This window comes from Chiloscyllium punctatum, chromosome 8, assembly GCF_047496795.1.
Source record: "Chiloscyllium punctatum isolate Juve2018m chromosome 8, sChiPun1.3, whole genome shotgun sequence".
Taxonomy (NCBI): Eukaryota; Metazoa; Chordata; class Chondrichthyes; order Orectolobiformes; family Hemiscylliidae; genus Chiloscyllium; species Chiloscyllium punctatum.
In genome coordinates, this window is record NC_092746.1 from 96,603,396 (window position 1) to 96,675,484 (window position 72,089).

The window sequence follows — 72,089 nt, forward strand, 5'->3', positions numbered from 1 at the left end:
TCCCCCACTCACCCATTGTACTCTATGCTTCTTTCTCCCACCCCCACCCTCCTCTAGCTTATCTCTCCACGCTTCAGGCTCACTACCTTTATTCCTGATGAAGGGCTTTTGCCCGAAACGTCGATTTCAAAGCTACTTGGATGCTGCCTGAACTGCTGGGCTCTTCCAGCACCACTAATCCAGATTCTGTACTGGGACCTCATGACCTAAGGCTATCCCTCTTTTCTTGACCAGGCCTTGCTGACAACCATGACAACTTCCTGTCAACTATTTGTGTGAAACCACAAGGCAAGGCAGAAGTAAATCAGCCTGGTATCTCTGGCTGTGGTAGCTAAGCGTACAAAGACAAAGCAACACGGGGATGCTGTGAACATTTAGGTAGGATCAAAGTGAGTCAATGCTATGACCACAAGTCAACAGCTTGCAGACGTAGTCTGATCCGGTCTAGGAGGAGGAGTCTGACCCTGAGAACATGGTATGGAAAAGTGTGGAACTGGAAAACCTCTATAAAGTCACCCCACAGTCTCTGACACTCCAGGAAAAACAGCCCCAGTCGATTTAAACTCTCCCTGTAGCTCAAATCTTCCAACCCTGGCAACATCCTTGCAAATCTATTCCGAACATATGGCATAGAAACAGGTCCCTTCGACTAACTAGCCCTTGCCAGGTTTCCAATTCAGAATATAACCCACAGGTTTCCAATTCAGAAAGATTGAGCCACTTTGAGGACTTCAGCCAAATAGTGAAAGATGGTGGCCTGGCAGCTCAGTGGTTAGCACTGATGTCTCACTGTTATGGGGACCTGGGTTTGCTTCCATCTGAGAGTGGCTGTGTAGATTTTGCACATTTTTTCTATGTCTGCATGGGTTTACTTTGGGTGCTCCAGTTTATTCCCACCATGTAAAAATGTGCTGATTAGGTGGATGGGCCATGCCAAATTGCCCATAATGTGCAGGCTGGATGGATGAGCCATGGGAAATGCAGGTTTAGAGAGAGGGTGGTGGGTCTGGGTGGGATGCTCTTCAGAGGGTCAGTGTGGACTCATTGGACCAAATGACCTGATTCCGCACTGTTGGGATTCTATGCTTCATTGTGATTAAATCTATTTTCTGTGTTCTGAAGTTGGCAGTTGTGGAGAGATGGTTAGCTGTGAAAATTCTAACATGCAGGGTAGAGGATGTTCAAATACTTCAAACATTTGTTCTTGCCTAGTTACAAGGATGGAGCTCTTTTGGAAAGGTTTGATAGATCACCCAGATCAGTTTTAGTGAAGAACAGTCCAAGGGTCAGTCAGTTTTAGTCAGGGACAAGGTGAGGTGCAGTTGGAGAGACTCTATCCTGTTAACATGCTGCTGTTAACTTTCTGTAGGTATAGCTAACAAAATCCCTTTGGCATATGTCATCTCAGTGGAACTGAAAGAAAGCTGTCTGCCAGAAAAGATGACAGTTCACTGAGAACAATCATCAAGGAAATACATTATTCAGTTGGTACTGATCAGGAGCCTAAAATTCAGAGAAACCCAGAAGCAGTGTGAACATAGCGAAGCTGAATTGTTTGTCTACTGAGTGGAGCTGGAGTGCAAACTGATGAATCCAGTGATAGAACTTAGAACATAGAACATTACAGCGCAGTACAAGCCCTTTGGACCTCAATGTTGCACCGACCTGTGGAACCAATCTGAAGCCTATCTACTCTAAACTATTCCATCCTTGTCCCTATGCCTATCCAATGACCACTTAAATGCCCTTAAAATTGGCGAGTCTACTACTGTTACAGACAATGCATCCCACGCCCTTACTACTCTCTGAGTAAAGAAACGACCTCTGACATCTGTCCTATATCTATAGCCCCTCAATTTAAAGCTATGTCCCCTTGTGCTAGCCGTTGTCATCCGAGGAACAAGGCTCTCACTGTCCAACCTACCTAACCCTCTGATTATCTCATATGTCTCAATTAAGTCACCTCTCAACTTTCTTCACTTGAACAAAAACAGCCTCAATTCCCTCAGCCTTTTCTCGTAAGACCTTCCCTCAATATGAGGCAACATCCTAGTAAATCTCCTCTGAACCCTTTCGAAAGCTTCCCCATCCTTCCTATAATGCAGTGACCAGAACTATATGCAATACCCCAAGTGCGGCCACACCAGAGTTTTGTACAGCTGCAGCATGATCTCTTGGTTCCAAAACTCAATCCCTCTACCAATAAAAGCTAATAAACCGTATGCCTTCTTAACAAACCTATCACCCTGGGTGACAACTTTCAAGGATCTATGTACCTGGACACTGAGATCTCTCTGCTTATCTACTTTGTTTTAAATTTCAAAAGTATACTTTATTCATAAAATAATTTGATGGTCTGTACAGTTGGTCATGCCATACATACGTAAACATTTGCATACAGAGATCAGAATTTATCAATTGTATATACAGGTCTGTATGTTTATCAATTATATGTCCATATATTTAGCTGAGGCGTCAGCAGAGCCCAAAAGACTGCATAGGCCCCCTGTTCTTCTTAGGCAGGCAGATGTTACACAGTGGTCTTTCCCCACCGCGCCTTGGCGGCAGCTGCCCCAAGCTTCAGCGCACCCCTCAGCACGTAGCCCTGGACCTTGGAATGTGCCAGTCTGCAACACTCAGTCGGGGTCAACTCCTTCAGCTGGAAGATCAACAGGTTTCAGACCGTCCAGAGAGCATCCTTCACCGAGTTGATGATCCTCCAGGCACAGTTGATGTTCGTCTCGGTGTGCGTCCCGGGGAACAGACCGTAGACCATGGAGTCCCGCGTCGCGGAGCTGCTTGGGACGAACCTCGACAAACACCACTGAATTCCTCTCCAGACTTCTTCTGCATAGGCACGTTCCAGAAGGAGGTGTGTGACAGTCTCGATCCTGCATCCCGCCCCCCCCCTCCCCACCCCGTAGCCGCTTCGAGGGCAGCGTGCGGTGTGGCTGAGAGTCCGGGCGTGCATAAAGGGTCTCACAGGCAGAGCCCTTCTCACCACCAGCCAAGCAATGTCTTGGTGCTTGTTGGAAAGTTCTGGCGATGAGGCATTCTGTCAAATGGCTTTGACAGTCTGCTCAGGGAACCGCTCGATAGGATCCGGCCTCTCCTTTTCCCGAAGGGTCTCAAGGACACTATGTGCTGACCACTTCCTGATGGACATGTGGTCAAAGGTGTTTTTCTTCATAAACTTCTCCATGAAGGACAGAGCGTTCCGCGGCAGCGAGGCCAGACCCATCCTTCACAACACCGGGGACAGGTAGAACCTCAGTACGTAGTGACACTTGGTGTTTGCGTACCAGGGATCCATGCACAGCTTGATGCAACCACACAGAAAGGTGGCCATCAGGGTGAGGGTGGCATTGGGTGTATGCTTTCCCCCGTTGCCCAGATCTTTATACAGTGAGTCCCTTCGGACCCGGTCCATCTTTGATCTCCATATAAATTGGAAGATGGCCCCGGTGACTGCAGTGGCACAGGTTCTGAGAATAGGCCAGACCTTTGCCATGTATAACAGCAATGACAGTGCCTCACACCTGATGACCAGGTTTTTTCCCATGATGGAGAGCGACTGTAGCTTCCATCTGCCCAGTTCCTGCCTCACTTTACTGATACGCTCCCCACAAGACTTGGTGCACACCCCAACCCCCCCGAACCAAATACCCAGCACCTTCAGGTGGTCGGTCCTGACGGTGCAGGGAATCAAGGATTGGTCGGCCCAGTTCCCGAAGAGCTTGGCCTCGCTCTTGCCTCGGTTTACCTTGGCCCCCGAGGCCCGTTAGAACTGGTCACATGTGCACATCAGTCTGTGCACAGACAGCGGATCCGAGCAGAAAACGGCGACCTCATCCATGTACAGGGAGGCCTTAACCTGTAGGCCCCCGCTGCCAGGAATAGTCACCCATCTCAGGCTCACATCCTTCCTGATGGACTCGGCAAATGGCTCTATGCAGCACACAAACAAGGCAGGAGAGAGAGGGCAGCCCTGCCTGACTCCAGATCTGACTGCGTAGCTATCTGATTCCCACTCATTGATTGAGACTGCACTGACAATGTTGGTGTAGAGCAGTCTGATTCAATTGCAGATTCGCTCCTCAAAGCCCATTTTGGAGAGAACATCTCTCATATATGTGTGTGATATCCTGTCAAAGGCTTTCTCCTGGTCCAGGCTGATCAGGCAGGTGTCCAACCCTCTGTCCTGCACGTAAGCGATCGTATTCCTGAGGAGTGCAAGACTCTCAGTGATCTTCCTGCCCGGTACAGCACAGGTTTGATCAGGCTGAATCACTGACCCCAGAGCAGACCTAACCCGGTTGGCGATAATCTTTGATAGAATTTTGTAATCTGCATTCAATAGTGAGATTGGTCTCCAATTTCTGAGTTCCTCCCTCTCCCCCTTCTGCTGGTAGATGAGGGTGATGATGCCTTTCCTCATGGATTCACTCATGGTACCTGCCCAAAGCATACTGACATACATCTCCAGCAGGTCCTGGCCAATCAAGTCCCACAGAGCAGAATAGAGCTCGACCGGTAAGCTGTCGCTTCCGGGAGTTTTATTCTTTTCAAAGGACTCGAGGGCCTTGGTCAGCTCGTCCAGAGATAGTGGCTGGTTCAGTCTCTCCAGTGTTCTGTCGTCAAAGACCTCCGCAATAGAGGACAGGAACAACTGGGAGGCCGCGCTGTCGGTCAGCTTCGCGTCATACAGACTGGCATAGAAGGATTTGCTGATCCTCATGACGTCAGCCTGTGATGACGTTATCAAGCCATCTTCTTCCTTCAGGCTGCTGAGCACGGAGCTCTCTTTGTGCACCTTCTGGAAGAAGAAACATGAGCATGTCTCGTCCTGCTCCACCCGAGCAGACCCTGGACTGGAAGATTATCTTGGAGGCCTCCGAGGCAAAGAGCGAGGCTTGCTGGCCCTTCACCTCCTGGAGGTCCTCCGTGATATTGACCCCCATCGTCTGCAGCAGGAGCAGGTTCTGCATACTTTCTTGGAGCTGGGACAGTTTCACCCCCTCTCTCTCATCTCCTGAACACCTTTGAGGATGAAGAACCTCTTGATGTTCCCTTTTACTGTTTCCCACTAGTCCGCTGGGGACTTAAAGAGGGGCTTTACGGTTCTCCAACTTGCATAGTCCCTCTTGAGCTCCTCAATGTTTCCCGGGGTCAACAGCTTTGTGTTCAGCTTCCACGTTCCCTAACCAGCCCACTGCTCACCCTGTAGGTGACAGTCGGCCAACAGGAGGCAGTGGTCAGAGAAGAACACCAGCTTGACGTCGGTGGATCTGACCGAGAGCGTTCGGGACACAAACAGGTAATCTATCCTTGAGCGGATAAACCCATCTGCCCGTGACCAGGTGTATCTACGTTGCGCTCCATCTGCAGGGGTGCTGAAGATGTCGTGCAGCTTGGCATCTTTTACCGTTTCCATCAGGGCTCTGGACGTGGCGTTCAGTAGCCCAGTACTCTGCATTCCTGTCACTCCTTTCAAAGTGAATCACCTCACACGTTTCCACATTAAACTCCATTTGCCACCTTTGCAGCTTATCTATGTCTCTCTGTAACCTACAACATCCTTCGACACTGTCCACAACTCCGCTGACCTCAGTGTCAACCGCATATTTACTAACCTATCCTTCTATGCCCTCATCCAGGTCATTTACACAAAAGGCAAACAACAGTGGACCAAAACAGTGGATTCTTGTGGTATCCCACTAGTAACTGAACTCCAGGATGAATATTTCCCATCAACCACCACCATCTGTCTTCTTTTGGCGATTCAATTCCTCATCCAAACAGCTAAATCACCCTCAATCCCATGCCTCCATATTTTTTACAATAGCCTACCATGGGGAATCTTATTAAAAACTGACTGAAATGCATTTAAACCACATCAACTGCTTTACCCTCACCCACCTGATTGGTCACCTACTCAAAGAACTCAGTAAGGTTTGTGAGGCACTGCCTACTTTTCACAAAACTGTGTTGACTATCACTTATCAACTTATCCCTCTCTAGATGATTATAAACTCTATCTCTTATAATCCCTTCCAACACTTTACCCACAACCGAAGTAAGGCTCACAGATCTATAATTTCCAGGGTTGTCTCTACTCCCCTTCTTGAACAAGGGAACAACATTTGCTATCCTCTGGTCTTCTGGCATGATTCCTGTAGACAATGACGACATAAAGATCAAAGCCAAAGGCTTGGCAATCTCCTCCCTTGCTTCCCAGAGAATCATAGGATAAATCCCATCTGGCCCATGGGACTTACCTATTTTTAAACTTTCCAGAATTGCTAACACCTCCTCCTTATGCACCTCAATCCCATCTAGTCTAGTAGCCTGTATCTCAGTATTCTCCTTGACCATATTATCTTTTTCTAATATGAATACTGACAAAAAGTATTCATTTAGCACCTCCCCTATCTCCTCTGACTCCATGCACAACTTCCCACTACTATGCTTGATTGGCTCTAATCTTATTCTAGTCATTCTTTTATTCCTGATATAGCTTCTCATGTCTCCTCCTGACTCTTCTTAACTTGCTTTTTAGGTCTTCCCTGGCTAACTTGTAATTCTCAAGCGCCCTAAATGAGCCTTCACATCTCATATTAACATAAGCCTTCTTCTTCCTCTTGACAAGAGATTCAACTTCCTTAGTAAACAACAGCTCTGGCGCTCAACAGCTTCTTCCCTGCCTGACCGGTACGTACTTATCAAGGACCTGCAGTAGCTGATACTTGAATAAGCTCCACATTTCAATTGTGCCCAATCCCTGCAATTTCCTTCCCTATCCTATGCATGCTAAATCTTGCCTAATCACACCTTTCCCCCAGCTATAACTCTTGCCCTGCAGTATATACCTATCCCTTTCCAACATGAAAGTAAAAATAACTGAGTTGTGGTCACTATCACCAAAGTGCTCACCTGCCTCCAAATCTAACACCTGGCCGGGTTCATTACCCAGTACCAAATCTAATGTGGCCTCGCCCCTTATTGGCCTGTCTACATACTGTGTCAGGAAACCCTCCTGCACACATTGGACAAAAACTGACCCATCTAAAGTATTTGAACTATAGCATTCCCAGTCAATATTTGGAAGTTAAAGTCTCCCATAACAACTACCCTGTCACTCTTGTTCCTATTGAGGATCATCTTTGCTATCCTTTCCTCAAAATCTCTGGAACTATTTGGAGGCCTATAGAAAACCCCCAAAAGGGTAACCTCTCCTTTCCTGTTTCTAATCTCAGCCCACACTACCTCAGTGGAGGTGTCTTCAAATGTCCTTTCTGAAACCGTAATACTGTCCGTGACTAACAGTGCCACACCACCCCCTCTTTTACCATTTTCTCTGTTCTTACTGAAACATCTACATCCCAGAACCTGCAATAACCATTCCTGTCCCTGCTCTACCCACATCTCTGAAATGGCCACAACATCGAAGTCCCAGGTATCAACCCATGCTGCAAGTTCACCCACTTTATTCTGGATGCTCCTGGCATTGAAGTAGACACAGTTCAAACCAACTTCTTGCCTGCCAGTGCCTTCTTGCGATCTTGAAGTCTTAGTTCTGACTTCACTACTCTCATCCTCCCGTATACTTGGACTACAATTTCGGATGCCATCCCTCTGCTGAATTAGTTTAAACACACATGAAGAGCATTACCAAATTTCCTTCCCAGGATATTGGTATCCCTCTGGTTCAGGTGAAGATCACTCCATTTGTAGAGGTCCCGCCTACCTCAGAAAGAGCCCCAATTATCCAGGTGTCTGAAACCCTCCCTCCTGCACCATCCCTGTAGGCACCTGTTCAACGCCTCTCTCTAGGAGAATCAGAGCTGAAAAATGTGTTGCTGGAAAAGCGCAGCAGGTCAGGCAGCATCCAAGGAGCAGGAGAATCGATGTTTCGGGCATAAGCCTTTCTTCAGGACTGAGGAAGATGTGCCCAGCAGGCTGAGATAAAAGGTAGGGAGGAGGGACTTGGGGGAGGGGCGATAGGTGGAAGGAGGTTAAGGTGAGGGTGATAGGCTAGAGTGGGGGTGGGGCGGAGATCTCAGGAAGAAGATTGCAGGTCAAGAAGGTGGTGCTGAGTCCGAGGATTGGGACTTTAACTCCCCCTCCCACTCCGCCAAGGACATGCAGGTCCTTGGCCTCCTCCATCGCCAGACCATGGCAACACGACGCCTGGAGGAAGAGCACCTCATCTTCCGCCTAGGAACCCTCCAACCACAAGGGATGAATGCAGATTTCTCCAGCTTCCTCATTTTCCTTCCCCCCACCTTATCTCAGTCCCAACTAGTACGTGGCACCGGCAATAAACCAGAGATGACGACTCTGCTTGTTCTAGCTCTAAGCTTCCACACCAGCTCCCTGAATTTCTGCTTTAAATCCTCATCTCTCTTCCTACCTAAGTCATTGGTACCTAGGTGAACCAGGACTTGGTGCTGCACCCCTCCCCATCAAGGATCCCGAAAACACGATCAGAGACATCACGAACCCTGGCACCTGGGAGGCAACACACCAACTGTGAGTCTCCCTCATTTCCACAGAAACCCCTATCTGTCCCCCTAACAATGGAGTCTCCAATGATTAATACTCTTCCACTCTTTCCCTTTCCCTTCTGAGCAACAGGAACGGACTCTATGCCAGTGACCTGTTCCCCATTGCTTCCCCCAGGTAAGTTGTTTCCCCCCCCAACAGTATCCAAAACAGTTTATTTGTTGTTGAGGGGAATGGGCACAGGGGATCCCTGCACTCCCTGCTGGCTCCCTTTCCATCCCCTGGCGGTAACCCATCTACCTTCATCTTTTACCTGAGGTGTGACTACCTCCCTGTAACTCCTCTCAATAACCCCCTCTGCCTCCCAAATGATCCGAAGTTCATCCAACTCCAGCTCCAAGTCCCTAATGTGATTTTTGAGGAGCTGGAGTTGGATGTACTTCCTGCAGATGCAATCAGCAGGGACACTAGTGGTGACCCCTACCTCCCACGTTCTGCAGGAAGGAACATTCAACTGCCCTAACCTCCATTCCCACAATTCTAAATTCCCAATGAGACTACTGAAAAATGAACAAAAAGAAAAGAAACCAGTCACCTTACTAATCGACGCATAGAATCTTTTATTTTGGTTAGAGGAGGAGGACAGCTGGGAGACACTACCTGAGTAGTGATTCGGGTAAAGCGACCACCCAAATAAAATCACTTACCCAGCAGACCCGCGTCTGCTCCTGCTCCCTGTGCAGTCCTCCTATACACATCAGGCCTCTGGTCTTTGCTGTGGCTCCTCCCACTCCAACTGCCTCTGAATAAAAATGAAGAATGCTGAATTCCTGAAGTAAGCTTTTATATCTTTTAAAATGTACCTCCCTGTCGGGCCTCTGGCCTTGGAATGAGCGCATTCCAAGATTGAGTCCCTCGGCCTGAAAATTACTTGTCGGCCAAAGAAAAACGGGATTGACTCCAAGGTGAAAAGGAATTGCTTTTGATAAAATTCAAAGGCTGGATAGAGTCATAGAGTCATAGAGTCATAGAGATGTACAGCATGGAAACAGACCCTTTGGTCCAACCTGTCCGTGCCGACCAGATATCCCAACCCAATCTAGACCCACCTGCCAGCACCCAGCCCATATCCCTCCAAACCCTTCCTATTCACATACCCATCCAAATGCCTCTTAAATGTTGCAATTGTACCAGCCTCCACCACATCATCTGGTGGCTCATTCCATACACATACCACCCTCTGCGTGAAAAGGTTTCCCCTTAGGTCTCTTTTATATCTTTCCCCTCTCACCCTAAGCCTATGCCCTCTAGGTCTAGACTCCCCGATCCCAGGGAAAATACTATGTCTATTTATCGTATTCACACCCCTCATAATTTTGTAAACCTCTATAAGGTCACCCCTCAGCCTCCAACACTGCAGGGAAAACAGCCCCAGCCTGATCAACCTCTCCCTATGTTTCAAATCCTCCAACCCTGGCAACATCCTTGTAAATCTTTTCTGAACCCTTTCAAGTTTCACAACATCTTTCAGATAGGAAGGAGACCAGAATTGCATGCAATATTTCAACAGTGGCCTAATCAATGTCCTGCACAGCCGCAACATGACCTCCCAACTCCTGTACTCAACACTCTGACCAATAAAGGAAAGCATACCAAACGCCTTCTTCACTATCCTATCATCCTGCGACTCCACTTTCGAGGAGCTATGAACCTGCACTCCAAGGTCTCTTTGTTCAGCAACACTCCCTAGGACCTTACCATGAAGTGTATACATCCTGCTAAGATTTGCCTTCCCAAAATGCAGCACCTCGCATTTATCTGAATTAAACTCCATCTGCTACTTCTCAGCCCATTGGCCCATCTGGTCCAGTTCCTGTTGTAATCTGAGGTAACCCTCTTCGCTGTCCACTACACCTCCAATTTTGGTGTCATCTGCAAACTTACTAACGGTACCTCTTATACTCGCATTTAAATCATTTATGTAAATGACAAAAAGTAGAGGCCCCAGCACCGATCCTTGTGGCACTCCACTGGGCACAGGCCTCCAGTCTGAAAAACAACCCTCCACCACCACCTTCTGTCTTCTACCTTTGAGCCAGTTCTGTATCCAAATGGCTAGTTCTCCCTTTATTCCATGAGATCTAACCTTGCTAACCAGCCTCCTGGGGGGAACCTTGTCGAACGCCTTCCTGAAGTCCATGTAGATCACATCTACTGCTCTGCCCTCATCAATCTTCCTTGTTACCTCTTCAAAAAACTCAATCAAGTTTGTGAGAAATGATCTTTGAAATTCAAGTGTTGATAAACCTTTTGAAAGAGGTTTTTATGAAATTTCATGACCATCTGCATTTGGATTTTTTTAAATTTTAGAAATAACATTATTCATAAAAATGTCTTTGCATTTATACATAGTCATAAATGCAGTATGGTTCTACACAGTAGCATATAAAGGAAAGATATGAACATTGGAGTTTATCTAAACAGACCAAGGTCATCTCTAACTTTGTACAAAATTATATTTGCATGTGTTTGAGGCACGGGTGGAAGGTTTGGGGATAACTGAACACACCCCCATTTACCTTCAGCAGAAAGACCTCAGATGGTGGTCTTTCCCCTTTGTGCCTTGGCAGTAGCTACCCCAAGTTTTAGGATGTCCCTCCGCACGTAGTCCTGGACTTTGGAATGTGTCAGGTTGCAACCCTCAGTTGAGGTTAATTCCCCTTGTTCTGGAAGACCAACAGGTTTCGGGCAGAGCAAAGAGAATTTTCACTGAGTTGATGGTCCTCCAGTCGATGTTTGTCTTGGTGTGTGAACAGTCCCATACAGCACAGTAGCATATCAAGGAAACAAATGAACATTGGAGTTTGACTCTGGAGAACAGACTGTAGAGCGTAGAATCCAGCCTCACAGAGCTACTGAGGAAAAACCTCGACAAAACCCCTGTATCTTATTCCAGACTTCTTTGGAAAGGCACACTCCAGAAGGGGATGTGTGATAGTATCAATCCCTTTGAGGGCAGTGACCATTGGAACAGACCCACTGGGTGTATTTGAAGGATCTCACAGGTACTGCCCTTCTCACCAGCAGCCAAACGATGTCTTGATGTTTGTTGGAAAATTCTGGTGATGAGGAATTCTGCCAAATGACTTTGACATTCTGCTCAGGGAACCACACTACAGGATTCACTCTCTCCTTTTCCTGCAGGGCCTCAAGGATGCTACCTGCTGACCACTTCCTGATGGACTTGTGATCAAAGGTGGTTTTCTTTGCAAATTTCTCCATGAAAGACAGGTGATAGGAAAAAGACCAACTAGAGTCCCATCCTTTGAAACACCAGGTACAAGTAGAACCTCAATACATAGTGACACTTGGTGCTTGCATATAGAGGGTCTATGCACAACTTAATGCAGCCATACACAAAGGTGAGGGTGACATTGCTCGTGTTCATTTGGGTGGATTGCTAAAGGCATCTGGCTTACCAACTCCATTACTTGCTGTGCTCTGTGTGGTGGTCCATCTATGTGTATCTGTCAAGCCATATTTACATCATGTTAATACTGGATGTTACGGTAGAAGTTGTTTTAAAAAAAAGGTAATTGGTTTTAGGCCTGCTTGTGGGTTTTTTGGGTGCACCGACCACAAATAAGTTGCAGTGGTTCAAGAAGGCAGTTTACCACCAACATTCCAAAGGAAACTAGAGATGGGCAATAAGTGCTGACTCAGCCAATGACACCCGTGTCCCTCAAAGTAACTGAAGAAAAGAAATCCTCACAAACGCACACACTCGTTCACCATTAAGAAGGTTTGCCTCAGGTATTATAGTAGGAAAGAAATCCACTGACAGGGAAAACGTAATTCTGAAGATCAAAAGGCCAGATCTTTAGGATGGGTAAGTTGTCTCACAACGACATTTGATTTCAGCAATGATGGCACTTTCATATATAAAACAATGGTAGTTTTTTTCTTCAATACTTGATCTACTGACCCTAGGTCTTCTCATTAATATTCATTTTCTTAAGATTTCTTGCAGTTTCTGGCTGTTTATCCACATGGATAGAAAGTGGGGGAGAGAGCGATGTTTTCAGACTGCTGGGTCTGAATGTCTCTGGCCTCCCTTGCACTTGCAGCTTTGTAACATACTGCAACTCAACCAGAAAGCAGTCATCAGACAGACTTTCCTCAACTTAAAGACTCCCAGTGCCACAAAATGTCTCCCTCAATGCTTTTAAAAGCAATGTCAACTTGCACATCTAAAAATGTTCAGCACTTGATTTTTCTAAGTGGCAAAACTTTCCTAGCGTTTAAATGGTATAGCAGTCTGGCTTCCATTTCAACTTATAGTCCCAAAAAGGAAAAATATGTGATCCCTTACACAGCAAAATTAGCAAAATCTATCTTCCCACTGGTGCATGCTCACTGGCACAGATGAGACTGCAGAAGTGTGTGAAATTGAACTTCTTGTTTTTGATTTTCAGGGCAGTGGATGGAAATGGGGAGTGCATCTCATCATGTTGCTCTGTCAAAGACTGGCATAGGCAGGCCACACTGAGTGGCCTTATTTGTGCTGTGTGAACTCATTCATAACAAATGCAAAAGTGTATTCATGGGGTCAAAGAAATATGTTTGGCAATATGCTCCCTCCCTCGTTCTCCCTTTCCCTTTATATTCTACATTGTCATGGTTTGTTAAGTCCAAAACCAACAAGACCAAGCAGTGAGCTGTAAGAAGCTAGCGCAGGGAGTAGGAGTTTGATATAACTTCCATTCTTTGCTTCAGCATTGATTGGAAATATGTAATTGAATCCCCAATTACTTAGTAAAATGCTTGATAGGTCTAAGATCCAATTCCCTGTCTGACAAAAATTAACTGACTTTGACGAACAGCATTCAAACAATTAACCTCTCCATATCTCCTCTTCTTGTCTATTTCTCTTCTTCTCCTTGAAGACAGGTCCAACCATGATCTCCACCATGGGAAGGGCAAGGAGGCGGGCCCTCAATCCAGCCCACTCGGAAGGAGGTCAAACCCTGTGCTGTTAGCATGAATCAGGTCCACACAGGTCGTTCAATCCATCGCCTTTCCAAGGAATTCATGCTGTGCTGCTCTGTGCCAACACATGCAAATACATAGACCTATGGAAAATGAAAGTAGAGGCTCCAAATTCTTTCCATCACATGGTTGGCCAGCAATTTCTCATGGTTTTACCACAATTATTGGCATGTATTTGCAGGATTTACAAGTCGGCAATCTGGAGTGTAACTTCAATCCAGAACTCCTTGGCCCTCAATTGCCCCTCAGGTTTTCAAATCTTTCCCCTGTCAACTTAAACCTGTGCCCTCTAGTTTTAAACTCCCCTACCCTGGGGAAAAGACCTTTACTATTCACCAGATCTATGCCACTTATGATTTTATAAACCTTGATACAGTCAACCCTCAACCTCTGACTTTCCAGGGAGAAAAGTCCCAGCCTCTCTAGCCTCTCCTTATAACTTAAACCCTCCAGTCCCGGTAACGTCCTTGTAAAACTTTTTTGCACCCTTTCTCATTTCATAATCTCCTTTCAATGGCAGGGTGACCAGAACGGTACGCAGTATTCCAAGAGTAGCCTCACCAATGCTCTGCACAGCTGTAACATGACCTTCCAACTCCTATACTCAATGCTCTGACTAATGAAGGCAAGCATGCCAAATGCCTTCATCACCACCATGTTTACCTGTGATGCTACTTTCAAGGAGTTATGCACCTGAATTTCTTGGTCTCTCTGTTCAATAACACTCTACTGGAGTATTGTGTATCATAGGCGAGCTTTGAAGAGAGTGCAGATGCAATTTACAAGAATGGTTCCAGGAATGAGGTACTTCAGTTATGAGGATAGATTGAAGACGTTTGAAATGTTCTCCATGGAGAGAAGAAGGCTAAGAGGCGATCTAATATCGGTTTTCAAAATCATGAATGAGCTGGACTGAGTAGATAGGAAAAAGCAGTCCCCACTTGTAAAAGAGAAAACAACAAAGGGGCATAGATTTAAAACAATGTGCAAAAGAAACCAAGGTGATGTGAGAAGAAGTGTCTTCATTCAATGAGTAGTTAGAATATGGAATGCAATGTCTGGAAGTGTGATGGAGACAGTTTTGTTTCAGCATTCAAGAGGACAATGGATGATTATTTGGGTCAAAATGGTGAGCCAGGATATGGGGAAATGGTAGGAAATTGGCACTAGGTATGAGAACTCAGAGTACAATGGGACCTTTGTCAGATGGGCTGAGGAGTGGCAGATGGAGTTTAATTTTGATAAATGTGAGGTGTTGCATTTTGTAAGGGCAAATCATGGCAAGACCTATACATTTAATGGTATGGTCTGAGGAAATATTGCCGAACAAAGAGACCTAGGAGTGCAGGTTTATATTTCCTTGACAGTGGAGTTGCAGATAGACAGGAGAGTGAAGATGATGTTTGGTATACTGCATTGAATAAAGAAGTTGGGAGGTCATGTTATGGCTGTACAGGACATTAGTTAGACCACTTTTGGAATATTGTGTTCAATTCTGGTCTCCCTGCTATATGTAAAATGTTGTGAAACTTGAAAGGGTGCAGAAGATATTTGCAAGGATGTTGCCATGGTTGGAGGGTTTGAGCTATAGGGAGAGTCTGAATAGGCTGGGGCTGTTTTCCTTGGAGTGTCTGTGGCTGAGGAGTGACCTGAAAGAGGTTTATAAAATCATGAGGGGCACAGGTAGCAAGGTCTTTCATACAGGATGGGTGAGTCCAAATCTATCGTGCATAGGCTTAGGGTGAGGGGAAAGATATCAAAGGGACCTAAGGGCAACTTTTTCACACAGAAGAGTGGTGTGTGTATGGAATGAGCTGCCAGAGGAAGTGGTGGAGGCCGGTACAGTTACAACATCTAAAAGGTTTCTGGAATGGTACAAGAATAGGAAGGGTTTAGAGCGATATGGGCTAAATGCTGGTAAACAGGACTTGATTAATTTAGAATATCTGATTGGCATGGACGAGTTGGACTGAAGGGTCTGTTCCGTGATGCACAGCAGTATGACTCTATGACTCTATGCCTGATGCAGGAAAATTGGGCCAAATGGTCTCCATTTGCACCATAACAATTCTGTGATTGTGTGAAATTGTAGGCTGCATCGTTTATGTTCTCTCGATCCAACTCACCACAACAGCTCCTGTGTAAAAGGAAAGAAACTGAGGCAAGAGACAGAATTCTCCTTCCTATTGGAAGGATGTTGTGGAACTTGAAAAGGTTCAGAAAAGATTTACAAGCTGTTGCCAGGTTTGGAGGATTTGAGCAATAGGGAGAGGTTGAATAGAGATGTGCAGCACGGAAACAGACCTTTTGGTCCAACCCGTCCATGCCGACCAGATATCCCAACCTAAATCTAGCCCCACCTGCCAGTACTTGGCCCATATCCCTCCAAACCCTTCCTGTCATACACCCACCCAGATCCCCTTTAAATGTTGCAATCGTACTAGCCCCCAGCACTTCCTCTGGCAGTCATTCCACACACGTACCATTCTCTGCATGAAAAAGTTGCCCCTTAGGTCTCTTTTATATCTTTCCCCTCTCACCCTAAACCTATCCCCTCTAGTTCTGGTCTCCCCCACCTCACTGGAGTGTCGGAGGTTGAGGGGTGACCTTATAGGGGTTTATAAAATTATGAGCGGCATGGATAGGGTAAATAAACAAAATCTTTTCCCTGGGGTGGGGAAGTGAAAGAAAGTGTACGCTGAAGGCTGTAGATACAGTGGAGTATATTCTCTAGCATGTTGTGCATGTAGTAGCATGGAAGATACACACACATATTCAAAGCTTATCCCTGGTGTCATGGATTTGAGTTAATGGTAATGACAACAAAACCTCAAGGGATCTGAACCTTTTGGCCAACAGAAAGGCTGTCAAAGGTGAGATCCAATAGAGGGTATAAAAGATAATAATTGTCATGCTAAACATTAATCTGAAAAACTTTTAAATGAAACTGTGGCAGAAGATATGAGGTCACAGATTCAAAGTGATAAAGACAAACTTTAGGATTGATATCAGGAAGTTCATCTTCATGTGGAGAGTGCTCAAAACACTTGGGACTTGGAATGATACTTTCAGGCAAAGTAGAAGAGATGAAAGCATTTAGAAAAACATACGTGCAGCAATGGGTGAGTGCAGGGCACCATGAGATGGATTACTTAATATGATCTGAATAACTTTTTTCATTGTTATATAAAGTACCTGCTCTGTATACCTGCTGAATTTCATTCTGTAATGATAATATTACTCACAAGGGGGCAGCAATGGCTGAGTGAAGAATGGGTCACAGCTATGGATCCTGTGGGTATAGTCTTTTACTTAAATCCTCTCTTCAATATCCTGATCTTCTGTCAAACTGATCATCTCTAATCAGCAAACTTTGTCAGTCAGTCAGTGCTGGTGAGTATTTAAATATCATTTTAATCCTATTCTGATGTGACATTGATAAATGTCCTTGTCCAGTATAGTTTATTGAATAGTGACTGGAAGTAGGAAACTTAGTTGACCTCTAAACCTCTAAAGCCAAGTGCATGGCTGCTACTAAGAAAAAAAGTAATAGCACAGGCTTGGGGCTAAACATGGGATTGTCCTGTTCTGTGTGGATCAGGTGGATATGCGGGATAAACTCGCTGACCCCTTTGGGAATCCAATTTTCCTAGTACTGATAAGACTTTGCATCAAAGTACAATAAGTCAATTTGAAAATAGTTGTGTGCGCTATTTGATTCCTACTTTGGACTGAGTTGATTGTGAAATACTAAACACAATGAACAGATGTGTATTCACATATTTTTCAATCTACTTTGTGTTTTATGACCTGTCAAGCTATAAACAGCTAACTCAGCACAAACACAAGTGTTCTTATTCAGGAAACACTTCCAGCGTAATCTGATTCAATTCCTGATTTTCTTTTTGTCTTGTCAAAACTACTTTTCAATGCACCCCCTCAAAGCCCAGCCCTACTTCTTGACCTGCATTATTATCTCATATCTTTCCCATCTTGTCCAATGACCTCTGCAAATTCATTTTGATATGCTGCTTCTTGATTGCATTACCACTAAACCCCTGACTATTTAACTTCCTTTCATTGGCCCGACAGTTCATCCCCTCCTTAGGTGGTACTTTTCAAAGATACCATCATAACCCTCAGCAATCAGCAGTAAGTAATCTGGCAGGTTAGATTCCTGAAGAAGGGCTTATGCCCGAAACGTTGATTCTCCTTCTCCTTTGATGCTGCCTGACCTGCTGCGCTTTTCCAGCAACACATTTTTAAGAAGGTTAGATTGGTGTCTACTGAGGGAAGGTAACCAATGACTGCTGTTGCAACTATGCCCTTTCAGTACAGAATGGAAATTATAGAGACATAGCAGATAGGAGCAGAAGTAGGTCATTCAGCCGTTTGAGTCTGTTCTACCATTCAATATTATGATGGCTGATCATCAAGTTCATTACCCTTTTACTGCTTTCTCCTCATTCTGTTTGATCCCTTTAGATCTAACTTCTTTTGGAAACATTCATTGTTTTGGCCTCAGCAATTTTCTCTGCCTGAGAATTGCACAGGCTCACCATTCTTTGGGTGAAGAGAATTGCCATCATTTCAGTCCTAAATGGCCTTCTCCATATCCTTAAAATGTGATCCCTGATTCTGATTCCCTGGTCATCAGGAACATCCTTTGTCCTGTGATGGTTTTATATTCTTCGAAACACCAACACTTATAGTCTTAGCTGGTTCAGTCTCTCTTACTATGTCAGTCCTGCCATCCCAGGAATCAGTCTGGGAAATCTATGTTATACTCCTTCCATAACCAGAAGATTATTCTTCTGATGAGGAGATCAAATCAGCACACAATACTTTGGGTGTGGTCTCGCTGAGGCCCTGTATAACAGGACATTCCTGCTCCTGTACTCAAAATATCTTGCTAGGAAGGCCAACACGGTGAAAGGATGGTTGAAGCAGACACCCTTATAATATGTAAGAAGTGCTTAGATGCTTATTTATAATGCTGAGACTAAAGACGGAGTGTTGGAAAATTGGAGTAGAACAATGAGATGATTGTTCTTAACTGGTGAGGACAATGTGGGCCGAAGGGCCTTTTCCTGTGCTAGAGACATCTACAACATGCCATTTGCTTTCTTCACCTCCTGCTGCAGCTGTGTGTTTACTTTCAGTGACTCATGTACAAGGACATCCAGGTCTCATTGCATCTCCTCTTTTGTCAATCTGTCATCATTCAGGTAATAATCTGCCTTTGTGTTTTTGCGACCATATTGGATAACTTCATATTTATCCACATTGCACTGTGTCTGTCATATCATTTACTCACTCACTCAGCCTGTCCAAATCACACTGAAGCATCTCTGCATCATCCTCACAGCTCATTCTCCCACCCAGCTTTGTGTCATCTGCAAATTTAGAGATATTATACTTAGATCCCTCATCTAAATCATTAATTTATGTTATGAATGGATGGGGTCTCATTTATCTATCTGACATCTCATCAGTTACTGCCTACCACTTAGAAAAAGATCCATTTATTTGTACTCTTTGTTTCCAGTCTGCCAACCAGTTCTCTATCCACGTCAGTAGTCTGCTCTCAATCCCATGCGTTTTAATTTCATCATGTAATCTCCATTGGGATCTTGTCAAAAGCCTTCTGAAAGTCCAAGTAAACCCCATCCACTGGCTCCCCCTTATCAACTCTACTAGTTTCATCCTCAAAAAAATTGCAGTAGATATGTCAAGCATGATTTCCCTTTCATATAGCAATGCTGACTCTTTCCAATCCTATCACAGTTATTAAATCTTTAATAATCTACTACTAAATCTTTTATAACGGATTCTCACGTTTCCTCCACTACCAATATCAGGGTAACTGGCTTGTAATTCCTTGTTTTCTCTTTCTATCTCCTATTTCTAAGGAGTGGGGTTACATTAATATCCTCCAATCCATCAGAACAAGAGATATAACTAGCAGAGTAATATTTTGTCTTTACATAACCACTAGTGGGAATTAAAACTCTAACTAAATGAGATACTTGATACCATTAAAATATTTTTGCATGTTTATGTGCTGCAGACAAATTGGCATTCAGGTACCACACTGTGCCTGACACAGATGGAAGTGATGAAGCTCTTCAGAAAGGAGTCTCACTAACAGGGATATTTTAGAAATTAATGTAGGGATAATTTGAAAATATTTTGCCTGTGTCACTTCCCATTCATAGTGCTTACCTCTAGACTGATCTTTAAGATAAAATCACCTCTTTTAGTATAGGGGTCCCTAAAATAATAATAAAAACAAAATGTTTACACACAAAATCATGTGCAACAATGGTGTTATGAAATGTCAATAAATAATTAGTGCTTGTGGAATATGTGTTAGGATTTGAAATAAGTCATATGGGTGTAATGGGATTTATCATTAGACACATGAGATCATTATGAATGTGCAGAAGAATTGATCTAAAACATAAATTAATGCTGCTTAGTTTGGTCTTGATAAGCAGAAGCACAGGTTGCCAAGGAGTCATTCATGGTAGTAAAGTATGTCTCCCCTTTAAATCTATTATTTGGTTTAGGCAAACAAAATGCAAACTGAGCTGCATGTTACTTGGATAGAATCATGGCACCTTATAAACATAATTATCAAATTAAAATTAATAAGTAAACAAACTCTAAAATTAGTACCAATGCTATCATCCAATTTGTGGATTAGTTAAGCCTCTAATTCACCAGATTTGCTCCGCTGGTTAAAATTACAATGAGAAATCACTGGACAACTGGTTTAATCCACAGTGTGGCAAAATGCTTAGAGAGCACCCAACTCACAGAATGGACCACTCAAGAACAGAACACTTGTAAAGTATTTTTAATGTTGCAAAACGATTTGAAGTATGTCATCTTCCTTGTATGGTAGTTTCCATCCACCTCAATCATCCACACAAAATTCCTGGAAATTACATTGCCTGCACTCTCCTCTGTGTGTGTGTGTGTGAGTGTAGTGTGTGTGTTGGAGGGCTTAGGGGCCTGGTCAGTCTTAAGGACAGCCCAGTCCAGGCAATTCTCTAGAGACACATTTATATCGATCCATGCTTTGCAGCTCCTCTTCCACCCTTCATGCCTATTATTTTATATCCTTTGTTATTCAGGTTGGGGGCACGTCCTACGGTCCACCCCTGAAGGATACCATGTATCATTATAATGATGACAATTAATAGTCGGCGCACTAATTTGAGTCCCTACAGCTCTGCATTTCGCTGAGAATTTCTCCGGACGCATGAACCAGTAACACGCACAAAGTAATTTTGCGCCAGGGGAGAGTATAACTTCCCTCAGCCACCTGATGGCAGCAGCGACTAACCAGTGAATCCTGTCCGCTCGAGATAGATTTTCCCACAGATTCTGACAGCGACGCTTTCTTGGATAATGATACTGTATGATCGAGTTCTCTTTTTCACTGTAACCAGTTACTGGTCCATCATTTTGCTCGCTTCAAAGCTGCCAATATTGTGTGAGGCGCCGTAGACATCGTTTCACACTGAACTCTGGCGGAAGGTGTATTACATGGAAGAGAAGACCATTTCAAGATACCTCTGTCTATTTGTAGTCATGAAAAGTTTATGGACGATGTAACCTTAAATTTAGAAAGTACTGGCTGTAACCCAGCAAACTTCATCTTAAAGGTCAAATCGGGAGGCTTTCCACTGACTTTCCTGGAAGCCTTAACGCTGGACGTTCTTAACCACTTCATTGCTGAAAGGAGTGAGTCCATAGGGAGAAGTTGGAAAAAAATCGATTTAGGAAATGGGTTCATTTATTTTATTTTGACAAGTATGTTTTATAATACAGGAATGGATGTCGTTAATAACGTGTAAAACTAAGAGAGGAAGTCTACTGTTAAGTCTGGGGCCTTGTTGCAAACCCATTCAACAATTATGTCTTGTATTAGGGGTGGCAGAATGCCAACAGAGTTGGCAAAATAATCATTTCACATTCACATTTACCAGTTTCTGCACCAGGAGCGTCCATCAATTTATACAGAGGTTGTCCTAAACAGGAAATATTTTATTCCTAAATAAATCAGTTGTTACTGTGTGTGTGTCTGGGAACCTCACAATACGATGGGAAGATCGAACACTGTCGTCCTGTTTTCCCACGTCAACCCCTTCCCTCTGAAACACACACACAGACACATCGACCAACCTTTAGCCATATAGTGTGAAGATAATTTGCTGGGAGAGACGGCCGTGGTAAATACGTGGATACGCTAAAGCCAGGAGATAGTGTTACCAGCGGGTCTTGCAGTGTTCAGGCAGACAGTACAATTAGCCCCTTGTTGTACAAGCACATCGCCAGAAGCCAATGTCTCCAAGGCGTCCATGTAGGACATAAAAAAGAATCGCATCATTGTTGAGTGATAAGTTTGTCGAGAATATGTTTACAGCGACTACATTTTTTCACGATTAATTTTGACAGTAGCTGCAACTTGTTTAAACAAAATTGCGGCGCTCGTGTGCCAAAAAAATGTCTTTATTTATCGGCCGTTGTTCGGGACGTGACGTTTTGAAACCAAAAAAGAGAATGCTGGAAAATTTCAGCAGGTCTGGCAGCATCTGCAAGGAGAGAAAAGAGCTGATGTTTGAAGTCTAAGTGACCCTTTGTCAGACGTTTTGATCTGGGTGTTTATACATCGAGAAATTAAAGTATTAACCAACTCCTGATTTAAGACGTTAAACGAGGTGATTAGGAGGATGAAAGCCGGGATCATAAAATGTGATTTATCACCGCTTTTTTTTATATACAAAGGTGTATCTGAGCAGCACATAATCCGGGTCCTTCGTGAACTGTGCTGTCCATTATATGTTTGACTTTTTGGGTTACAGGGTTTGGAAAGTCTATGAACATAACAAATCATCGCGGAATGAGGAAGTTAGCCGCTGCTTCGATTACACGGGGCATCTTACCAGTGATTTATTTTTGGAGCTGGCGTTCAGAACTCTGCTCCTTGGAATACAAATCCTTCCTTTCAAGAGAAGGTTCAGTTCTGTTGGCTGTACCTACAAACTACAGGCCAATGCCACCAACCATTGAAAGCCAGAAATGATGATGTCCCCAGCAACACTGAACTCTTGTACTGATTCAAACCTCTTCAGTTGTTGCCCTGAGTACATGGAATTATGTAACAAATCGAGAGATAAGAGTCATAAAGTCACAGAGCAGTACAGCACGGAAACACACCCTTCGGCCCAACTCGTCCATGTCCACCAACTATCCCAAATTAATCTAGTCCCATTTGCCAGCACTTGGCCCATATCCCTATAAACCCTTCCTATTCATACACCCAATCAGGTGTCTTTTATATGTTGTAATTGTATCAGCCTCCACCACTTTCTCTGGCAGCTCAATCCATACACGCACCACCCTCTGCGTGAAAAGGTTGCTCCTTTGGTCCCTTTTAAATCTTTCCCCTCTCACCCTTAACCTATGCCCTCTAGTTTTGGACTCCCCCACTCCAGGGGAAAAAACCTTGTCTATTTATCCTATCCATGCCCCTCATGATTTTATAAACCTTATAAAATCACCCCTCAGCCTCTGGCGCAACAGGGAATACAGCCCCAGCCAGATATTGGACAGTTAATTTCCCCACATCAGTTACCCAATGCCATTTTGTACAATTGCTCGCATTATTCCATAGGACTCAAATCTTCCAACACTAATATAGATTGATCGGTTCATCCAACGTACAGGTCATTGAAGGAAGCACCCAATGTATTAATGGTTTATGTTAAGAAGTGGTAATCAGAAGGGACATCGTGCACAATTATCTTTAAAGCTCCTACTGCTTGGCCACAAAAAAAAGTGTCGCAAATGTGTCTCTTGTACGTTAGTGTGAAATGATTTGAAAACGCATCTGGCAATTTGTTGTCCAAGGTCACTTGAAAAGGTTCAGAAAAGATTTACAAGGATGTTGCCAGGGTTGGAGGATTTGAGCTAGAGGGAGAGGCTGAACAGGCTGGGGCTGTTTTCCTTGGGGCGCCCTTAAGGGTGACCTTATAGAGGTTTATAAAATCAAAAGGGATATGGATATGGTAAATAGACAAGGTCATTTCCCTGGGATGAGGGGATCCAGAACTAGCGGGCATAGGTTTCGGGAGAGAGGGGAATGGTTTAAAAGGGACCCAAGGGGCAACTTTATCACGCAGAGAGTGGTGTGTATATAGAATGAACTGCCAGAGGAAGTGGTGGAGACTGGTGCAATTACAACATTTAAAAGGCATCTGGATGTGTATATGAATAGGAAGGGTTTAAAGGGATATGGGCCAAGTACTGGCAAATGTGACCAGGATAGGTTAGGATAACTGGTCGATATGAACAAGTTGGACCAAAGGATCTGCTCCGTGCTGTAAAACTCCAAGGCTCTAAGCTAAGATCTGGGAGGAAATATATTACGTTGCTGAGTTTTCAGTTCTCCAGGGGTAGAGAGATAGACCAGGAGAGAGGGGGTTTGTCGGGAGGACAGCAGTTATAGATTAATGTGAGGGCAGTAAGTTACGATTGAAACAGGAGGTGCCTGAGGTTAAAAAAAAACTCGGTGACACTAAGACGTGTGAAAGCTTGCAAAAACAACCCAGGCAAAAGGAATCAAGGATAATACTGTAAGTAACAAAAATAATTGGCACGATGTTTATCTGACCCAGTGCAAAGGACGGTCAATAACCATAACGGCGCAGAAAATCTCACAGAGGATTCACTGAAAGATTGAATTTATGATTGCTATTGAATAGGTCTGTCAGACAAGTTCGCCCAGAGCAAATGACGCGTCAGCTTTAAGAAATTCCCATCGTTGAACTGACATCTTTCTGTGAGCAGGCACTCGATAAAGAGACAACGTGTATCTCTCCTCCTCGGGTTTCAGCCCCTTTATTAATTACCCCGCAGGTCCCTGGAGGCCTTGCAGTGGGCACTTCCAATAGAGTTGCCCGTTGCTATGACCGTTTTTTTTCGCACAAGGAAATAGCATCGCAGTATTTTAAGAATCCAGCTGGCTGGACCACGATTTTGTCAAGGGCTCCATTCCCAAGATTCCCTGCATTGCACCAGCTAATGCCGTCAAGCCAAGTCGCTAAAAGGAATGTAAATACTGTACTGGGGTTGGCCTTCATTGGGACGGAGATTCGGAAAACTCACCACCGCTTACATGGGAGATTGCTCCGTCCAATCTTTTCACAGCCAAAACCCCCGAAATTGCTGGAAAAGCTCAGCAGGTCTGGCAGCATCTGTGCACAGCTGAGCTTTTCCAGCAATTTCTGGTTTTGTTTCTGATTTACAGCAGTTCTTTTGATTTTTGTTCTCTTTAGCTTTGTGTCGGTGGTAGCGCTTGGCAGGAGGGATATTTTCAACATTTTACTTCACCAATCTACCTGTCTCCTGGCGCCTTGCAATATGCATCTGTGAAAATGGAAGATCTTTGTACGCCAGGCAAAGAAAACGAACATGCGTTTATAAATCTGTGGCAAAGGTTTTAACTGTGTCCTATTTATTCTAATCGACAGGCAGAAAACAACATAGGGCACTGTCGAGTTGTATTGCACCCATTTGTGCTTAACTCCATAAAGGTCCACACTCCTGCCTTGTATTCAATTAAAAGCTTGTCCTTCAGATAAATATCCGTTTCTGGTCAATCCTTTAACTGCACTAAAACTCAGCTTGGGCCCTGTCCTAGCAGTTTTACCCATTAACACGACCTCTGCAAAAATAACCACAGTGGGTTGCTGCAATTCCCAGAGACCAGGACCTCTGAAAGGGCTGCTGAGGAAGTTTTATTATAAATAGTTAAAAATCACACAACACCAGGTTATAGTCCAACAGGTTTAATTGGAAGCACACTAGCTTTCAAGTTACTAGTGTGCTTCCAATTAAACCTGTTGGACTATAACCTGGTGTTGCGTGATTTTTAACTTTGTACACCCCAGTCCAACACTGGCATCTCCAAATCATTATTATAAATACATGTACCCTTCACTTCACATCAACAGGGCTGCCAAATCTCGCCTCGATGCTGCAGCACGACTCGTGTTTGGCATCCTCCAGCCGGTTTATTTACTGAATCTGTTGACATTTTCTGATTAAATTCAGTGATAAAATATACACATGCCACCCACTGAGCCCTGGCCCCTGATGGTTCTACAGGTCGCCATAAAACGTGAAGAAAAATGGTAATAACCAGGGCGAAAAATAAAGTTACATACATTTTATTGGGAATTCTTGACATGGTTTTTAGAAGTGATCCCTTTCAAGTTGTAAATTATCTGTTTCGTGTAAGCCAAACGTACAGTAATGAAAACGTGCATTGCATGACTGAATTCATACAGCACCTGTTCACAAAATTAATGCTTTGGAAATAATTTTGCATCATCCAGGTGGAATGGAGAAATGCAAACTTTAGATTAACATCATCTTATTAAACTTGATGAATTTGAATCTATAAACTTCAGTAAGTGCTGGCTTGCATTAGTGTTGGTTTGGTCACTAGCAGGACTGACCCCAAAGTGATGGGACTGTCCCTCTCTTATCTTGATTGACAAACGTTGGACCCGGGGGCATTTTATTTCGTACTAATGCGCAGCCTTCCCAATTACTTTTAAATTATCACTAATCTGCCATAAAATTGCGTGTGTGCTGAGCATAGTTTCTCTTTATGTCCGCCAAACTGCTAAAAAGAGTGAAATGCCCTTTTATGAGGAGCGCACACTCGCCTGAACAACGCTGTCATTCCGTTGATCTGCTTGCAACTATAGTCCAGGCAATTGCCATGCAGTTTTTTAAAAAAAAAACAGCTTGTATTCTATAATTCTTGCCTATTGCTTCAATTAGGAGCAAAAAAGAGAGAGGGCTTTGTAATGCAATTGTCTTGCAAAGGAGAGCGCCTTAAATTGGGGGATTATGCGAGCTGGACCACCTGTAGGGCATTCATGGGCATTTCTCTGTGTTCAGGCCTATGCCTTGCTGCCTGCAGTCTGGGCAACAATGCAGAAAAAGCTGTTTAAAATACTGTTCTCCGTTCCCTTCATGCTCACTAACTGTTACAAGTCGTTCCCCCCCACCCCCCCCTTAAACGAGTTAAATCTCAAAAACGTCCCTTTTAATTCATTTTTTTAGGCACCATGATGGCGGCTGATGTCCTTGAAAACAAGGGAAGCTAGAAATGAAGGGGGAGGGGGTAGGTGGGAGGAGGAGAAAGAGAGAGAGAGAGAAAAAGTACTTCAAGCTTGGAAACGAGACATCAAAGTTACTCGATTCAAAAGGCTCACTCCCACAGATTAACCCTATTGAATTGAGCCTCGTTTAAGAAATTATGTACTCAACCAGTAGGCAGCCAGGTAAAAAGTTCAACAATTACCAAAATGTTCAGTTGCTCCTAAACTAACATCTCAACAAACTACCCCACCAGTAAAATGCACATTTCTCTTCCCACCCCTCACCCCTCCCAGAAAATAGCAAGATTTGCCGAGCGTGTTCCAAACGTAATTAAAATCAAAGTTGTTTTATTGCCAAAATAGAATAATTGTTTCAAATAATTCTGGTGCTCCTGCAAGGCAACCACTAAACTTTTTTTTATATACAAAAAAATGTACATACTCTGAATATACTTCAAAAAACGCTTTTGTTATGTACACAATTTACAGATTTGTGTTCATAGTACAAATAATTATATAAATACAACTTTGCAAGAAACCCGTATTACTTGGGGATACTAAAAAAACAGGATTTTTAAGGCAGGTTGATGCACCCAGGCTTATAACCATTACGACCTGTGTCAAGTACTCCATTCGTTCCTCTATTTGAATTAATGTCAACAATTTTTTAAAAATGAAGAACCGAGTCCTGGCATGATCATAAAATCGCGACCGGCTGAAAAGTTCCTGGTCAGGGACACGACTTAACTCCTTTCCCCCTCACATTTCTGACAGCGTGTGCATACCAAAACGGTTAAGAGTCAAGAAGTATCAGCGCCCAGGTACATAGTTGCGGTCAGTCCTTCACTTCTGACTAATGGATACCATTAGAAGTCCGCTGACATTCCAACGAGACGCCGGGTCGAGAGAACCATCCCGAATGTTAAACTTGCGATAACGGCACTTGTTTGGGGTAAGACACCGAGCTGGCGGTGCCAGACCTCCAGGTGAGTCCGGTGCTGGCGTCGCTGTACATGGAGCCGCCGGTGCCTTTGCTGCCCCAGCAGCAGCGCGTCCAGAAGGCCTTCCAGGACTCCAGGGTCTTGCCCGACCAGATCCACACGCCTGAGGTGATGCCGACCAGCAGGCACATGAAGTACTTGAGCATGAAGACGGCGTAGTCCGGCCGGCGGGCCTCCTGCTCGCCCAGGCAGGAGCAGTTGTGGGTGAGCTCCCAGTGCGGGCGGTTGTGCTGCTCGTAGAAGTAGCAGGCGACCACGATGGTGGCGGGCACGGTGTAGAGCACGGTGAAGACGCCGATGCGGATCATGAGCTTCTCCAGCTTGTCGGTCTTGGTGCCGCCCTGCTTCAGGATGACGCTGCGGATGCGGAACAGCGAGACGAAGCCGGCCAGCAGGAACATGGTGCCGATGAACAGGTAGATGACCAGCGGCGCCAGCACGAAGCCGCGCAGGTTGTCCAGGTTCTGGTTGCCCACGTAGCAGATGCCCGCCACCGGGTCCCCGTCCACCGAGCTGAGAGCCAGCACCGCGATGGACTTGACGCTGGGCACCAGCCAGGCCGCCAGGTGGAAGTACTGCGAGTAGCCGGCGATCGCCTCGTTGCCCCACTTCATGCCGGCGGCGAGGAACCAGGTGAGGGACAGGATGACCCACCAGATGGAGCTCGCCATGCCGAAGAAGTAGACCAGCAGGAAGACCAGGGTGCACAGGGCCGGCCCCGTGGTCTCGTAGTGGACGTGCGGCTCCGAGGGCGCCGCCGGGCGGCTGCACGCCACGCTCTCGTGGCCCGCCACCAGGCGCACCAGGAAGCCGGCGGACACGAACAGGTAGCAGGCGGACAGGAAGATGATGGGCCGCTCCGGGTACTGGAAGCGCTCCATGTCGATCAGGAAGGTGGCGACGGTGGCCAGGGTGGAGACGAAGCACAGCACCGACCACAGGCCGAGCCAGAAGGCGGTGAAGCTGCGCTCGTCCGCCGTGAAGTACGGGTCGTGGCACGGCACCGCGCAGTTGGCCGCCTCGCCCGTCCGCACCCGGTTGTACAGCGGGTGCCGCTCGCTGCGCACCGGCACCATCGGCGCCCGGCACTGGCAGGCGGGCTCGCAGCGGCCCGGAGGCCGGGGAGGGAGCGGCGGCAGGGGCGGGCCGGCGGCGGCAGGGGGCCGGCGGCTGGCTCCGGGAGGGGGAGCGGCGGGCGGAGCGGCCGGAGCCCGGGGCCGGTGCGGGAACAGCGGCGCCGCCGTGGTGGCCTCGGTGCGGTTGTAGTCCATGCACAGGGTCTCGGGCTGTCCCTGGCGGGGCAGCCGCTCGCACTTCATCCTGTCCGGCCAGGCGAAGCCGTACTGGCGCATGAGGGGCGCACAGCCGGCCTTGGCCCGCTCGCACACGCTGCGGCACGGCGGCAGCGGCTTCTTGTAGTCCTCCAGGCAGATCGGCGTGTACATGCTGCACAGGAAGAACCGCAGGTCGGCCGAGCACTGGATCTCCACCAGCGGCCAGAACTGGTGCACCTCCAGGCCCGCTTCGTCCTGCGAGTCGTGGTTGAACTGGTTGGGCATGTAGGTGTAGTTGTAGCCGATGCCTTTGCACAGGGGCACGGTGATCTCCTGGCAGGACAACTCCTTGGCGGCCGAGGCCCCCCTCGACCTCTGCAGCCACGCCACGACCAGCAGCAGCTCCAGCAGGTAGCAGCACTCCATTGCACACCCTCCAGGCTTGGTTATTTATTTAGGGGGGGGGGGGGAATAAAGATCCTCTCAACCAGCACCGAGCACACCGCCTCCTCTTCTTCCTTTACACTTTCTTTTTCAACAAACGCCAAGATAAAATCCTCGGGTCCAGCAGCACAGTGCAGATTGTCTCCTTCTCCTGCTGCTCCTGCTCCACTCCTCCTCCTCCTTCCAGGAGCAGCCAGCCTCTCGCCCCCCACCCCAACCCTCCACCTCCAATTCCTCACTCCCGATCTCAGAACAGCATGCGGATCAGCAGCCGACACGCATTGAGCCTGGGCATCGGCGCTGCGCAGCACCTCATGCAGAGGACGAGCAGTGAAACGTTAGCCTCCCCCTCTCTCGCAGGCCTGTCTGACTTAAGATGCCCACAACTGCACCTTTCTCTCACCCCTCCCCAAAACAAAACTTCATCCAAGTTCCTCCTAACTTTTTTCTTTTCCCCTCTTCTTTGAAAGGACACGGGTTTCTTTCCTTTTTTTTGGCTGGTCAAAGGGGAAAGCAGTCCTGGGTTTTGGAAGGTGGATTCCCTTCAGACTGACTACCGATCCCGCTGTGGCCCTCCTCTTCCCCAAATAAAAACAAATTCTCCAGGACTGAATTTCAACGCCGCGTCCCATTAAATGATCACCGAGTGCTGAGAACCTCATACTGTTGTATATTTATAATGTGAGACAAGCCAAATCCCACCCCTTCCCTGGCCCGGGTTACCAATCACACGGTGACAGGGGCGGAGGGAAAGGGGGGCGGGGGGGAACACAGTGTCTGTCAGTCCATTCTCGCCTCAATGAAGAATCCCACAGTGACAGCTTCCAGAGGGGTTGGGCGGTTAGCAGGTTAATTTTCGCTTGTTAGTTCCTCGCAGGGGGCTGTCTTTAAAGCTCCCGCCCCCTCGAACAGGAATTGTTTGGGGGTTTTTTTTCGTGTTTGAATTGATGTTTCATTCGACCAGGGATTCACGCAGAAGCTGGGTTTGCTGCATCTTTAAGAACGGAAACTCGAGTTAGTTAAAGGCGATGGGCATTTTAGAGATAAATACATTAAAGAACAATGTCGACATCTCCTGCTGGGTATTTCCCAGCATTTTCTGTCTCTATACTAGAGTGCAGGTGGTGGGTTTCGCTAGATCCTTTTGTGCAGTGGAGGGAAATACAAACAGCGCGAAAAAAGGACGGGAGCTGAGCGAGGGATTGTAAATAAATGATTGCTGATGCGCGTGTCCTTCCAACAGTTTAACTATTGGGCAAGTTTTAGCCGCGCTGTAGCAAGTTTAACGATTGTACACGTGTGCCGTTTCGGATGAAGTTTAACTGATATAAACTTTCTTTTTCTTTTGTTCATTTCAGTACTGCCCGTGTCGTTTGATCACACCCGTCTGTGTATTTCAGCAATTTGCACTTCGCCAGTGAATGTTGGCGTTTATTTTCCCGCCTTATTTCTGAAAGTGCAAAACGGGAGGACCCTCATCGTGGTGTGTGCATTTTTTAGAGCTGGGTTGAGGGTCCCTCGCCTCGAACTGCAATCCAAATTCTCTCCATTTTTGTCTCCCGCCTCGCCACACCCTCTCCTAAATTCAAGTGACCGAACCACAAGGACTCCTTCAGTATTTCATTCTCACAGAAATATCGTAAAGCATTCAGACGCGATGCTTTTGAATTCTGTGAAATGGATTTACACATGATTAATGGGAGCCATACTGTTCATGTATATACCCTGTGTTATTACACAGTGAGTAACGTTAGTAGCAGCTCTGAAATAGCACAGGGATTAGAGACCGCTTGAGTATTTGAAGACTGGTCGCCTCCGGTTTCTATGCTGTCCCTCCAATTAAATCTTTGAAGCATCACATTTAACAAATCCTTATTCTAATAGACTGATGACATTGGGTGCCAAGTGAATTCGCTGGTTAATATGGTTTTTGGTGAAGGAGTTACTAAAAATGCAATACAGTAATCATGTTTCAATTAGCTTCCATTCACATGCAATAATGATAGCTTCTTTGAAAAATGATGCTTACTCAATAGATAGTTACAGCCCCACCATCCGCCTATGTTATAATCTTTTGCCATGGTCTGATCTAAGTCCAACAAACCTAACTATATTGATGGTAAAAAAACGTAAGAAACTTTGTTAAAGATTCATGTTAAAGACAGGGTCTTCCGTATCATGTTAGCACCCGATTGTTCTGAATGAAATGTTTTAAATGTGTAGACTGTTTCCTAAACTTTTGGATGTTTTTGAAGCAAACTCCTGAAGGAATCTGTTTTAGAGTGCGTGAACTCTAGTCAATTTTACCACTCCAAGTTCATTTAAGATAGTCATAGAGTTATACAGCACAGAAACAGACCTTTCAGTCCAACTCGTTCACGATTATCAGATATTCGAAACTGGTCTAGTCCCTTTGCCAGCATTTGGAGTAGGTTCCTCCAAACCCTTCCTATATGCGTACCCATCCAGATGCCTTTTAAATGTTGTAATTGTACCCACATCCACTACCCCCTCAGGCAGCTCATTCCATACACGTATTATCTCCTGTGTGAATAAGATGCCCCACAAATCCCTTTCTTCTCTCACCTTAAACCTATGCCCTCTTGTTTTGCACTCCCCCATGCTAGGAAAAAGACTTTGGCTATTCACACTATCCATGCCCCTCATGATTTTATAAACGTCCATAAGGTCATCCCTCAGCCTCTGAATACTCCAGGGAAAGTAGCCCCAGCCTATTTAGCCTCTCCCATAGCTCAAATCCTCCAACTCTGGCAATATCCTTGTAAATCTTTTCTGAATCCTTGCAACTTTAACAACACCTTGTTAAATACATTTTGAAATGAAAGGTTCCCAAGTCATATAGAAATACTATCTTCCAATTCCCCTTTTATTCATTCTCACAGGATGCAGACAATGCTCCAGCCAAAAAGGGCCAAGGTCCAATTCATGATCTGTGTTGAGCGAGCTTGGATGAGGCAGTGCTACATTTAGACTCCGTACAGTGTGGAAGTTGGCCATTCAGCCCATCGAGTCCTCACCAACCCTCCAAAGAGCATCCCAACCAGACCCAATGCCCTATCTTATCCCTATTATCCTGTATTTCCTATGGCTAATCCACCTAACCTGCACATCTTTAGACTGTGGGTGGAAACCAGAGCACCTGGAGAAAGCCCACACAGACACTGGGAGAATATGCAAACTCTACACCATTTTCCAAGGGTGGAATCAAAACTGGGTCCCTGGCACTGTGCTAATCAGTGAGCCACCAGACAACCCATTTGGCGTCAGTACCTTTGTGACGGAGTGGGGGAGACTCCTGATTGCTAGGCATTAATCCGAGACAGTCGGATGTCAGTTGTGCTATGGAATATCCTCCATCACCTCTCATGCCACTTTCAGGAATGTAAATAGAATGTTTAGAAAGGAAAGGACTTCATGCTCAGGTGAAGCAGACAAAAATTAGGGAGTGCCGTCTCTGCTGTCCCAGACTGAATATGTATCATACTCCTGGCTTCAGAAAAATGCCGTCTACTGTAGTAGAGAGACATTATATCAGCAGTTTTGTCAACCTCCTTGTTTATAGTTAGACATGGCAACTACCTTACAAAAATAAAGTAATAAAATGAATATATAGTGCCTTCTATCTCTACAGTAGTTATTTGTTCACAGGAAGGATCCTACAAACAATTATGAACTGAACATTTAGTAGTTCTATTTTGTTTCAATGTAGAAGATTGGTTTACAAAACACTTCAATGTATCTTCAAGACATATATCTATATATGTGACAAATAAATAAATAATTCATTCATTTGTTATTGGAGAAATCACTGCATTTTCTTAATCATTTCATGGGCTCTATGATATTCACTTAAACAGAACACGCATGATTTTCACATTTCACCCAAAGGACAAAACATCTGAGAATCCTGTAGTAAAACACTGTAGAATTATGGATATTTTCCTAATCAAACCATTCAGATATATTACACAGTTCTGAAATCACTGGGATTTGAATCCTGGATCAGAGGTAGGGACATACCCACTGCACCATAAGAGCCCTCCTAGGCTGCTGTAGATACTTTAACTTGTGAAGACATGTTATAACATGTCTTGAGAGCAGGTGGACTTGAATCCAGGCATCTGGCCCAAACGCTGGGATACTACCATTGCACCACAAAAGCCCTTCCCCTAGAGCCATATGTTCAGATTTATAAGTGGCGTTTAAACTCACAATCCTCTTAATGCAGTAATGAAATTGCTTCATCAACTTTCGTTATGCTGATACGAGCACTTAATGATTAAAGGAGGTGATTTAGCTGATATGTGATATCACAGATTACCCTAACTTCTTGTATTATTGGAACGTAGAAGGCTCAACTAAAGGTGACGATTGAATCTGAGACAATCACAAAGTTTAACTGGCAATTATATCAGTATGAGTGAAAAGATGTTGATGTGGAGTCTACATCTACAAAATACTACTGTCCATACTGAAATTGTTTATTCTGTAATTTCTGTGATAAAAACAAAGCAAAAATGTATCATGTTCACAGGGACATGAATGAAAGCTTTTGAGAAATCTAAATGTTTTGATACATTTTGGTAGGTTTCAAAGTAATTGTTTGCAATGGTGCAGTACTGTCCCGGTGTTAACTCAGTGTATCAAACCTTAGTTGGCAGGGCAAGAAGATAGGGAAGAAACAAATGATTCACCTACAGTTAGTTGGGTTTGGCAGTTGGCTGATGATAAAATCAGGAGGATGAAGTGACGACTGAGAGGCTGGAAATCAGAGTCAAGAGTGGGGTACTGGAAAGTCACAACAAGTCAGGCAGCATCCGAGGAGCAGGAGAATCAACGTTTCGGGCAAGAGCCCTTCATCAGGACAAAATCATCAGCTCTTCATGGTGACAATATCACTTAATTTAACATTAATCGGTGAGTAAGTATTTACCTAGATGTTAATTGTGGTCAAATTGTAGCACTGTCATCTTTAAAACAAATGTTTGTGGGTTCAAATCCCACTTGAGACTTGTGCATAGAATCTACTGAAACTTGAATACAGTACTGAGGAAGTGCTGCATTGGAGACATTAAATGGTGATCCTGTTTGCTGTTTCATATTGATATGAAAGATTCCATGGCACTATTTTGAAAAGGAACAGTGGAACTCTCTCAATATTTGTTGCTCACTCAGGATCACTAAAATAGATTATTTGGTTATTATTACTGTGTTGTTCCTGGCACCTCAACGTGTTCAAAACTGATTGCCAAGTTTCCTTCATTACAACTGTGACTGCATTTTAAAAGTACTTAATTGATGTAAAACCCTTTAACATCCTGAAGTCATGAAAGGTGCTATAGAAGTACAAGTTTATCTTTTAGTTTAAACACAGAAATTGCAAGAAAATCCCAACTGGTCTGGAAGAATTAACTTAATTTTGAGTCTTTTGATTTTTCATCAGAACATTTTATTTTTCTTTACTTATCTTTTAGTTCTTAATTTAACCTTAACATATTTCATTAACATTACAAAATACAACACAATATACTTGGTCAAGAATTATGTTTGCATGTAGTGAATATTTTAGGCTGCAGATTTTAATAGTAGTAGAGAAACAAACACTTGCTTCGTTTTTAATGTTTATTAAAAACATCTGTAAACATTGCTTCTTTTTTTTGGAACAGCAGTTATTGTAGTAATGGTTCTGATTTTGTCATATTTAGTTCCTCCAGACAAATATGTCATCTCTTCTTTTACTTTCCACATTGTCACAAACCATTCAGTTTCTTCCCTTTCATTTGTTAACCTTTCACCTGCCTCTGTACTCACTTTAAACATAGGGGTGGTATGGCAGCTCAGTGGTTAGCACTGCTGCCTCACAGTGTCAGGAACCTAGGCTCAATTCCACCCTTGGGTGGCTGTCTGTGTGGACTTTGCACATTGTCCCTGCATGGGTTTCCTCCCACAGTCCAAAGATGTGCAAGTTAAATGGATTGGCTATGCTAAGATTGCCCATGGAGTCCAGGTTTGTGCAGGCTAGGTGTGTTAGCCATGGGAAATGCAGGATTAATGGGGTGGGTCTGGGTAGGATACCCTTCAGTGGGTTAGCGTGGACTTGATAGGCCAAATGGTCAGCTTCCACACCGTAGGGATACTATGATTCTTCTATGAAACCTGCTCACGTCTCTAACTCTGATGTAAAGTTGCTGACTTTGAAAAGTTTGACTCCTTCTCTTGCCACAGATGCTACTTGGACTGCTGAATGATTTTCAACATTTTCTGTTTTATTTTAGATTTCCTGAACTGTCACTGATTAAGAGAGTAGACTGGATTTTCTGCTTGGGTGGAATCACAGCGTGTATAATGGAGAAGCACACTTTGTGTCTGTTTGCTGACATGAATGCTGATTTTGCCAGAGTTCCGAGCATCAGCAAAACATGCATGAGTATTGCAAACTGCAGAATGCAATTCACTGTGATCTTGCTATTAGATGCACCGAAAGTTTAAAGGTTGGCAGCAGCTTAAGAGGCAATTCCAACAAAAAAATGCCATATCTGTACAACGTATTTATTTACAGGCAGTGTCTGGGTTGCACACTGGTTCTGTCTTGAGTCAGTTCACAAGTTGATTTGTGCACATAGGACAATATGAAATAGCTGTTCATAAGTACAGTAAATGTTCATTTGTTAGATCTTTAAAATTACATCTTTTCGTAGAGCTGTGTTCGTAAATATGGATGTTTGTAAATCAGGGACCCCTTTATTAAACATCTCAGATGTTTCTGAAGTCTTGCAGGAGGGTTAAAAGCCTATAGTTTAGGCAAGAAAGTAGTGAATTCACTAAGTAAGCAAAACAAAATCTGCAGTATTGATGCACTGGAGAGGCATCAGCCCAAAAGAAAACAGCACACAATAACAATAGCAGGAAGTGTCCAGCAGAGTGAATGCCAACAGGACCACATCATTTGAACAACTCAATGTCTCAAGCAAAATAAATACGTAAGCAGCATTTTGTGGGAACGACAACAACAATAAGGAGTTACCACTTACTTTGCCTCTTTGTTAAATTGACAAAGTCATCAGTGTTCAAGACAAATCATAGTAACCTTTTCCTTCATTAACTTTCACCTGAAAATGTTCCTTCTGTCACCACTCTGCATGCAACTTATCAATACAGGCAACGTACTTATGTTTCCATGCTTAAAGTCTCTTCACACTTCTCTCCTGCAGAAGGTAGGAGCAGAAGTAGGCCATTTGACCCCTCAAGCCTGCTCCATCATTCAATATGACCATAACTGATCATTGAGCTCACTACTCTTATCCTGCCCTCTCTTTTGTCACAAAAGCTACTTCTATCTCCTTCTTGAAAATATACAATGTTTTGGCCTCAGCTACATTCTGTGGTCATGAATTCCACAGGCTTATCCTTCTCTTGGTTAAGAAATCCCTCATCCTTAAACTATAATCCCTGGTTTTGGACTCTGCTATCATTGAGAACATTCTTCCTGTATCTAACCTGCCTGGTCCTGTTAGAAGTTTATAGGTTCTATGAGATTCTTCTCATTGTTCTAAATTCCAGAGAATACAATCCTAACCGCCTCATTCTCTCCTCATGTGTCATTTGTGCCATTTTAGGAATCAATTTGGTAAACCTTAATTGCACTCACTCTATAACAAGAATATCCTTCCTCAGATAAGGAGAACAAAACTGCGTGCAGGTGTGGCTTCACTAATGCCCTGTACGATTGCAGCAAGACATCCTTGTTCCTGTACTCGAATCCTGTCGCTATGAAAGCCAACATACAGTTTGTCTTCTGTACTGCCTGCAGCACTTGCATGCTTACTTTCAGTGACTGGTGCTTGAGGGCAGCCAGTCTTGTTGAACATTCCCCTCATTCAATTTACAGTAATTCAAATGATAATCCGCTTTCCCATTTTTGCTACCAAAATGGATAAGTTTGTGATGCATTTGCCCATTCGCTTAGCCTGTTCAAATCACACTGATGCATGACTGCATCCTCCTCACACCTCACTCTTCCACCCAGCTTTGAGTAATCAATAAATTTTGATGTATTACACTTTAATTCCCTCATCTAAATCATTAACATATTAAATATCAAGACAGAGCAACTGCAAGCATACGTTCAAGTCAGATAGTGAGAGAGAACATGAGATTAGGGATAAAAATACATGCTTACACCATTAAATCATCTCCCTTTGTCAAAGTTGCCTGCATTCTTTTGGAGTGTATTCAATTCTAGCTTTTTAATAATTTCACAACTAATAACCCTATCTGCTGGCACATTATTGTGTTTGTATGTTTTTCAATTCTGTCGTACTTGGATTATTTACATTTTTATAGCTATTTTGCTCTCTTAACTTTTCCTTCCTCTTTAATATAATAAGTTTGCAGATGACATCAAAATTGGGGAAGAAGGCGTTTGGTATGCTTGCCTTTATTGGTCAGTGCACTGGGTATAAGAGTTGGGAGGTCACTTCTGGAGTATTGTGCTATAGGAGGAGGAATGTTGTGAAACTAGAAAGGGTTCAGAAAAGATTTACCAGGATGTTGCTGGGTTTGGAGGGTTTGAACGTTTTTAGAGAGGCTGAATAGACTGGGTCTATTTTCCCTGGAATGTTGGAGGCTGAGGGGCAATCTTACAGAAGTTTAGAAAATCATGAGGTGCATGGATAGGATGAGGGTGGGGGTGTCCAAAACTAGAGGGCATAGGTTTAGGCTGAGAAGGGAAAGATTTAAAAAGGACTGAAGGGGCAATCTTTTCACACAGAGGGTAATGCATGTATTGAATGAGCTGCCAGAGGAAGTGTTGGAAGCTGGTACAATTACAATCTTTAGAAGGCATCTGGATGGGTATATCAGTATGAAAGGTTTAGAGGGATATGGGCCAAATGCTGGCAAGTGAGACTAGATTTATTTAGGCTATCTAGTTGGCATGGATGAGTTGGACTGAAGAGTCTGTTTCTGTGCTGTATATCTCTATGACTCTATGACTGTTTATCGTCAATTGATCCCTTGCCCACAATTTAGTTTAAAGCCTTTGCTACTCCTCTAAAATCATGAGTCACCAGAACACAGGTCCCAGAATAATTAAGGTAAAGGATGTCCCATCTGTACAACTTCCTTTAACACTGAGTGCCAGTCCCCCGTGAATTGAAAAATCACCCTACTTGATTGACACTCCATGCATCCCTTTAGACATTCACTGCCTTGACCACAGTGCTGGCAGAGTGCAGCATCTACAAGATGCACTGCAGCAACTCACTAACAGGAATTCAACAGGACTTTCCAAACCTGCAAACTCTACCTCCTAGGAAACCATGGCTCACAGATGCATGAGATAAGAGTTCCTCTCCAATTCACAATTATCTTGACTTGGACATATGTTGCTATTCATTGTTAATGGGTCAAAATCCTGGAACTCCCTGCCTAACAACACTGTGGGTGTCTCTACACCCCATGGACTGCAGGGGTTCAACAACACAGCTCACCACTAACTTCTCAAGTGGAATTTGGGTTAGGCAACAAATGGTGGCTAGCCAGTAGCTCCAACATCCCTTGAATAAATAAAATGAAAGCACAATAACTGTGACATTAAGAAAGAATGACACAATTGCGCGCCAAACTGGTGAAACATATTTGACTGTGAGTAACAAACCTCAAACTCTACACATGCTTTGCTGCTGCCGATGTGACTTGACAAGATTTTTGTAGTTGACAATTGACCTGAATGCCATTGACTGAAAGGGTCTGAGGCATTCTATATATAAACAATGGCCAATTGAAGTGAGACTTGCACTGAAAAAAGACAATGACGGCTCTATCTGTTATGGCTTTAATTTCCATGACATTGATTTCAACAGATCAGATGATGGACTAAACCAAGCAGAACTAATTGGAGTTGTTTCTTGGCTCCCTTGCAAGATCTAGGTTCTCTTTCTTGTTTTAGAATAAATCTTGATGTTTTATATTTACAATTACAAGATTTTAGTGTGCATGCGTTGTCACATACAATGAGAATTGAAAGAAGAAATGGCAGTTTGAAAAGACTATACATTATGACTCATTTGTAACATGTCACAAAGCCAGTCTTTAAACTATGTCTATTCAATGTAATATGTTCAAAAAGAACATACAAAGTTATCCCCAAATTCTTTCATGTGCATTATATGAGTAAAATCCTTTAGTTTTGGGAATTCCTAAGATTGATTTTTGGAAGCTTCATAGATGTGATTCTTGCTGACATACAGCTCATCAGTGGTTTTATTTTCGTCATTCGATTATTAGCCATTTGTGCAAAGTTTCCTGCACAAATACAAACGATTAAATATTGTCAAGGGCAGAAGTATCTATGTTTACGATTTTGTAAAGCATGCAATATACAGATTTGTAATCCTGTGCATGTGTGAAAAACTACTGAGAGAAGTAACTACTATTTTCCAATAATTTTTCATTAACAATTTTAGCTGAAGTATAAAAGGTTGTGGAAAGGAACCATTTGGTTACTAAGGGCATATAGCATCATTACTAAGCATGGCACTACCAACTGGATGCATTGACATTTGCATCTATTACTTCCCCAAATAGTTATTATTCATGCATGAACCTTCACAATGTATGCTACACCCAATCATATCCTCACTCAATGTCCACAAATCGAATGGCGATTGCCGCATAGTAACCAGGACAATTTACCCTTGCTGATTTCCTCCTCAGAAGTGCCGAAGTAAACAGAATCACATCTACAGTGACAGACATTTAAAAATGGTTTAAGGCAACTTGGGGCTGTAAAAATCACCATATCAATGGAAGTCTTTCTTTGTTTGTTATCACCTCAACTTAAATTGGAGCTCAGTATAGACCAGGAATTTAATTTGAACCCTCATCAAATTAATGCTCCAACACTGGCTAAGGTCACTGTGCCAGAGGTGCAGATCCACTGGCAATTCAACTATGGGGTGACATTCAGATAATATCCAGGTTCACATTTCCAACACTGTTAAGATGAAATTTGTTCTTTCTCTCTTCACTTGGAAATGCTGTTTCCAGTTTAAAGGATACTTTGTTGGCACTTCAGGATGTTGGTTAACTCAACAAAGATCAGGAATCAAATCTTATACCTTGTTTCCCATTGTCAGTACAGCTTAATTTAATAGATTTAATCACTTAAGTTATTTGGTCTTTCTAGATGGAAGCAACAGTAAAAATTAGTTTTACATGTCGTTAAGCAGTTATGTTCACCCTTAGAGATGAGTGATGATTAGATTTCTCAGTGAGCAGATTACTTGCCATGATGTGGTATGGTTGTTTGACTTGAGTTTTTATATAAAAAAAGAAATCTCAATTACTGGAAATCTGAAGAAAAGTTGAAAATTGTACAATCATATAAGTCTGTCTATTTGTTTATTGTCTGCATGCTTCATGAAAACTAATGAAGTGGATTTTTCTACAAACTCTTTTAATACAGTGAATATTTTCCAATGGCATTTGTTAAGGTAAGCGCACTGTAAGCGCATAACAAAAAAAATCAGGACATATGGAATCAAGAGTCAAGTAACTGAATAGATAACCAATTCGCTACAAAATAGAAAGCAGACTATGAGGGGTCAAAGGCACTTATTTGGATTGAAGGAAAGTTGATAGTAATGTCCTACAAGGAACAGTGTTAGGGCCACTGTTATTCCATTCTTTACACTGATGATTTTGCATAGGAATACATATTTCTAGTAATATGCAATTTGAAGTAATGAAGTTTTACTAGACTTGAATTGAACTCTAGTTAGGCTGAACTTACTGTGCACAGTTCTAATTTCTACACTATGCAGAGATTATTCATGCACAAAAGAACATGCAAAATGATTTAGAAATTTAGAACCAGAACTGTAAAATTATAACTTTCAGGAAAGATTGAACAATTTGGGGATTTTTTTCTTTAGAAAAAGAAGACGTTATAAGAGCACCAAAGAGATCTTTAAAATTGTGAATTGTTCATATGTGGTAAATGTGAAGAGAATGCTTTTATTAAAGGCCTAAATACAAGACAGTTGTCAATAGATCTATTAAGAAAAGGAAAAGTTTATTCACTCAGAAGTGATCACAAATTGGGAATCACTTCCAATGATTGTGATAGAGACAAACTGCTTAGATACTTTCAGAAGAAAACTATATAAGTTTGAGGAAAAAGAGAATAGAAAGGTATGCTGAAAGGATGAGTTAAGGTAGATTCCATGAGAGGAGACTTGTGTGAGTATGCAGGTTGCTACGGGCTAGTTGGGCAGAATGGTCTATTTCTTCCCCAAATGTCATATGTAATTCTACATAACGGACTAAGGGCCAAGGAATTTATTAAATAAATTTGCTTCAATTTACCAAGGAAAGGCAGTGATGTAGAGGGTGTAGATTCACTGGGTTAATAATCTCGCTTCCCCCCCCCCCAGATAAATATTCTAAGGGATGTAGGTGTGGATGCCATTACAGCAGATGGTGAAATTTTAATTCAACAAAAATCTGGAAATAAAGGACAGTCTAATGGTGACCATGTAATCATTGTCAATTGTGCTAAAAAAATCTTTCTGGTTTAATAATGACCTTTAGGAAGGAAATCTGCTATCCTTACTTGGTCTGGCCTACACATGACTTCAAATCCACAGCAATGTGGTTAAATCTTAACTGTCCTCTGGACATTTAGGGATGAGGCAATAAATATTGGTTCACCCATTGATGCCCCAATTCATAAATGAATAAAAAAATTCAGATGATTCTGTTTTCTGATATTTTCGCTGGTTGCTATTTAAACTAGACATGTATTTTTTTCAGAAGGTAATTGAGAATCAATTTTAATTGAGAATCTCTAGAAACTGTGATATGAATGAATGGTGGAGACAATGGGAAGTGATTTATTATTGTATAATTATTGTATAAATCCACTCAGAAATTGGCATCCTCATTTTCTGTAAGATGTTTCATGAAAAGACACAGAACTTGTCTAGAGTGTTAGTCCATCTGAAATCATCAGCTCTGTGGTGACAAAACATCAAGAGAAAGGTTTGTGTGCACTATTTGTAGCAAAATTGTAAATGTGTTTTTATAACTAAGTTTACAATTACCTTGTAGCCCATGGAGAAAAATCTCTCAATCATATGTTGTGCTACTAATTCAACCAGAATGTCGATTAAACACAAATGCCAGTTGCATTCAATAGTAATTAATTGTTTGGACAAACTACTATTGGCAAAATGAAAAGAAATCAGGTCACAGATCCTATTTCCTTTTAAGTAAAATTACAATTCAATTTGCTGACTGCTGTTTATTCAACTGGCTAAACTTTGAGTCAAAGTTTATCTGGTTACTTATATCATCAAAGCAAATGTTAGATTGCTTCTAAGATTATAGCAAGACAATCAGAAACCTGGCTCCTTTCAACTTAATTTCTCCCTTTAAAAACCAAGCACAAATATACTTTAATTTGGTTAAGTCAAAGGAAGTCTCTGCACAACTTTAATCACGTTACACTATTTCAAATTATAGAGAAAATCCTTTCCGTTCATACCCACCTTTTCCATTACCCAACCCTGGTACTTATTTGCTTATGGCTTTTCTAATAATCAGTCACAGGTGGAACTGGGTGCAGCTGGGCCCTCTAACAGCCTGTTGTCTGGCCCCTTGCAGTGTTAGCACTATGAGGTTTGGATGTGTACACCTTGTATGGTAATCCACCTTCAGCTCATTACTTCAACAAACACAAAATGTTTCTCTGTGTTTCTGCAAATTTAACTATCAATTCATAGAATTTTATAGCACAGGAGGAGGCCACTTGGCTCATCAGCCCTCTGCCAGCAATTTTGAAAGAACTATCCAATTTACCACACTTAATTTGTCACTGCGTTCTGAGGAAACATTTTGAATGTTGTTTGAACTTCCTCAGAGAGTTTAACAAACTCGTAAATTCTTGCATGAGAGAAACAACAATTTTATACTAATTGAGGGTTGTATATTGGTATGGACTTTATCAATGCATATTTATTCCTGCACCGGTTGTGGAATGTTAAGGTAAGATGTCTCACTGTTGGCAAGTGGAACACGGTTCCAGCTTTGGCACCCAGTCATAGCATCAATCACTTTGATACCAGGTGTAAATCAAGTTAAATTCAGATTAAAGCTTTCTCTGCATTGCTCCAATTAGACCAATGAAAATTCTAGTTCCAAGAGTGTAACATAAGGATGTCGGAGGGTGTATTTTCCATCTTGGCACTGAAGTGTCAGAATACAGCCAACTGAGCTCTGCATGTGTTAAAATTATGCATGACTGACCTCGCAAAATTTCCCAAGGCCAGCCTAATTGATACTTAAAGTAAGCTTCTGGCCTGGATTGAACCTTTTGGTGGGAGCTCATGGCCAGTGGGGGTTCAAAAATAGCGTGCACACTTAAAGGAATACAGTTACTTCCTAAAAGTAAAGACTTACCAGTCTGCCGAACATTATTTTTAAAACAATCTTCATCTTTTCCTTTGCCCTTTGAGCAATGATAACCATGTTAGGCTGATTCGATCCTCCAAACACACATACTATATATACATACACACACACACATATTCCTCTGGGGAGGTTTTTTGTTTTAAAAAAAGTAAAATTGTTGGTCAGAGAATTTTCTTGTAGCAAAGTAGAGATTATTGAAAAATAACCTTTTTACAGATTGTATATTTAGATGCTTCTTCAGGAGTGAGATGAAATTTGGAGCTCCAGGGTATTCTTCCCACGTGAGCCATGCATACCACTACCTCCCAGAAGGGCAAGAGAAGCAGATGGATGTGAACACCACCATTTGCAAGCTCCCCTTCAAACCATCATTTGCTGCTGCTCGGTCAAAATCTTTCTCTTTACAACACTGTGGGTGTATCTATACCACATGGACTGTAGCAATTCAAGAAGGCAGCATACCACTATCATCTTGAGGGCAATTAGAGAGGGGCAATAAAGGAAGACTTAGCTAGTGATGCCTGCATTCTGTGAATAAACTTAAAAATACCTTATGAGATGGTTGTTCAGTATGGTATTAAATGCTCAGTGCTGCAAAGGAGAGTTCCTGCTCTTTTTTATGCCACCAGCACTTCACTCTTCCACTGTAACTCATGTAGTGCCACATCCTTCTGCTAACAATTTAGATCCTCTGCACTTTGATGGTAGTCTAGTGCTTGCAAAGTTGGTTAGAGGGTTAGAGTTATTTTCGATGGGATGAGACCCTGATGGTCTCTGGGTTACTGGCAATCCATGTCTCTGAGAAGATGAATAAAAGTTAATGGGTTCACTATAAGAGATACATTTTCAAAACATGTTTTCATTTTAAATATAGTATAAGCATTATATTTGTGTTTCTGCTTGTGAGTAAAGGGTGAACTCACCTGAGAACACTATCCCTTGAGTTGTGGATGCATCTGGTTTCTCTATTTCCTACCTCTTCCTTCATAAGTCAATGATGTTAAATCTTAAATTAATTTGAGGGTTTTAACTATCTGGACTTGGCTTCTAGTTGGGTCTGTTGCTATTTGTTATGTGCCAAAGTGTCATGATGGTGGAGAAATTGTCCTGAGAAGTTACAAGAAGCTCATAAAGATGTCTAACCAGCAACCCATTATCCTCTTCAATAATATGTCTTCAATAATGTTGGAAGAATTTCCTATGCAAAGTTCCCTAAAATTTCAATACTTGTATCAGTTTCAGATGTATGTTTCACTTTGTAATTGGATGAAGATGCATGGTAAACATCCAATTTACTGGAAGATTGTGTATTAATAAGAGTAATGACATTCAGGACATAATTTAAGGCATTGTGCTTGGGACGGCTACTTCACAGAAATAATGACACAATGATTTAACCTTTCCCTGAAGATCATCCTGCAAGGATGGCAGATTTCATGAAATTGTGCAAGGGTAACCATAATCTTTTGCTAGTTAAATGTAATCTCTGAAACCACTAGCAGCACCTATACATGCTGTCATAATAATATTGTCCTTGGCTTATCTACACTTGAGTTTTAATGCTATCCACAACTTTCACCACCTCCAGACCCAATTATCCTAGTGTTGTCCTTAGCTCTGGAGGAGTTCAATCCTTTGCAAATGACAACTTATCCAACACACAACTACTCTCTTTTTTTCTCCATAATGCTCCTGTGTTAGCTATTCATTGAAGTTAGATATACTAATTAAAAGTCTTCTTGCACACATCTTCAAATTTCTCCAGTACCTCACCCTTTCCTACCTGTACAACCTCAATCAGTTGTGATATTCTTTATACTCCCTCTGCTCTGCTCCTTGTAGTGCCTACTCCCATTGTTCTATTCACTGAAGACTCTTTAGCCATTTCAGCCTTGCAGGATTGAACATTCAGTCTAATCTCCTCTGTATTCCTACTTACCTCCTTGAAAAAATGTGTTCAAAAATTAACTTCTTCAATCTTGACTTTGATCAGCGCCATTATCTTTTCTCCATTCAATGTTTCTGTGAAGTGTTTTAGGACATTTTATTACATACCTCTGTTGTGTAAGTATAAATTGTTGCAATTTTATTATCTACCACTTTTACTTTTATTTTCAAAATGGAGTTATCTCCTTAGTGCAGTCCTGAAATGCAGTCCAAACACTTGTCAGATATTGGTCATATTTTCTGATATCAAGTTACAGCCATCTACCTTCCAATCTCATCAGTGGATGCCAATTCTTACAATGGATGTGAGAAAGGAGATGCAGGGACTAGGATCACTCTATATCTTTCTTTTTTAAGTCTTAAAATTCATGTTCACATCATCCTTGCTCATTATGCAGACATATTCAATCAAGAATCAGGAAGCTTTTCAACTTTTGTCCTGGTTTATATTTATGCCATTAAGATGCATTCGATGAGAGAGAAAATGCAAAGCAGATCACACTGATGACAATTTTTAAAAGCAATCAAAGATTACAGTTAACATAGCAGAGAAAAAGGCTTGAAAATCTGATCAAAATGCTTAAATCAACTTCTCCCGTGCCTCTCCTATCCCATGCCACATTCTCACAATAGATAGGATTAGGTGATATATAGAATTAAAAGTGGCAAGAATGTATAAAAAGCATTAATTAAATCAAAGATAAGAGGGTTCTGGAGAGGGTGTATGGGTACACTTAGGTTTACAACAAAAAAGATTATGGAGCATTGCAGGGCAACTATTTAGTCAGGCTGACTGGAAGGAACGCAGTGTCCAAGTACTAAAGAAAATGGCAAAGGGGAAAAAGGTGGTAAAAACACTCTTTACTTAAATATAAATAGTATTCAGAGCAAAATAAGTAATTTAATAGGATAAATAGAGGTTAATGGGTCTAAAGTTATCGGCATTACACAGAGTTCAATTCCCACCTCAGGCGGCTGACTGTGTGGAGTTTGCACGTTCTCCCAGTGTCTGCGTGGGTTTCCTCCGGGTGCTCCGGTTTCCTCCCACAGTCCAAAGATGTGCAGGTCAGGTGAATTGGCCATGCTAAATTGCCCGTAGTGTTAGGTAAGGGGTAAATGTAGGGGTATGAGTGGGTTGCGCTTCGGCGGGGCAGTGTGGACTTGTTGGGCCGAAGGGCCTGTTTCCACACTGTAAGTAATCTAATCTAAAAAAAATGTTTACAAGGAAATCAAAACTGGGAACTAAATAATCAGGTCTATGTGGCTTTTGAAAGACCAGGGAAAAAGGGTGGTGGGGTGACTTTGAAACCATGAGGTGGAATTAAATACAATGATTGGATTAGAGGATGTAGAATCCATTTGGGTGGAGATAAATAATAACCAGAGAAGGAAGACACCAGTGGGTGGAGTTTATAGATCCCCCTAACAGTTGCTATGCTGCAGAACAGAGAGTAAATCAGAAGATATTGAGGACAGCTAAAAGAGGCAGTACATTAATCATGGGTGACTTTAATCAACTGTGATAACCTTAAATCAGAGTCATTACAGAGGCATGAGTGCAGATTTGGCTGGAATGGACTGGGAAAGGAGTTGGAAGAAAATGCAGTTGAGCAACAGTGGTACATGTTTAAGAAAATCATGTAGGACTCGCAACAATGATATATCCCAGTGAGGAATAAAAATTTTAGGATGAGGATAACCCAAGTAGGTTTAACCAAGGAGGTTAAGAACAATATTGAATTGAAAGAAAAAACATGTAACGTGGCAAAGATTAGTCACACGCCGGATGATTGGGAAAGTTTTGTAAACCAGCTAATGATGATCAGAAAAAAAATAAAGAAGGAGAAGATAAAATTTGAGGGTAAACTAGCAAGTAATATAAAAAGGGATGATAAGGTCTTCTTTAAATACACAAAGAGGAAGAAAAGCCAAAGTGAACATAGATAGTGAGGCTTGGGAAATAATAATGGGGACCACAAAATGGTGATGAATAAAGACTTTTCATTAGTCTTCATGGTAAAAGATTCTAAAAGCATTCTGAAATACCAAATAATCAAGGGGCAAAAGTTGTGGAGGAAATAAATACAATAACTATCACTAAAGAAAAGGTACTAAGGAAACTAATGAGACTAAAGTCTGACAAAGTCCCTGGACCTGATGAGTTACATTCTGGGGTATTAAAGGAACTAGCTGGCGGGGGATCCAAGATGGCGGTGACCCAGCAAGTCTGAGTCTGTAGTGCTCTGCCCAAGACTCAGGCAAAGTGGGATGCCCATCTCCACCACACTTGCCAAATCATTTAAAATAACTTTCATTTAATACAGCTAGTCATTTTACACCAAACTTGAGTAGTTTAGTGCTCTGTTCAATGACTAAGGGAAAGAATGCCTGCAGCTCGCAGCACTCAGGAACCCCTCCCCCACCGTCCCCAGCTGCAGCAGAGGTGTCTGGAGCCACCCTGGGGGACTTACCTATGGTGGTGAGCCTTGTTGCAGTGACTTCCAAGCTTGAAGAGAAAATCAACGCCTTTATAGAAGAGTCCAGGAGCAGGTGGGAATCGTTGTCGGTCGCGCTGCGAAGGCACGACCAAGACATAGAAAAAAGATCAAACATCGAATCGGGAGGGGCGGAGCTAAAGGCTGCGACCTCTGAGGCTGCTGCACAATCGGCCGTGGGTCGGGTCTGGACTCTCGAACAGTGAGTCCGGGCCTTAGAAGATCACATCGACGACCTTGAGAATCGACGTCGTCGAAAAAATATTCGTTTTGCTGGGCCTTCCCGAACAGGAAGAGGAAGGACAGCTTGCAGTGTTTCTGGAGCAGTGGCTCCCTCAGATGTTGAAGCTGGAGGCTGGATCAGGCCAGGTAAGGGTAGAATGGGCCCACCAGGTTGCAATACACAGGCCCGGGTCGGACCAGTGCACCTGCCCAGTCCTGTTCTGGCTTCAGTGTTATAGAGAGAAGCAAATGCTCCTGGAAGCCTCCAGAAATCTTGGGAAAGATCCCCAAGCCATGACTTACAAAGGATACAAGATTATGCTGTTTCAGGATTTTTCCCCAGCTTTGGTCTGCAAGAGGAGGGTGTTTGATGAAACGAAGAAGCGTTTAAAGGATTTAAACATTCAATACTCCCTGCGCTACCCAGCGACGCTACGTTTTAACCACGAAGGGTTCATCTATAACTTCAGATCGCTGGAATTTTTGGACTATCTTAAATAAATTGTAAGAGTTCATTCGTGTGGTGAATAATGTTGTTCGGCCCCCCCACCCCCACCAATTTCCCCGGTTTATCCTTTTTTTCTCTTATTACCTTTATTGCTTAATACTATCTCCGGCGAGTAGGGAGGGGGGCTTATTTGTTCTCCACTTTGCAATTTTCCCTTTTTTTATATGTATAAGCTGGGTGGTCTAGTTGATTCAGGTGAGGAGGGGTGCCTGCCTTGTGCTACCTTATCTCTCTTTTAGAGCGGGCTTGTTTCCCCCTATTATTTTGTGTTACTATATTTAATTATTATCTGCTGGGACTGTAATTTTATAGTTTTATATGTTTATGTGTGGTATTAACGTTACCAAATATATCTAGGTTTTGGTGTGGGTGGGGAGGGGGGCGTTGGATAGGGTACTCACTGTTAACTTTAGCTTTATAGTACACTTGAATTTTCTTTATTTTATTATTTTATTATGGGATGCCTGGGTTGAGGGTGGGGCACTGGTTGGGAGAGGATATGATGGGTTTTCGGAAAGGAAGTGATGCCCCCTGGAAACAAGGGGGAAAACCTCCGTATAAATATGTTTTATATTTTTTCTATTTAGAAATAGTTTTTTTATTATATTGGTGTGAGTGTATTAAAGAATCTCTATTTTTGTGAATTTTCTATGGTCTATGGTCGGGGTCTTTTGGATGGGGTTTCTCCTCCTGGGGGGTCTTGGACTTGCCTGGACAATTATGGTTAGTCATTCGATTAAATGGTGCACCTGGAATGTCAAGGGGAGTAATTCACCAGTCAAAAGGAAGAAAATACTATCAAACCTCAAAAAAGAAAGAGTTGATATCGCTCTCCTACAGGAGACATGTTTACTGGGTAAAGAACACTTGAAATTACAACAGGGTGGATTTGATCAGGCCTTCTTTTCTTCTTTCAGCTCAAAAAGTAGGGGAGTAGTCATTCTTATTCGGAAGAATCTCCCTTTTAAAATCCTAAGTCAGATAAAGGATGAATCTGGATGATATATACTGATTAAAGCCCCTATAAATGGAGAGGAATATGGGATTTTTAATCTGTATTGTCTCCCGGCGTATCCTTTCAAATTTATAAGGGAAGCCTTCTCCAAATTGATGGCTCTTGGGGCTCGTCATACAATTATAGGGGAGACTTTCATTACATTATGGACCCGGAGGTAGACAGGATACCCAAGAGTACTGCAGTGTATCCCCCACATCCAGGCAATTGGTGGATTTGAATAAAGAGTTAGGATTAGTAGATGTGTGGAGGTGCCTCCACCCGCAAGGCAGAGATTTCTCTTTTTACTCTAATCCACATTAATGTCACACTAGAATTGATATGCTTTTTGCCCTCTCGACCTTTTTGAATTCCATATCATCCTGCAAAATAGGTGATATAATAATTTCTGATCACGCTGCTGTGTATATGGAAATCAAGGCTAGGAACAATGAAGCATCCCACTGACATTGGCGTATGGATTCCTTTTTAATGAAGGATAGTAAATTTGTAAAATATTTTTCTCAAGAATTTAAAACTTTTTTGCAAATGAATTCAGGTACAGCTAGTAACCCGTCAGTGATGTGGGAGACCATTAAGGCTTATGCGCGAGGTCTGATCATTTCATACTCGGCGATCCAGAAAAAACTAAAGGGAGAACAATAGCGTCAACTTGAGGCTCGCTTAAAAGCAGCTGAAACAGCGTACGTTGATAGACCTTCTATGGCTAAATTACAAAGGATTGCGGCCCTTAGGACAGCCCTGAATACCGCGCTTACCCAAATGGCAAAGAGGGAAATATTATTTGCAAAGCAATTATATGAATTTGGCGATAAACCTGGTAGATACTAAGCATTTCTCGCAAGGAAATAAAAGGCCCCCCAAGCACGTCCATCAGGGAAAGTGCTGGTACTCTGACTCACGATCATAAAAGCATCAACACAATCTTCAGAACGTTTTATTCTGATTTGTATAAATTGCAGGATTGTGAAGATAGAGCCAGGAGGATGCAGTCCTTTTTTTAAAAGCCTGGCCTTTCCGGACTTAACCCTGGACCAGGTATCAGTTCTGAATGCTCCCCTAACAACCCAGGAAATACTTGACACAATCAGGCAGCTTCAGAGTGGTAAGGCACCTGGTCCAGATGGATTTCAGGTTGAATTCTACAAAGAGTTTATAGGAGTAGTAGCTGGTCCGCTTATGGACATTTACAACTACTCATATAGGCGGAAGGCAGCCCTGACTTCGCTGAAAGAGGTGAATATCTCCCTTATTCTCAAAAAAGGAAAGGACCCAGAAGATTGCGCATCATACGGACCAATATCCTTGTTAAATGTAGATTTAAAATTCTTTCTAAAACATTAGCATTGAGGCTGGAGACGGTATTGCCATATATCATAAAAGAGGGTCAGATGGGGTTTATCAAGGGCTGTAGATCATTTAATAATATTAGAAGATTTTGAATGTGATTCAAGTCTGTCTTCAGGAAAAAATACTGGGAATAGTAGTCTCATTGGATGTGGAGAAGGCATTTGACTGGGTTGAATGGTCATACCTGGTCTACACATTGGAAAGGTTTGGCGTTGGAATGGTATTTGCTAAATGGGTCTCAACATTGTATAATGATCCCAAAGCAGTTGTGATCACCAATAGATTAGGCTCGGATAGCTTCAGTGTGGGTAGGGGTTGCCGTCAGGGATGTCCTCTTTCACCGTTGCTATTCTCTCTAATAATTGAGCCAGTAGTGGAAGCTATATGGGCGGACTCTAATATAACAGCCCTGAGGGTTGGTACAGGTAAACATAAAATTACCCTCTATGCAGATGATGTTCTCCTTTTTCTTAGTAATCCCCTGATGTCCATGCCTCGCTTAATCCAAGTTATTATTATATTTACTGTATTCTCAGGCACTATTAATTTCTCAAAATTGGAGACCATGCCAATGGGTGGCCTCGCTAGTATGTCCTACTTATTGGATGGATCTCACTTTCCCTTTTGGTGGTCTCTGGAGGGTTTCTTATATTTAGACATTTTTTATTACCCCAGTATTTGGCCAGCTGTACAAGGTCAATTTTGTGCATCTACTGGAAAGGATAAGGCAGGACCTTCAACGTTGGGAGGATCTTCCAATTTCCTGGCTAGGTAGAATAGCCCTAATTAAAATGAATGTCTTGCCACGTCTCTTATACCCTATGAGAATGCTCCCGGTGATGCTGCTGAGGCCGACACTGCGCAAATTGCATGGTTGGCTGGGTTCTTTCATCTGGAATCATAGATGGCCACTCATTAAGTTAAGGAAGCAACAGCTTCCACAGCTAAGGGGAGGGCTGGAATTTTCCAGACTTTAGGAAGTATCAGCTGAGTTCCCTATTAAGCTACATAGCCGATTGGGTCTCGTCTGACTTGCAATCAATCTGGCTGGACATCAAGGCTTCTCAAGTAAAGTGCCCTCTTATTAACCTCTTATTTTTAGATAAGATGAAAATCATTATGGACCACTGTAAAAACCCTATCGTATTAAACACAATTAAAGCCTGGAATATAATGCAGCAAAACGAGGGTAATTCACATAAAACATCCCCCTATACTCCTATAGTGGGGGCATGGAGTTTTCAACCGGGACTCACAGACACTACATTCAAATCCTGGAGGTCCAGGGGTATCTCCTATTTAGGGGATCTGTTTGAGGAAGGGGTCCTGATGTCTTTTGAATGGCTGCATCAGAAATTTGGACTACCTGATGGAGACCTCTTTCGATACTTCCAAATTTGAGATTACATACAAAAGAAGACTATGCTATTTGATAGTCTTTATAGATCAGTTGGAGAACGTAGAGTGTTGTGGCCAATTGGTGTACCCTCGGTCAGCACTCTTTATCATTTATTACATAATGAAGTGTTGGAAGACATGGACCACCTGCTTAGAACATGGGGTCAGGAATCGGGGCTGGAAATTTCTGCAGAAATGTGGGATGACATCTGGGAAAATGCCAGAAAAATCTCCATTTGTAACAGAACCCAGGCCATTCAGTTAAAGATACTCCATAGGGCTCATATAGCACCGAAACGAATGGCAAAATTTAGGCAAGAGCATCTCCAATGTATCACAAATGTAAAACAGTGGTGGGCACTCTTACACACTGCTTAAGGACATGCCATAAGATCCGTAAATACTGGACCAAAGTAGCAAATGCTTTGACAGAAATCTTGGGAACGGAAATTAGAGTAGATCCAGTATCTCTTCTCCTGGGCTTCTCAAGCTTACCTTCGCTGGATGTGCACAGTAGGAAATTATTTTCCATTCTTTCCTTGGTGCAAGGAAAAATATCTTAGTAAACTGGGTGGCTGGGTGGCTTTGAATTGACACAGATTAATCATGGAATGTATTCCCCTTGACCTCCTTGCAAATATGGTGCACCAAAAAACTGAATTATTCTCTAAAATATGGCAGCCCTTCTTGAATTACAGAGATACAGATATTTCGGCCATTTTGTCAAGGCTTTCGTCCAGTTGAGGTAATGGTTCTGTCTGGTCTGGGGGCCCTTGGGGGAGGAATCCCGCATGAGTATGGGTTTTATTAAGATTTGATGTTAATTCATTCCAAGCATGTACTATTTAATTACTATGCTATACTTTTTTTTCTCTTGAGTAATGTAAGATATTTGATCATACACTCTGGTTAGTTATAGGTTAGATTAGTAGTTAGGAGAAATTGAGGACTGCAGATGCTGGAGATCAGAGCTGAACATGTATTGCTGGAAAAGCGCAGCAGGTCAGGCAGCATCCAAGGAGCAGGAGAATCGACATTTCGGGCATGAGCCCTTCCTCAGGAATGAGGAAAGTGTGCCAAGCAGGCTAAGATAAAAGGTAGGACTTGGGGGAGGAACGTTGGAAACGCGATAGGTGGAAGGAGGTTAAGGTGAGGGTGATAGGCCGGAGTGGGGGTGGGGGCGGAGAGGTCAGGAAGAAGATTGCAGGTTAGGAAGGTGGTGCTGAGTTTGAGGGTTGGGACTGAGACAAGGTGGGGGGACGGGAAATGAGGAAACTGGAGAAATCTGCGTTCATCCCTTGTGATTGGAGGGTTCCTAGGCAGAAGATGAAGCGCTCTTCCTCCAGCCATCGTGTTGCTATGGTCTGGCGATGGAGGAGGTGTCGACACTCCACCAAGGACATGCATCTCCTTGGACTCCTCCATCGCCAGAACATAGCAACACGATGGCTGGAGGAAGAGCGCCTCATCTTCTGCCTAGGAAGCCTTGGCACACTTTCCTCATTCCTGAGGAAGGGCTCATGCCCAAAACGTCGATTCTCCTGCTCCTTGGATGCTGCCTGACCTGCTGCGCTAGATTAGTAGTTAGTTGAGTTTTGTCTTTTTTTTTTCTCTGTATCTCTTCTTTTTGTTTGACAGACTTTGGCTATTATTTATTTAAGATTTAATTGTATATTAGTGTTTGTACTCAAGTTTTTTTTATTATTTGTAACCTTGTAAAAACATGTTAAATTTTCAATAAAAATATCCATTTAAAAAAAGCAATTAGCTGGCAATAATCTTCCAAGAATCATAGATTGCTGAAAAGGCCCAGAGTACTGGAAAATTGCCAGCCTAACACCCTTATTCCAAAATGGACAGAGACAAAAAAACCTAGTAACTATAGACCAGTTAGTTTAACATTGGTCATTGGCAAAATGCTGTGATGTACCATAAAGGATGTAATAATAGAGCATTTCAATGTACATAATATATATAAAAGGAGTCAGAATTGCTTCATGAAGGGGAAATCATACCTAATACATATATGCAAGTTGTTTGAGGAGGAAAGAAGCAGAATAGCTAAAGGGGAACTGGTAGATATAATGTATTTATCTTTCCAAAGGGTGTTTGATAAGGCAATTTAATAAGACAAGAGCACGTTGTTAGCTGTAGGACATGGGTGTGGACAGAGGATTGACTAACTAAAGGAAGACAGGGAATTGGGATAAGTTGGGCATTTTCAGGATGGCAACTCGTAACTCGTAAAGTGCCACTATAAGCAATCCTGATGCCACAATTATTGACTATATATATTCATGTCTTGGATGATGGAAGTGAATGTACCATTACAAAGTTTGCAGATGAAACAGAAATGGGTGGGAAGGCAAGTCGTGAGAATGATATAAAGTGTCTTCAGGTAGCTACAAATGGATTAGTGAGTAAAAACTTGGCAGTTGAAGTGTATTCCATCCAACTCATCCAGGCCAACCTAATCCCACTTGCCTGCGTTTGGCCCATATCCCTTTAAATCATTCCAATCACGTACCTGTCCAAATGTATTTTAAATGATGTAACTGTACCTGCACCTACTTCCTCTGCCAGTTCATTCCACATATGAACCACACTGTGTGAGAAAGTTACCCCTCAGGTACTTTTTAAACCTTTCTCCTCCCACCTTAAAAATATGTCTCCTAGTTTTGACCTCCTCAACCCTAAGAAAAAGAAGTTTGCTATTCTCCTTATCTATACCCCTCATGATTTTATAAACCTCTACAAGGTCACCCCCTCAACTTCTCCACCAAGTGCAACGTGAAAGCCAGGGATATGATGGAAGCTTCTCCACTTTCCTGGTTGAGACTGGTTCCAAAATGCCCAATAAATAAAAGCAAATTACTGCGGATGCTGGAATCTGAAACCAAAAAAGAGAAAATGCTGGAAAATCTCAGCAAGTCTGGCAGCAGCTGTAAGGAGAGAAAAGAGCTGATGTTTCGAGTCTAACTGACCCTTTGTCAAAGCTCAACAAAGCTTTGACAAAGGGTCAGTTAGTCGAAACGTCAGCTCTTTTCTCTCCTGACAGATGCTGCCAGACTTGCTGAGATTTTCCAGCATTTTCTTCCAAAATGCTCAAGCTTGACACCACAAAGCCGCCCACTTGATTGGCAACACTCACATCCCTCTACCATTGATGCACAGTGGCAGAAGTGTTTATTATCTACAATGTGCACCACATCGATGCACTAAATCTGCTTCTTTCAAACTTCATATCTCTACCATCTGGCAGGACAAGTGTATGGGAATGTCACCACCCAAAAGATCCCCTCCAAGACACGTACCGCACGTACCATCCTGACTTGAAAATGTTTTGCTGTTCCCTCACTGTGGCAGTGTCAAATCCTGGAACCCTTTTCGTAATAATGCTGTTGATTTACCTGCACTAGATGGACTGCTGGTGGTTCAAGGGGGAAGCTTACATCCTTTGCCAGGGCAATTAGAAACTAGTCGAGCCAGGGTTGCTAACTTCCCAAAAAGAATACGGAAATGGACCCTATATGTGTTATAGACATGCTCAGTGCTATTTTGAAGTGGGAATAAATTAAATTCATTTCAATTCAAAGTCTAGATCATCCAATATCAGACAGGTCTCAATGGTGGAGGGCCAATGAGAAGCCCTCAATCACTCACATCTGACAATGGCTAGAGGAATGGTCAGGCAAGTTTAGTTTTGTTTCTGAAACAGCCACAGCTACCTGCAGCGGAGCCCCTCCAGTTGCTATGGTCAGGCAGCTATCACTGATTACAGTCTGAGAGCTCCAATGCTTGAACAATCGTCGTTCTATCCTTATCCCACTGCTGGGAAACCACAGTTGTCATGTCTCCTTAACTGAACTAACTTGCAGATAATTCTGCTTGTTGCCACTACTTGTTGGAAGGCAATCAATGAACCATGGCACAGCCTCTTTGAAAAAAAGCTTGGGGTTGGGATGATGCTGGGAAACTGACTCAATGGTTGACTCCACCAAATTATCGACCTCATCCAAATCCTGATCCTGATTGAAAATTTGGCGCTCGGTGTTATTGATTACTAATAGCTTCCACCAGGGAGGATTAACGACTTACATATAATTTCTGTACATATATGCAATCATAAGCAACAGTCAGACTCTAAATCATTTACCGTCTGTTGCAGACATAGCAAGTTAGCATATAAGAGACATCACAGGCAAACAAAATCCTAAATATTAATACTAATACGAATAATAAATGTTCCTGGTAATCATGTCCAATTTTGAGGAAATGGATATTTCCCAAACAAAAGGGACTCTTTTTATAGCCACAAGCAACTGTTCCTCTTAGAAAATGGCCATTTTGTGAGCGCTCAGTGCATAGTTTTACCAATGAAGATGTGATTCTTAGATACTTAGAATCAGCCTCTCCCCATACAATACACATGCAATGAGATTTTTAAAAAATGAGTCAGACCAAAATCTCTGCTGGTGGTTTGTAACTTTCCATATCAGCTTTTGCTTTCCTCAGTTTCTCTCCCTTCTTTGATATTATTTCTAATTCCTCCCCAGTTAGCTAATCCAATTAAATAGGCGTAGAGTCCTTTGCATTTCATTCCACCATTCATGCATTTTCCTGGTTAGCAAAAGCATAGGTAATCAGTAACTGGTATGTTTGCTACCCTCAGCATTATACATAAAAAAGCTGGTCCCAGGATTTCTAATGGGCATCAGTATCAGATCGTATTAGTATGAAAGTCCCCTTCTTACTATACCTCTGGAACCTGGCCAGCGAGTACAGTATCATCTCATTGTATTAACTGAAAATAGCCCTCTTCTATTGAATGCTGTTTATCGCAGTGATGAGCTGATACTTGAGAGGTTTGACACACACCCACAATACTATTTAGCAGTTCACTAATATCACTTACATGTCTAACATGTCCCACTCTTTCAGGAATATTGCTTTCAAGATTGAATAAACCTATTGCATCAAAGCTGGAAGTAAAGAATAGTCTAGAAATTGCTATTAAGGATATCAATGTACAAATGTTTAACATGACATTCCAACTCGGCTAAGTCAACAGTTAAGCTCTTCAAAGTAAATTGGCTAACACCGCTCATAAAATAGTGTGTGAAAGAATGTCACACTCACCGACGTGACAAGCAATAATTAAATGATGGAAAAATGTGAGAATCAATGCTTTTGAACACCCCTAATGTTACCTCATACACTGCATTTCACCTTAGAGCAAATGTTTGAAAGAGGTAAGAAAAGTTAACTTAGGGACAGGTTGAGGCCAAAATATATTGACAAGATACATGTGAACACTGAGTTCAAGTAAAATAAACTGCACAGAGCAAATGTTTGCAGATTATTGTTTGTTACTAGACTATTGATCTCAGTGGAACTGTTTATTCTCTCCATTGTAATCCACAGACTCATTTTCTGAGATGAAATTCAGAGGGAAAGAAACACCAGAGATTGCTTAAACTGAAAAATCACTTCTGTTTAAAGAGACTTTCCCAGGAACCTTAGACATAGATGGGAAGCTCCAATGTGTAACATTTCTGTTGAATTCTGTATACATGGGAGTCACAGCAACATGTTTCCTATGTCATTGTCCTTTTACCTGCCCACCAGGTTCCTTCAAATAGAATACCACCAATAAAAATAAATCTTCATGATTCTAGCCGGTCCTTTCAGATCAAAAGATCAGTAAAGAGATTGTTAGCAAACTTCAAACTTTGCAGACGTTGTGTTTTTTAGGTCTGTAAAAAAGAGCAGCAGAAATATTTCTGAAATCAGGCAGTTACTTCTGAAACTGGTGACTATGAATACTACTGTACATTAAGTTGTGCAAAAATTAATTGAAATGGGAGATGTATCCAGACTCAATTTTACTCCAATGGGATACAATGCCACAAAGCACTGGCCAATTTATACCAGATGGGTTGGGAGGAAAAGAATCAGTTTGGATTCTCACTTCTGATTGCTATCCTGTGTTTTATTCTGAAAAAGAAATGTGTGGAACTTGCATGAATGCCAAGACGGACTCAGATGTGAATTCCTAAATTGCTATGGCTGAATACGTATTTAATTAGTATGGGAGTAGCTAGCTACTTTTAGTTCCTGCACCTCCAGGATCTTTCAACAAAAAAGATAATTAAAATAAAACAAGAGAGTCTTTCAAATGCAGTTTTAACTTCATCGTCTGAATGATCGGTATCAATGGATTTCACATTGCGGATGTGATCATTTAGGTCAATGCGAGGTGTTGCATTTTGATAAAACAAACAAAGGAAGAGCTTATCAAGTTAATAGGAAAGCCTTGGAGAATGTTGGTGAATAGAGGGAACTAGGAGCGCAGGTACATAGGTCCTTGAAAGTAGCATTACAGGTACTCAGGGCGGTGAAGAAGGGGTTTGGCATGCTTTCCTTCATTGGTTCAAGCACTGAGTATATGAGTTGGGACACCATGTTGCAGATGCACAGGACATCGGTGAGGCCACTTTTGGAGTACTGTGTACAGTTGTGATTGCTGTGCTAGAGAAAGGATGTTATTACACTGGAAAGGATGTTGCTGAGACTGGAGGGTTTGAATTATAAGGAGAAGCTGGATTTCCCTGGAGTGTAAGAGGTTGAAGAGTGATCTTATAGAGGTTTATAAAATCATGGGGGACATAAATAATGTGAATAGCAAAGAGCTTTCTGCCAGGACAGTGGAGTTCAATACGAGAAGGCACAGGTTTAAGGTGAGAGGAGAAAGATTTGAAAGGGACCTGAGGGGTAAGTTTTCCCACGGAGGATGGGATGAAATGAACTGCCAGAGGAAGTGGTTGAGGCAAGTAGAGTTACACTATTTAAGAAATATTTGGGCAGGTACATGAACAGAAAAAGTTTAGAGGGATATGGGCCACCACAGGAAAGTGGGACTAGTTTAGTTTGGGAACCCTGGTCAGCATGGACGAGTTGGACCAAATGGCCTATTTCATGCTGTATGACTCTATGACTCTAAATCAACGCTAAAAAAAAGGTCCAAATGCACTAATATTTTATTTTTTAATGTGGCCAAAAATGCCCAGTTGGGGTAACCCTGCAGGCAAGCTGGGCTTGGAAAGCAGACTTACCATTTACTGAGTATTAATGCAACTTTTCCACTAGTACCCATCTGCCAGCCGACCAGAACAAAGAAGGAAATTGACTGGTGTGATTTCAGCATACTTGAGATCTTGTATCTTCAACATGCCACCCCGGGAAGGCTTTGAACAAAGTCTAGCTTTCTCTACAGTGACAGTAAAGGAGGAACAAGCAAGTTGGTTAACCAGAATTGAGTCCTCCTACAGGTTCACCAGTGGCCATTTGAAATGTAACATTATTAAGATGGTGACAGTGGACCTCTGAGTTTGTTCTCAAAAGAGACTTTAAGGGAAAAGGAGAAAAAGAAATATAAAAACATTCACTGAGTCACAGAACTTTTACAAGAAGGCCAATCAGTCCATTATGTCTGCATCAGCTCTCCAAGTGGGAAAAGTGTCAATCTCTCTACATTCTACATTTTAAAATAACTATCGAATTCCCTCCTGAGTACTTCAATTGAACCTGCCTCCACTACATTCTCAAGGTGTACATTCACTGTGCAAAAAGGATATTTTTTTCAGATCACTTTTTCTCATTTTACAAATTCATTTTAATCTGTGCCCTCTTATTCCTCATTTCAAGAGCAGGAGTAGTTTTTCCTCTTCTACTCTGACCAAGTCTCTCATGACGTTGGGGACCGCTCTCTCAAATCTCCTCTCAGCCATCTATTCTCAGTCACAGCTTTTCTAAACTATCTAACATTCTCATCCTCAGAGTCATTTCCATGATTATTTTCTGTACTCTGCCCAAAACTTTTCAATCTTTCCTGCAGCATGGTACCCCAGAACTGTATCCAATGCATCAATATTGAAAACAATGGGCTGAATCTTATGGTTTTTTGGTTAAGTGTTCACTTCATCAAGTTAGCTTTCTCTCTGTGAGGCCTAGCAAGTTTTCTCATGCTATTGTCCCAAGCTTATCTCATTAGCGACCTACCCTATTTCTCTAGCATTCCTGTCGTTTGGTGCTAGCCCACTTCTGCCACTTCCCATACTTTATCCAAGCCCCTGCCTGGATATCTCAGAAAAGACCAACATTCCTGGCACTGCTGCCATCTTTAAAAGGCTGCTGCATACTTGGGCAAACGCTGTCAGTCCGGAGCTGCCCTGCACAGTTCATTATCACTCCTCCAGACGTGGTAGAAGAGCTCTTCCTGCTGAAGGGCCTGTGCTCAAAATGTTGACTCTCCTGCTCCTTGGATACCGCCTGACCAGCTGTGCTTTTCCAGCGCCACACTTTTTGACTCTGATCCCCAGCATCTGCAGTCCTCACTTTCTCATGGTTGAGGAGGGAAATTTGGTACTTGCCATAGTAGGACAGAAAGGGAACATGGCTGGTGGGCTGCCCAGCATTTAGAGCTTTACCTCTGGTGAGGAGGCAATCTGGACTCTAGCCATCCCTAGTGGCTGACTGACTGTTCCCAAGCTCGTGGATTAGTATCAGGGCTGCCTTTCACCTTTTGTGTCAGAACCCCTGACGGAAGGCTCTCTTCACAAAGGACCACTGACAGCCATAACAAGCTTCCTGACTTGTGTCTCTGCTAAAATGACAAGGAGTGTGGTGCTGGAAAAGCACAGCAGGTCAGGCAGCATCCAAGGAGCAGGAAAATCGATGTTTCGGGCAAAAGCTCTTCATCAGCCCTTCATTCAGGCTTTTGCCCGAAACGTCGATTCTCCTGCTTCTCGACTGCTGCCTGACCAGCTGTGCTTTTCCAGCACCACACTCTTGACTCTAATCTCCAGCATCTGCAGTACTCAGTTTCACCTAAAATGGCAAGGAGGCAAGATGGATGCACTGTGACCCTGGTCGTTCTGGCTGACGGGCCAAAAGCATAAAAAGGCAAGGCAGGGACGCATCCAAGTCAGCTAAAATAAGTGTTCCCGAAGAGACCAAACAAACAGCTTTGGGATACAATTTGACCCACTCTGGGTGCCTGTGTCTGCACAAAGTGCCCTTGCAGCCACTTTGCAATGATTAAAGCTGCTGAAGTGTCCCAAGTTGCAGTTTTGAAGCTCAATGTGAATGGATTGGTGATGTGGAGGGGCTGAGAAGTGTCCAATGCCATGAACATGGGTTACATGCATAACACTACCCATGGACTACTCCCTGAGATACTGGTACTAAGATGTCTAAGAGGGAGGTTGTTCACAGTAAGCAGCAAACTGGAGTCACCAGGTTCCCACTCAGACACCCATGTAGACATTTCTCTACATCGAGTTTGTGTGGAGCAGATGGTGGGACAGGAGTGTACATATTAGTAAGACAAGATCTGCAGTCAAATAAGTTGACAAAATCAACAATTCCCCATAACAAGCATCTCACCTCTGCCAAGTGTGAGTCTTGTCTTGACATCTAGAACTCTATTGGAAAATGCAGCTAGCTGCTCCCAATGTTGACATAGCCCTTGCAGAACTTCTCCTACACTTCTCCCAGACTTCTTGCCATAGCCCACATTGCTCAGGCCTTTATAAAATTCCACCCAATATTTAATTTCAAGAATTAAGCAATCACTGTCTAATTGTAGTTTCTGTAAAATTCTTATCAACATATTTCTGATTGTAGTGTAGGTGGGAGTCTTATTTGTCTCAGATTATCAGTTGCCATTTTTGAACACCATTGAAAATAGCTCTGCATTGCATCTGTTATATGAACACTCTTCTCAAATAAAATGAGTAGCAACATTCAGAAATAAAATATCACCGGTTGCTTAAGAGGAGCCAGCCAGCAGCGTAATTTGAACTCGTTTCTATTTCTTATTTATCACCTCCTGCGGTTTCTCTGATGTAACTGACAGCTCTTGTGTTTCTTCCCCCTCCCCTTTGACAGGATCAGCCTCACCAAATACTCCACTTTCAGCTGTGCTCTTAAACTGTGGAATTCCCACCCACTTCAGTTATTGCTGAATCAGATCAACTCTCAAAATACACACCTACCAAACACCAGCTTCACTGCAGAAACTTCTCCTCTATACTCTCCCTTTTAACTACTGCTGGAAATGTGCAGCAGCTACGTGAGCAATAGAAAGAGCAAGGCCTTTGGATGGGGAGTAGCACTCACCAAGGATGGTTTTTGACAGGTTTTCAAATAATCCTGGGAATTTGGCAGGTAGGGAGGTATGGAGTGTGTTGAGCATCAGTGGAGGGTACTGGATTATGGAAATCTAGTCTTAGATTTCCATTAAGTGATGTTTCCTTTTCAAATACTGATTGACCTAGATAGAATTCCTACAGCGTAGAAACAGGCCCTTTAGCTCAACAAATTCACACCGATCCTCCAAAGACTATCCCACGCTGACCCATTCCCCTACATTTTAACCCCTGACTAACGCACCTAACCTACACATCCCTGGACACTATGGGGAATTTAGCATGGCCAAATAACCTAACCTGCTCATCTTTGGATTGTGGGAGGAAACTGGAGCACCTGGAGGAAACCGACACAGACACGGAGAGAATGTGCAAACTCCACACAGACAGTCGCTCGAGGCTAGGATTGAATCCAACTCCCTGGCACTGTAAGGCAGCAGTGCTAACCACTGAGCCATTGTGCCAACCTACTGGGCATTTTCAGGATTAGAGTCATAGAGATGTACAGCATATAAACAGACCATTTGCCCATATCCCTCTAAGCCCTTCCTATTCATGTACCCATCCAGATGCCTTCTAAATGTTGTAATTGTATCAGCCTCTACCACTTCCTCTGGTAGCTCTTTCCATATGTGCACCACCCTCTGCATGAAAAAGTTGTCCGTTAGGTCCCTTTCTGTCTTTCCCCTCTTACTTCAAAGCTATGTGCTCTAGTTTTGGACTCCCCTACCCTGGGGAAAAGACTGCGATAATTTACCCTATCCATTCCCCTTCTGATTTTATAAACCTCTATGTAGTCTGCCCTCAGCCTTTGATGCTCCAGGGAAAATAACCCAGCTTATTCAGCCTCTCCCTAAAGCTCAAGCCCTTCACCCTGGCAATATCCTTGTAACTCTTTTCTGCACCTTTTCAAGTTTAACAACATCTTTCCTTTGGCCGGGAGACCAGATTTGAACACAATATTCCAAGAGTGGCCTAACCAATGTCCTGTACAACTGCAACATGACAACCCAACTCCTGTACTCAGTGCACTGATCAATAAAGGCAAGTGTACTAAATAGCTTCTTCATGACCCTGTCTACATGTGATTCTACCTTCAAGGAACTATGAACCTGCAACCTAATTAGATTAGATTTCTTACAGTATGGAAACAAGCCCTTTGGCCCAACAAGTCCACACCGACCCTCCAAAGAGTAGCCCACCCAGACCCATTCCCCCTGACCAATGCACCTAATACTATGGGCAACTTAACATGGCCAATTCACCTGACCTGTACATCTTTGGATTGCAGAGGAAACCGGAGCACCCAGAGAAAACCCATGCAGACACGGGGAGAATGTGCAAACTCCACACAGACAGTCACCCGAGGCTGGAATTGAACCCGGGTCCCTGGTGCTGTGAGGCAGCAGTATTAATCACTGAGCCACCGTGCCACCCTAATTCTTTTGTATCTCTTTCCAAATTTTAAATCATATTTTTTTGCACCTTAGAAGTTGAATTACTTTCAGCAAAATTTGTAACAAATGGGTTATTGTGTTTACGTGCAAATCTTCATTTGCTTTGTTGGTAGCACACTTGCCCAATGCGCTAATTTAGCAAATGTATCTTCCCCTAACGTTCATGTTCACTTATTTTCCACTGTCTCCTTATGTTTGGAATGTTACGCTCTTAGAGAATAGCTATCTACTGCTTACAAGTCAACATGTGGGTGTTCGATTCATGTCATTCCAAGAATTAAAATGTCTCAACAACTTCTGTAGCATGTGACACTTTCCATCTACTTCTATTCTCAGATGAAAACGTGATGACCATTATGACAACAGAAGTTCAACATCAGAGATTGATTGTTTGAGATATTGAATAAATAAATGAAGATGTGTGAATAATTTTTGTAAGTTAAGTTACAGAATCTGCATTAGCATTAGCAATATGAATTGTGTGTGCTAATTTATTTCTTATTATATGATGCATATAATTCTCAAAAAACTTGAAGTTTGTGAAAAGCATTACATCTGAACACTCCAAGCCTATTATGACTGCTGCAAAACACTCAGCTGTAGCAACAACAAGTCGAACCATGACCACGCCTCAGCACATACTAGAAGTGAAATGGGACTGGAGAATGCAGGCTCGATTGGGTTTCAGTCAATTAATACTTCCTGTCAATTTTAAAATTGCAATAACAGGTGATTGACAATTAAGGTAATTTTAAAGGGCTGGACTTCCAACTCTGAGCAGCTAAAATAAGAAAACACAAATTCCTCCAGTGGATGAAGATAGTCAGTTTGTGTGAGGGCTGAAGGCTGGATGAAAGTGGGGCTCTGCTCCTTTAAGACCACTTCCTCAAAGTATGATCATGACCCTTTTTTATTAACTAGATTAGCCTGAACTGGATGGATCTGAATTGATTGAATGACAATGAACCATCTGTTTGGGGTCCCATGTCTCACCAACCCCAGATGTTCATAATGCTGTGGTTGAAAATCACTGCTGTTTCTGTGCATTGTGTGGTGTGGTTGGCGCCACATGAGAACAAGAAGAGGGCATAAGCCATAAGGCCTTGCAAACTCTCATTGACTGAACTTCTATCTTAGTTCCACATTCCTATCCCAACTTCCCCTTATATCCACTGATTCACCACAGTGTCCAAAAATTTAGTGGTCTCAGTGACCGGGCATCCACAGCTTTCTGCGGGCAAGAATTCCATCATGTTACAACATGAAGGCCTGTGACCAGTGGAGTGCCACAAGGATCGGTGCTGGGCCCTCTACTTTTTGTCATTTACATAAATGATTTGGATGCGAGCATAAGAGGCATAGTTAGTAAGTTTGCAGATGACACCAAAATTGGAGGTGTAGTGGACAGCGAAGAGGGTTACATCAGAATACAACAGGATCTGGACCAGATGGGCCAATGGGCTGAGAAGTGGCAGATGGAGTTTAATTCAGATAAATGAGAGGTGCTGCATTTTGGGAAAGCAAATCTTAGCAGGATGTATACACTTAATATTAAGGTCCTAGGGAGTGTTGCTGAACAAAGAGACCTTGGAGTGCAGGTTCATAGCTCCTTGAAAGTGGAGTCGCAGATAGATAGGATAGTGAAGAAGGCGTTTGGTATGCTTTCCTTTATTGATCAGAGTATTGAGTACAGGAGTTGGGAGGTCATGTTGCAGCTGTACAGGAATATTAGGCCACTGTTGGAATATTGCGTGCAATTCTGGTTTCCTTTTATCGGAAAGATGTTGTGAAACTTGAAAGGGTTCAGAAAAAATTTACAAGGATGTTGCCAGGGTTGGAGAGTCTGAGCTACAGGGAGAGGCTGAACAGGCTGGGACTGTTTTCCCTAGAGTGTTGGAGGCTGAGGGGTGACCTTATAGAGGTTTATAAAATTATGAGGGGCATGGATAGGATAAATAGGCAAAGTCTTTTCCCTGGGGTCGGGGAGTCCAGAACTAGAGGGCATAGGTTTAGGCTGAGAGGGGAAAGATATAAAAGAGACCTAAGGGGCAACTTTTTCACGCAGAGGGTGGTACGTGTATGGAATGAGCTGCCAGAGGAAGTGGTGGAGGCTAGTACAATTGCAACATTTAAGAGGCATTTGGATAGGTATATGAATAGAAAGGGTTTGGAGGGATATGGGCTGGCTGCTGGCAGGTGGGACTAGATTGGGTTGGGATAACTGGTCGGCATGGACAGGTTGGACCGAAGGGTCTCTTTCCATGCTGTACATCTCTATGACTCTATGACTTTATTTAACATTACAACATTTAAAAGACATTTGGACAGGTACATGGTGAGGAAAGGTTTAGAGAGAATTGGGCCAAATGCAGATAAATATGATTAGTTTCGTTTGGGAAATCTGGTCGACATGGACAAGTTGGGCCAAAACAGCCTGTTTCCATGCTGTATGTCTCTATACAAAGCTGAACAGAACTCTCGCTCACTCTTTATACCTGCCATTGTGCATGTTGGAAGAACTTACAGATTTATACTCAACTTTTTTTGGCTGGAATATGAATCCATCTTCTTTGACCATTAAATCTTGAACTTTAATTCAAATGGAGACTAAAATTGTGCACAGATTTGCATGTGGTGCATAACCTTTCTCGATAGGAAGTCTATATTGTCTTTACCAAACAAGGCAATCTGCCTGCCATCTCAAATAGGGTTGTGAGTCTCTTGTCACTTCCACCTCTTTTACACAGATTCTCTTTGTTGCTTACGCATTTACCCAGACTGCCATGTTTCCACTTACCAAGAGTTTGTGGAAAAACTAAAAAACGCAGTGAATATTCAGAGACTTTTCTCAAAGCTAATCTTTGATCATCCTCGATGTTAAAATGTTTGCATTTGATTAATTTTACCAACAGCCCTTTTAAGACTTCAGGTGTGTGGAGATTTCTGTCATGGCCTCTGAAAATGCTCCTTGCACCAAGTTCCAAATGGGCTTGGAACCTCACAGTCGCAAATTAATAAAGGAAGAGCCCAGGAAGTTCTGGCCCAATAGCAATGCTAAAAGTCAGCAAGCAGTGCACCTGCTGGATTTATGCCTGGTTGCTTTCTGATTTCTGGAGAATCAACTGTCATTTGAATTCATCAAAGTAAGTTTTGTTGATGACCATTAACCTGGTCTTATGGCCTTTATTTTTCTCTCAAGAATACCTTGTTCTTGTCACTCTCCCATCTGATTGTTCTTGAACTTTTACTTCAGGAGTAATTACCCATCAACATTGTGAAATTTGAATATATTGCTGCATTATAACGGTGACCATGCATAAAAAGTATTTCACTGAGTGTGAAACAATTAGGATCTCCGTTAGCACCAGGTAGATATCAGTCCCAGTTTGTTCAGGACTTTTCATCTTTTTAGGTCTTTAACAACTTTTAAATTCTGTCCCTAATTCTGAGATGTGTTAATTCAGGATAACTGCCTTGTGTTCTCTCTACCCTGTTCCTTTCTCAAATCTTCTCTTGACAGCAATATCCTTATTTTCCTCACAAATAAACTGCACAATCATTCTTGTGTCTCAAATCTATCTCAGTTAAAAACTGGTTCCCAACTATAATTTTTTTTCTATTAGATTCTAATTATTAGGCAGCTCAAATACTGTATATACATTTTTTTTTCCCAAACAAGAACTCCTTGTGTGCGTGTAATAATAAAGTAAATTTACACATTATTCTGAAGGAACTCATTTGGCAAAAAGCACTTTAGAACTTCTTTGGCCAGAGAATTGGTGTGAGCTATAATTATGTCTCATTAATGGTTACAGTAATGCAGGAAAGCTATAAAGAGTGTGCCATTAGTGGTCTCAGCAATGAATGGGCCAGTTAATCAGTGAACAATAGACAAGGCTCAGGAGCCATTAGCCAAAAAGGAAGTGTTGCTATTGTCACAAGCACTAAGAATGCATGCATAGAAGCTTAAACTAAGGCTTCCCTGGCAGGAATAAATTGATGAGATTTTAGTTTAGCCTTGTGTTTGGGAGATTCTTTCTTTAATGCTTTTGGATTTGTATTTACAAACTCCTGAGGATTTCCACATGCTTTTATTCCTAAGAGTAAAGATGTCTAAGCCTTGGATAAAATTTTGTGTTCCACTTTTTCCTTTCAATTAACCCCCTCAGTCATTTTGTTAAAACCAGGAATTGTGTCACTCCCACATTACCCACAGGTTGCTTACTGTTTCCAATTTTTAACGAAACTTCCAAACATTGTTCTCCAAAGCTAGATAAAACAGTGTGTGGCCGTCAAGTCATTACGTTTTACGAAGGCAGATCCAATCTGCTTCTTTAGTCTTTTTGAGGGTTAATCAAACTTGAAAATTTTAAAAAGCCATTTGTTTTATGGTGCTGATATTTTGAGTATTATTGAAGGAGAAAAAAACTTGTGCTAAATGCATAAGATATAACTTCTTATTGAATGAAACAAGAAAATGAAATAATTTTACACTGTCTGAATTCATTAAAGAGGCTTGCATTTAAAACTGCATACATGTTATAATGTTGCTGGTCCACACATCACTGAATAAAACAATGAAAATTCCATTCTCTTACAATTTATAATCCACATCTCCAGCAAGTATAAAAAAAGTAAAGGGCAGAGTCTGAGTGATGTGGGCTATACTGGGAATTGTGACATGATCGGGAGCAGTTCTCTCCATTTTTTACTCTTTTGACAAGTGGCATGGCAGTGATGATTTGCCAATTAAGGGGGATTATTGCTTGCTAAATGCCTTATTCATGGCACGGTATGCCACATTAATATTCAGCATCCTATCTTATCAAATGCCAATCAAGGTAGACATTTACTCAGAAGACAGAGCAGGTACTTATAGACCTGCTGTGAAGGACTTGCACGTTGGACACTGGGTACCAAATCTTCAGGCACACTCCATGGTCACTGGCCAAACTCACTCCATGATTATTAGCATCCAACCTGTGCCAGCCTCTGAGATCCCACATGACAGTTACAGATGCTTCTTCTCTTCAGTATACCTCAGGCTGCACTGGTAACTAAAACTGTAATGCCACAGCAAAGGCATTGTGCACTCAGGGAAACACACAATCAGCTCATGGTCTGGACCAGATTACATCCTGGGGATCTTCACTTACTGACATTGTTTTCAGTCACTTTGGGCCTACCTGGAAGCTCAGAGCATCCCTGCCTTGCATTGGCTTGTCTTACCTTTGTGCTACTTTGTCCCCCAGGCAGAGATACCAGATTGGTATAACTTCTGCTTTTCATGCCATCCAAAGTAGAAACTTGCCATGGTTGTCTGCAGGCCTCAGCCAAGTAAGGGGGGATACTTTACTCAGAGAGTCCCATCATAGTAAGTCAAGGGCAATCTCCAATAACAGTCCATACACTTGGAACAGTCAGGCAGCCACTAGCAGCCATTGGCAGTCACTGGCAGTCAAAAACAAGATGTTCTCCGCAAAAGGAGAGAGGAGCCAAATGTTGGATAGCTCACCACCAGTCTTGACTCTTTCCACCCTAATGGGGACTGTTTGCTCCTGGATGTAGATAAGAGCGTGAGGGAAAGTGCTGCAGGTAATAGTTGAGATGATCCTCGGTTGCAGATGGAAGGTGCCTACTATAGCAGAAATAGAGTGAATGTGAAGTACCAGAGAGAAGATGGCGACATTTACACTGATGCAGTGAAAAGGACATTGGCCTTCCTCCTACAGGGCTAGTCATCCCCTGAGAATGCCTTGACCCAGGTGGCAACCTCAACCAGGCTGGCATGGTTTGGTTTTGTGACCTCCTCCACATAATCCAGAGGAGGAATAGCAAGTGTCACTCTGCAACATCCGATCCAGCAGGTCCCAGTCCACACTGTGGGGTGCTTACAATCTCCTGTCTGCCATGTTTGGGGCAAATGTAATGAACCATGCAGGCAGCCTCCAGACTGGGTGCTTGCCTGGGTGCACAGCAGTTTTTTAAAAATATTGTGAGCAAGGGATCTTTGTTAATTCTGGGATATCCTGGCAGTAGCGAGTTTTCTAGGAATGGTATGATGAAACTGCAATTGGATGTGAGAGATACCACAGTTTGTTAATAAGGCAAACTTGGTAAGATATGGCATGAAAGCTCACCCTACCTCATCGTAGAAATCATGCAACCCCTAGAGTGCAAGGACAGGCCATTCAGCCCATTGAAGCCACACCAACCATCTGAGGTGCACACAGACCTGGTTCCCCCACCATATCCATGTAACCCCGCATTTCCCCTGGCTAACCCACCTAGCCTGCACATCCTTGGACACTATGGGACAATTTAGCATTGCCAATCCACCTAACCTGCAAATCTTTGGACTGTGGAAGGAAATTGGAGCGCCCGGAGGAAACCCACGCAGACATGGGGAGAGTGTGCAAGCTCCACACGAACAGTCACCCAAGGCTGGAATTGAACCTGTGTCCCTGGTACAGTGTCAATCACTGTTGTACTGAAATCTCTTCAAAATATTTGATGTGGCTCTCACCTAGTTGATAAAAGGCTCAGCCCATAGGCTTTCTTATCAGAAAAATTAAGTCCATGACTTCCAATATCTCTGCTGTGGAACTTCAGCCACTCTCTCTCTCTCACACCTCCAACCTCTTGGTTTGCCCCCAAAAAATCTCCCCTAAGTGTTTCTGTACTGCCCTTGGCCTGAAGCTGCTTCTACCAATCGATTGTCTCCTCTCACTCCTCTTTTCATTCCCTGCTATGGTGATCCTCTGCTCTCTTGAGTCCATCCCAGTAAGTTTGCTGACTGATTCCCTATTTCCCCTTGAGTTCCCATGCTAATTAACATGTATTGTACCCATTCCATTCATAATTATTACAATCATTCACATCCTAAAGAAAGAAACAAAAATCAAGGCAAAATACAGTGAATGCTGAAAACTTAAATAAAAATAGCGGTGGAAATAATCAGCAAATTTGGCATCATCTACAGAGAGAGAGAATAAAGTTAACATTTCAAGTTTGGATATGACTCTTCTTTACAGTATATTCTCCACCTATTAACCTCCTTCACACTTGCCAATATTTTCAGATTTCAGGATTCATCCTTGCTCCCTCCTTTTCTTCATTGACACGCTGCTCTTTGGCCATTATTATCCATCGGCTGAATTTATATCTACCCTGTTGACCATCAGATTGACGTCTTCATCATTTCACCTGTTCAAATCACCATCTTGGTGCCATCAACTGTTTGTCAAAATTTGGTGATCCACACTGCCATCAGTTATAGATTGTGAAAAGCAAAGCTATTGTCCTCAGTTCTTGCCATAAAAGCTGTAGATTCATGACCAATTTCATTCCCTTCCACCGCCATTGTCTTTATCTAAACAAGATTGCTTACAATCTCATCACCATCAAACATACCTTCTCCCCTCCTCCAATTCAGCATTGTGAAGGGACCACTTCCACCATAACCCACTCCAAAGTCACCCCGACATCTCCTCTTTTCCCTTCAGTCCCTTCCCATGCCAGTGCAGA

General features: G+C 42.7%; 1 protein-coding gene and 1 long non-coding RNA gene across 2 annotated transcripts; one reads left to right on the forward strand and one right to left on the reverse strand.

Annotated features, from left to right (window-relative positions):
• Positions 1 to 27,072: 27,072 nt before the first annotated feature.
• fzd8a (frizzled class receptor 8a) lies at positions 27,073 to 30,131 on the reverse strand. The gene has a single exon (XM_072576137.1). The coding sequence runs from the start codon at positions 29,443 to 29,445 to the stop codon at positions 27,667 to 27,669; it is 1,779 nt and encodes a 592-aa protein (XP_072432238.1). The 5' UTR covers positions 29,446 to 30,131; the 3' UTR covers positions 27,073 to 27,666.
• A 186-nt stretch (positions 30,132 to 30,317) lies between these two features.
• Positions 30,318 to 33,099, forward strand: LOC140480777 (uncharacterized). The gene is made up of 2 exons (XR_011961402.1): positions 30,318 to 30,477; positions 30,822 to 33,099. It is a non-coding gene; the product is annotated as an uncharacterized lncRNA (long non-coding RNA).
• Positions 33,100 to 72,089: the final 38,990 nt, after the last annotated feature.

Excerpts from the sequence above, each read along its gene's own strand:
- fzd8a (XM_072576137.1), bottom strand. The coding sequence starts at position 29,445 with ATGGAGTGCTGCTACCTGCTGGAGCTGCTGCTGGTCGTGGCGTGGCTG.